Source organism: Bombina bombina, chromosome 4 (assembly GCF_027579735.1).
Source record: "Bombina bombina isolate aBomBom1 chromosome 4, aBomBom1.pri, whole genome shotgun sequence".
Lineage (NCBI taxonomy): Eukaryota > Metazoa > Chordata > Amphibia > Anura > Bombinatoridae > Bombina > Bombina bombina.
In genome coordinates, this window is record NC_069502.1 from 258,345,958 (window position 1) to 258,418,046 (window position 72,089).

Genomic DNA, 72,089 nt, shown 5'->3' on the forward strand with positions numbered 1-72,089 from the left:
TAGAAACCACCTGTGTCTGGTTATCTTTTGTAATTATTAGTTTGGTTGGGTAGACCCATCTGTATTTTATGTTTGTCCTGCGTAGAACTGAGATGATCGGTTGAAATTGTCGCCTTTGTTGGAGAGTATGCTCAGAAAAATCAGGTAATAGTTGTATATCTGTAAACTTGTCAGAAAGCTGCGGCCCATGAAAGGCAGCCTGCATCAGTTTGTCTGTGAATAGGAAACTGTGGAAGCAGACAATTACGTCTCTTGGCTTATCTTGAGAAACTGTTCTCGGTCGTAGCGCTCTGTGAGCTCTTTCCATGGTTGATGTCATGTCCTCAGTTGAGCAAAACAACTCATTGAATAGCTCCTTTAAGTACTCTTGAAGGTCTGTCGGGAGGATTTCTTCTGGAACCCCTTGAAACCGAACATTATTTATATGTTCCCGATCTTCCACGTCATCTAGTTTAAATTCAAGCTGGGTTAACTTGTCAGATAGAGCTTCTGAATATGCCAAGAGGTTTGTCTGGTCTGTGGCCGCATCATCTTGTCTCCTCTAGAGAGCATCCACTCTCTCGCCGATCTCAGAAATATATTTTGGCAACTCAGCATGGCTTCTTTGAATTTCCTGCGTGATCGAGCATGTTTGTAAATCAAGCATTTTTTTCAAGATTGCTTCAGTAATGAAGTGTTGGGAATGAGTAGAGAGGCACAGGTCAGAGTGAGAACCTTTTCCTATTGATTCTTAGTCACTAAGGCCATCGGTTGACTGCTCCTCAGGTTCTTTAGATGGTTGAGAGAAATGATCGAAGTGTTCTAGAAGTGTGAGGCATTGTCAATTGAGATATATAGATGAGGGGAATACAGACATGTTGATTGCAAATATCAGAGTGGTGTTAGGCTACTTATTTAGTTGACAAAAGAGAATTTACCTATACAATTAGAGTACAATGCAAAATGGAGCAGGGCTGGGTGGCACCTCCCAGACACTACCCCAACATGTCAGTTGGTGGGATGGGCTAAAAGCCTACCTCAGGAGGCTAATCGAGGCAGGTGAGCTTGTACAATAAGAGATTAGGTGGGGAACCAAAAGGGTTAGGGAGAATTTGTCTATCTGCTTAAAATTTAGAGGATCTTAGCAACCAAGTTGTAGGTTGTTCCGTTTTTCTGCAATTACTTTAAACCTAATTTTGATCGTTATGGAGGGGCAGTTGTCATGGAGGCACCACAGAGCTAATTTAGGAGGCATACCTAATTAATACGAAAGAGTAGTACATGGTTATCCCAAATATAGTAAATGGTCCCAAGAATAATTTAATGTTAGTATGAGAGCAAGATTAGAGCCAATCTCTCACCTCAGGGAATAGGGGGATACAACCCAAAGGGAAGGGGAAAAGGAAAGAGGAAGTGACCCAACTAGACAAGCTAGGCAGGAAAGGGGGAGGTGAGAGTAGGTCTATACTGGAAGGCATTAGGTGTAGGAACAGCCACAGTAAATACAAGTACACATATGATACAAATAGCAGTAATACAGTGTATGGTCTACCTCAATATCAACAACAACAAGCTGCGCAAGGTGACATATGCAGAATTAAATGAAGCTTGTATAATCAAAAGTAACAATAGGTAATTTATGTATGAAGTTGGAGTGGGAGTACTCTTTGAGCTTCCAATTGATTCTGGTGTGTGTCACCCCAAAAATGGGCCCCAAGGGTGTGTGGGTAAAATTATTATTATTGCTCACAAAACCTGATAAGAATCATAGATGGCTGGGCTGTAAAGATCAGAGTTCATCCTGGGTATGAGGTGGGGGGAACAAAAATGATAATGACAGTTGCAGTGTGTGGTGGGCCCCCAGTAATAACTTTAGATGGTTTGCTTGAAAGGGGGAGTTCATGAGCCAAAGTTATGCTCTCTTGGAAGTCAAAAGAGGGAGCCCTTATATGTACCTGGTGTGAAGCACTTAGGTGTGGGTGAACTTCTTGTATCTTATAGTCACTCTATCTGAGATACAAACCTTGGTAGAATAAGGGGTAACTAACAGGAAATATGGAGACCGTTAGTGGGCTGTCAGCTTAGTATAAGAACTGGTCTCTAGAGGTAAATTAATGGAGCAAAGGAGAGGGCATGGGTTAGGAGGTTCCAACGTGCGTGCAGCTCTTTATGTAAAGAGTGGATCTCACATGGTATTCAGTAGGATGCTAGCCCTCTGGAAATGGCTTGTGTTGGACAGCTGCGTGGGTGACTCCAACGATATGGAGTTATGCAGAAATTCCTTAGGAACCTTGGCAATGGTCATCTGGAACACCTAATTTAACTAGGCACAAATAGAAGTGGTGGTTCCGTGCTCAACTTCTACAGGAATTATTTTGCAGGCCCCGGAGTCAAGATGGTGGCCTTTCGCCCCACTGCGCACTTTGTCAGCGTCTGCAGCTTTCTCGACCGCTGTGTTTTCAGGGCTCCTCACGATTGCAGGGGGTGCCAAATTCAGTATGTAGGAAGAACTAAACGTTTTCTGAAAGATAGAGCATTAGAACATGTGAGGGACATTGAGGACCCAGATGCAGTCACTCCAGTTTCAAAACACTTTAAAGACATGCATCAGGGAAATGCTTCATTAGTCTCTATTCAGGCAATTGATTATGCCCCCAAGCAAAGACGAGGTGGTGACAGGGAGTACAAACTCAGTTATAAGGAAGCAAAGTGGATCTTCCTATTGAACACCAGACACCCCAAAAGCATTAATAAAGAAAGTGACGTCAATTTATTTATCTGAGAAAATTTATAGTTGATATTATATTATTATCCACAAAATAAATATCCCATTTTTTTAATTCATATATACCTCAGGGCATTCCTAATATATAATATAACATATTGCATACATTGTTCAATTTATGATATGGGTTTCCTTTTACTCTCTGTTACATTTTTGTGTATCTTTAATTTTTCGTTTATGTAGGAAAGGGTTAACCTTGTTGTTTTTAATTGATTGTGGCCCCTTTAAATGGAGGCCAGACACACAGCTTTCAGACAGCAGTGATCAAGCGTGGAGAACCACACGAAACATGTCTGCAGTCTGTCAAGCTGTGACCCTGACCTCCTGTTAATGGAGCTTTGGCTCTGAATTTGTTTTTATCACGTACCCCAATAAAGACTTCCTTTTATACTTTTTTGGCTGGAACCCTTTTGCTTTTCCTTGGATTACCATTGTTTAGTGTATGCTATTGTTTGTGACCTGCATCCTGTGCAGCCCGGAAGTACACTTGGATCCCACTGTTTGCAGAGTGCGCCGGAAATGGAGGCGCATCAATCTGGGCTCCAGGATACATGATCGAATGGAGAAGCCGAGTGCCTACGCTGAAGACAACGCTACTTAACAGCACGGACCCCCGGTGTCGGTAAGCGCCACTTTTCTGTTTGCTTACCTCCTCACGATTACTTGGTACTCCCAACAGCTGTCCTCTCAGGTGGCCTCCGAGGTCCGGTTGGCTCTCAAACTTCATTTGGTATCAAACAGCGGCCGAGCCATACTTTGAAAGCCGCACGGTCTCTTATAATGGCATCAGTCCAGCGCCTGATCTTCCAAGCGGCTCAGTCCTTAAACTCTTCTTGGGATGTCTTCTATCACTCCAGAGCAGGGCCCCGACCCTCCGGAGTACTGACCGTAAACAGATGCGAGTGTTGTTGAATGGCAAGCTGTTAGGTGGCCACACGGTCAAGCATCCAAACTTCTCTGTGTACTGTCGCTAAGATTAATTATTACATTGCTCCAAGTGTCCAGATAGTTCCATTAGTAGCATGGGAAGATTATTTTATAAAAAATACTGACTTGTATTAACTTTTTAGTAGGTTTGTACCTGGAGCGCTGTATACAGACGTCTGCTCAGCACGGCAGTTAGCTCCGCCCCCCCATTATAGACTTAAAGTCTCTCAACAATTTTTTCAAGGTCCTGTCCTTCAAAATGGAGACTATTCATTCTATTCTCCCTCTGGCCTATCTTCCTGTGCCTATCCACAGGGAACATTTCAAGTTCCTGAGGTTCGCTTTTCTGGATTGATATTTCCAATTTGTAGTACTTCCTTATGGCCTCGCTTCTGCTCCTCGAATCTTTACAAAGGTTCTAGGGGCTCTTTTGGCTGTGGCCAGATCTCTAGGGATTGTGGTGGCTCCTTACCTGGATGATATCTTGGACCAGGCGCCATCTTTTCAGTTAGCAAGATCCCATACAGATGCTCTGTTAGCTATTCTCCGATCTCACGGGTGGAAGGTGAATCTAGTGAAAAGTTCCTTGGTGCCAAGTACCAGGGAATGTTTTCTGAAGATAATCTTAGACTCTGTATCTATGAAGATTTTTTTGATGGAGGTTAGAAAAGTCAAGCTCCTGGAGGCCTGTCGTCCTCTTCAGTCCTCTGTTCGTCCATGTATGCATGTAAATAATTGGTCTCATGGTGGCATCCATGGACATTATTACATTTGCCCGCTTCCATTGCTCAATCAATGGAACACTCGGATCTCTTTCAGAGGATAGTTTAGGCTCTCAGACAAGGATGTCTCTGTCTTGGTGGATCTCCCAGGACCTTTTGTCTCAGGGCACTTGTTTCCTGAGACTTTCTTGAGAGATCGTGATCACGGATGCCAGCCTGTTAGGCTGGGGAGCAGTTTGGGGGTCCCTAAGAGCTCAGCGACTTTTGGACTCAGGAGGAGTCTGCCCTTCCTATAAATATGCTAGAATTGAGAGCAATTCTCTATGCTCTATCAGTATGACCTCAACTGAGTTTTAGTCCAGTTTATAAGATTTCAATCGGACAACATCTCATCGCTGGTGTATATCAACCACCAAGGAGGAACTCGGAGCATGTTAGCTATGAATGTGGTGACTCGCATTCTTCAGTGGGCAGAGTCTCACAATTGTCATCTCTCTGCCATTCGTATCCCAGGGGTGAGCAGGCAGACCTTTCATCCAGGGGAATGGGCTCTCCATCTGGAAGTTTTCTTGATGTTAACCCTCTAGTGGGGAGTTCAGGAGCTGGATCTGATGGCATCTCATCTAAACGTCAAGCTTCCAAGATATGAAGCAAGATCAGGAGATCCTCAAGCAACTCTGGTAGACGCCCTGGCAGCGCCATGGGATTTTGTTCTAATGTATCTGTTTCCTCCGGTTGCCCTCTTTCCTTGGGTGATAGCTCGTATCAAATAGGAGTAGGTTTCAGTGATTCTACTAGTTCCAGTGTGGCCTTGCAGAACTTGATTTGCAGACCTAGTGAGATTGTCGTCATTTCTCCCGTGGAAATTGCCTCTGAGGAAGGATTTTCTACTTCAGGGTTCCTTCTTCCATTCAAACTTAGTCTCTCTGAAGCTGACTGCTTGGAGATTGAACGCTTAGTTTTGTCCTGAGAAGGTTTTTCTGTGAATTTTATTAAGACTATGTTTCAGGCTCAGAGGCCTGTTCCTCGCAAGATTTATTATTATGTATGGTGTAGATACCTTCATTGGTGCGGATCTAGGGGTTTTTCTTGGAGTACGGTGAGAATTCCCTGTATTCTGTCCTTTCTTCAGGAGGGCCTGGAGAAGGGTTTATCAGTCAGTACCATAAAGGATCAGGTTTAGTCTCTGTCGATTCTTCTGCAGAAGCCTCTGGCAATTTTGCCAGATGTTCAATCTTTTTTCCAGGCTTTGGTTGAATCAGGCCTGTGTTTAGGTCTATTGCTTCTCTTGGAGTTTTAATCTGGTTCTTAAAGTTCTGCAGAAGGCTCCATTTAAGCCTATGTATTCTGTTGATATCAAGTTATTGTCCTGGAAGGTTTTGTTTCTGCTGGCAATTTCCTCTGCCCATAGAGTTTTGGAGCTTTCAGCTATACAGTGTGATTCCCCTTATCTTATTCTTCATGTGGATAAGGCGGTTCTCTGTTCTAAATTAGGTTTTTCCTCAGCTGAGGCTTCTCTAGGGAGGAAGGTTCTTTAAACGGTGGGGCCTTCTGTTTAGGTGTGCTTGTCTTGTGTTTCCCACTAGTTATTGAATGGATTTGTGGACTCTCCATGCCATTGGAAAGAAAACATAACTTATACTTACCTTATAAATTCTTTTCTTTCCTGGCATGGAGAGTCCACGGCCCGCCCTTATTTTTAAGATGGCTTTTTGGAATTTATTTTTTTTCTAAACCTTAGGCACCTCTATATCCTTTGTGTCTTCTTCTCTTTCCATAATTTCTCGGGTTGAATGACTGGGGATTGTGGCCAGGAATTGAATTCCCACTAGTAATTGAATGGATTTGTGGAATCTCCATGCCAGGAAAGAAAATAATTTATCAGGTAAGTATAAATTATGTTTTTTATGTCGAGTTAGTGGATATGAGAATATGAGTTTGGGTTAGCACGTGAGTCGAGTGTTTCCCACTTTTTTTTTCTCCATTGACTTCCATGAGGGAAGAGATTATTTGTTTGTGAGCCTCAGGTTAGTGTGAGCAAGATAACTTTTTATTTTCAACTCATAATACCAGCGCAACCAGACGCTCACATTATTTTTTTTTAGCAGCTTTATTTCATACAAGTTTTAGAAAAATTACAGTTAGAGGAGATGCAGCGCCACACACAAATTATACAAATCAGCTCCATTTAAAAAAATAAACAATTGAGAATGAAACCGAAAGGAAAAACATTGTAAAAATGATTGGGTATTGACCTTTTGCTATAAATGTTTTCACTCAATGACATTTCACTACTGTGATTTACAATTGCCCATAAACCTATCCAAAGTAAAATGACAAAACAGAAGAATGCATTTTTTGTTAATATGTACAAACACAACCTAGAACTTTAAGGCAACATTTCTGAAAAGACCATCAATTTTGTCATTTTTCATGTAATAATATTTTGTCTCTAACAATTTTTTGCAATTATAAACTTTACGCTATTTGACATTATATAGAATAGTTTTAAAAAGGGTTTGTATTCTATTTTTGGAGGTTTGTTTTTTAAGTCAAACTAATGGGTTTCAAATTGGTTTTCAGAATTCCCTCAATTTTGTGTATTACTTCCTTCCAGAAGTTTTAAATTACCAAGCCCACCACCACATGTGGGCCATACCACTTCCCACATGGCCACAACACCAACATCTATTAACATTAGTGCAGAAAATACAACGTAATCTTTGAGGCGTAAGATACCAACCATGTAAGATTTTCTGGTTAATTTCTAATATTGAAGAGGAGATAGAAGTTGTTATAGTAGCTTATAAAAAATAAAACCCTGTTTGAGGTAGTATAATAGTTCCCACATAATTTCCCCTACTTTCTATATATTGGGGATGTACCCAAGTAGGATACATACCAATAATTTTTATGTTAAAGAAAGTGTGTGACTTATTGGAGAAGCACAAGTACATAGATATTAACCATTGTTTAGAGGTCTAGTCATATTTCCAACTTGTTCATGTCTCAATATAAAGTCATATGTGTGTCTTTAAGTAAACCAGTTTGCAAAACAGCTATAGCTTTTGTCTGTTATCCTGTCTGTGATCTGAATTTATTTTGTTTTCCGTTAGCATACATACTGGTAAGTGACACAGGTGGGAAGTAGGTGTTTGACCTAACAAATTATCTCCCAAACCAAATTCACCATTTTCAATTAAAGATGTGAGTGGAGAAGGTCTAGAAAAGAGATATGGGATTGTGTAATGGCCATACCCAGGTCCGATGTGCTTCTATTATCATTGGATTTTGGGTATGTATATTTTTATACAATTGTATTAGACTCCAACAGAGTCTACCCAGATTAGAAACTTGTGATATGGCATGCTCTAGGAAAAAGCCAGTGTTCATAGTATCAATGTATGCACATTGTAGAAATATTGAATACCGATAATATAATGCTGTAGGTTAGATATTGCTGGGGAGTTTGTATAATTTTTCTTTTAATCTTGGGCCCTTTGTTATGGTAATTGTCCCCAGTAAACATAGTTTTTTTTTATTTCTAACAAGACAAGTCCTTTATTATAGCTTCTTTTAATTGTATGAAGATGGATTTACAGATAGCATCAAACGAGGGTGCAAAAAGTTGTTTGGCACCAAGTAAATTACGCTAACTATTTAATTCTTTCTAGAGTTTGTTGGTCTAGTGTTATATTCAGGATTTTAGATTTTGATTAATCAGGAAGTTAGAATGAGTATAAAAAGTATGAAATTCAGCAAAAAAGATGTGGAATATAAATTTCTACATTAGACAGAGAGAATATCATCATCAAATATTGAAAGGGTATACCACTGGAAACCAATCTGTATCCCTTAGATATTAAAATGTTATCTAATTTGTAAGGCCAGAGTCTCAATAACACAGGCAAAAAGCAACAGGGAAAAGCTACAGCCTTGTCTTGTGCCATGTGGTATTGTAAAAGATTGGGGTGAGATGCAATTCACCAGTATCTTTGCTCTCATGTTAGAATACAGTGAGAATATACGAATTAAGGTTGCATCCCCAAAACCCATGTGACTCAAGGTACTTATTAAGAAGTCCCAGGCAACACAGTAACATAGTAGATTAGATTCAAAGAACACAGAAGTCCATCAAGTTCAACCTATACAGAGATTACCAGATTTATATTAAAGAAGCTGAAAATTGAATTTACATAAACAATTAGAAAGTACACTCATTTAACACAATCATATCCCTGAATTCTGTATATAGCCAGAAATGTATTGAAGGTATGGCAGTCACTATTTCCGGAGGCAAGGTGTTCCACAATTTGATTATGCTTACTGTAAAAAAAAAATTACATTTTCTTTCCTCAAGTCTTAAATTATGATCTCTTGTCACAAACAACTGTTTTGGAATAAACAACCCTTCTGCCAACTCTGTATATGGGCCTTGAATACATGTATATAAAGAAATCAAATCACCTCTCAAGTACCTTTTTTCTAAACAGACCTAATTTGGCTAACCTATCTTTATAGTTTAAATCCTCCATTCCCATTATTAGTTTTGTGGCCCTTCTCCGAAGGGTTTCTAATTCTGCACATTTTCTAACTCCACGGCATCCGGTGTAAGTAAAAATGTGCACCTTTGCCAACAAACTTTATCCGTCTGTTTAAAAGGACATCTCTTCTTTTCTTGTTGTTTTGTGTCTGCAGCTATAAAACAACTATATTGGCTTCATCGCCTCTCATCCTTTGCAGCGTTACTGACTTTAACCACAGCTTTATGGACTTGTTTTACTGGTCTAAATTAATTTTTATTTTTTTTATTTTTTTTATTTTGTTTTAAAAACACATACAAAAACGAATACACATACCAACAAATGACATATTGGATCACCTATCTACTATCAACAAAATAGGAAAAAAAAAAAAAAAGTATAAAGAAAAACATGCCATGAATATTCTCATCCCTTTGCCTATTACACCGAGAGAGATGAAGAATCGCTTATTAATTTTTCCCAGATAACCTTTGCTTCCTTAGGGATTTCACAGTTGTTATTATATAAATAAAAATATTCTTCGTTCAGCTTATTTTCATTAACTTTGTTAATCCAATCTTCTTTTGTGGGGATTTCAATTGTCTTCTATTTGCTTAATATTAAACTTTTTGCGCTGTTAAGAATTATTTGGTATAAATATCTTCTAGGGTTACTACCTTTGAAGTCCAGGTTATTTAGTATTGCTGTGAGGAAGTTATTCAATTTCTTCCTATCTTCCTTACTATCTATTACTTGTAATATGTTAGTCCAAAATTGCTTAATTCTTGGACAAAACCACATAATATGGGCTAGTGTGCCCCTTTCTCCACAGGTTCTCCAGCAGTTATCCTGAGTATGTGGGTAGATTTTTTTAATTCTAGTTGGTTTAAGATACCATCTTGTTAAGATCTTTAAGTTTTGTTCTAAGATTCTAGCTGATATGGAAGATTTGGCTGTGCGCTGAAATATATTTGCCCATGTCTTGGGGTCAATATCCATATTTAGTTCTGTTTGCCAATTCTTAACATAAGGGGGGGGAGAATCTATACTATCCTGTAGAATACCATATGCCTTAGAGAGGACATGCTTAATGTTTACCCTAGAATTACATAACGACTCCAATTTTGTTAATGGCCTGAGTATCTTATCTTTTTCCTTATTAGTCAATACATAATGACAAATTTGTGAATACTTAAACCAATCAGTTACTTCAAGGCATCCTTTAAACTGTAGATCTTTCTGGGTCATTATTTTCCCCTCTTTGGTTAGGTCTATTATTCGATATTTATTATCCTTATCGTCCCCTTTAAAATGGCCCGCTAAAAATGCATTATTTTCTACTAAGGCAAGTAATGGGGATGGAATTGATGAAATCTCCTCTTTTTTCCGAATCAGCTTATCCCAAGTTTTAAAATTTGCTTTCAGAATACTATAGTTCTCTATCCTTATAGATCTATCTCTTGCTTTTAACCAGCATTGGTTGCTAATCTCTTTCCTATCTAAGAGGTCTCCTTCTATCTTCACCCAGATTTTAGAATCCTTTTTAGTATGCCACTCTATTACCCTTTGCAGCATAGATGCCTGTCTATATTTAGTTAGGTTAGGAAGGCCCAATCCTCCTGCTTGTCTTTTCCCTAGCATAGTCACTTTGGCTATCCTAGGGTGAATTTTGCCCCAAACATAATTATTAATAATTTTTTGGACTTCTTCCATATATTTGGGAGGTAAAGGGATAGGCAGAGCTTGTAGTAAGTACAGGAATCTTGGTAGAACATTCATCTGAATAATATTTATTCTTCCCAACCATGAAATTCTTTTAGGATACCAAGATAGTAGATCATTTGATATAGTTTTTTTAAGACTTATATAATTAAGATCATACATTTTACTCAGAGATTTAGACAGAAAAATTCCTAAATATTTCAATACTTCCGTCCTTTTAAAGGATGAGATCCTAGATAGCTTTTCCTGTAATTTGCATACAAAGAGAGAAGCGCTCTACCAGGAACGAACAACAGCTCAGTGGCTTGTTCTATGGCGATTTACCACCCGGAAGCAGCCTCTTTTAGACCAGTGTGCTTTTCACAGAAGAAAACTTTCCTGAAGTATATCAGTCTGATCCTGCCAAGTAAGGTCAGTCCAGCCCCGAAATACCAGGCAATTCTCCTCTGAACAAGGAACATGACAACCCCAGACGATCGTTTCGGCCTCCTATGGGCCTCGTCAGTGAGGTGCAGCTACATTCCTCTAAGCACACTGGGCAAGGAGTCCACGTCTGGTTTCCCCCATCACCCATAGGAAGACTTCCCCAGGGTCATACTAATTTGCATACAAAGAGAGAAGTGCTCTACCAGGAACGAACAACAGCTCAGTGGCTTGTTCTATGGCGATTTACCACCCGGAAGCAGCCTCTTTTAGATCAGTGTGCTTTTCACAGAAGAAAACTTTCCTGAAGTATATCAGTCTGATCCTGCCAAGTAAGGTCAGTCCAGCCCCGAAATACCAGGCAATTCTCCTCTGAACAAGGAACATGACAACCCCAGACGATCGTTTTGGCCTCCTATGGGCCTCGTCAGTGAGGTGCAGCCACATTCCTCTAAGCACACTGGGCAAGGAGTCCACGTCTGGTTTCCCCCATCACCCATAGGGAGACTTCCCCAGGGTCATAATAATTTGCATACAAAGAGAGAAGCGCTCTACCAGGAACGAACAACAGCTCAGTGGCTTGTTCTATGGCGATTTACCACCTGGAAGCAGCCTCTTTTAGACCAGTGTGCTTTTCACAGAAGAAAACTTTCCTGAAGTATATCAGTCTGATCCTGCCAAGTAAGGTCAGTCCAGCCCCGAAATACCAGGCAATTCTCCTCTGAACAAGGAACATGACAACCCCAGACGATCGTTTCGGCCTCCTATGGGCCTCGTCAGTGAGGTGCAGCCACATTCCTCTAAGCACACTGGGCAAGGAGTCCACGTCTGGTTTCCCCCATCACCCATAGGGAGACTTCCCCAGCGTCATAATAATTTGCATACAAAGAGAGAAGCGCTCTACCAGGAACGAACAACAGCTCAGTGGCTTGTTCTATGGCGATTTACCACCCGGAAGCAGCCTGTTTTAGACCAGTGTGCTTTTCACAGAAGAAAACTTTCCTGAAGTATATCAGTCTGATCCTGCCAAGTAAGGTCAGTCCAGCCCCGAAATACCAGGCAATTCTCCTCTGAACAAGGAACATGACAACCCCAGACGATCGTTTCGGCCTCCTATGGGCCTCGTCAGTGAGGTGCAGCCACATTCCTCTAAGCACACTGGGCAAGGAGTCCACGTCTGGTTTCCCCCATCACCCATAGGGAGACTTCCCCAGGGTCATAATAATTTGCATACAAAGAGAGAAGCGCTCTACCAGGAACGAACAACAGCTCAGTGGCTTGTTCTATGGCGATTTACCACCCGGAAGCAGCCTCTTTTAGACCAGTGTGCTTTTCACAGAAGAAAACTTTCCTGAAGTATATCAGTCTGATCCTGCCAAGTAAGGTCAGTCCAGCCCCGAAATACCAGGCAATTCTCCTCTGAACAAGGAACATGACAACCCCAGACAATCGTTTCGGCCTCCTATGGGCCTCGTCAGTGAGGTGCAGCCACATTCCTCTAAGCACACTGGGCAAGGAGTCCACGTCTGGTTTCCCCCATCACCCATTGGGAGACTTCCCCAGGGTCATAATAATTTGCATACAAAGAGAGAAGCGCTCTACCAGGAACGAACAACAGCTCAGTGGCTTGTTCTATGGGGATTTACCACCCGGAAGCAGCCTCTTTTAGACCAGTGTGCTTTTCACAGAAGAAAACTTTCCTGAAGTATATCAGTCTGATCCTGCCAAGTAAGGTCAGTCCAGCCCCGAAATACCAGGCAATTCTCCTCTGAACAAGGAACATGACAACCCCAGACGATCGTTTCGGCCTCCTATGGGCCTCGTCAGTAAGGTGCAGCCACATTCCTCTAAGCACACTGGGCAAGGAGTCCACGTCTGGTTTCCCCCATCACCCATAGGGAGACTTCCCGAGGGTCATAATAATTTGCATACAAAGAGACCAGGAACGAACAACAGCTCAGTGGCTTGTTCTATGGCGATTTACCACCCGGAAGCAGCCTCTTTTAGACCAGTGTGCTTTTCACAGAAGAAAACTTTCCTGTAATTTATCATCTATTTCCGCATACATTATCTCAGACTTATTCATATTGGCTAGAAAATTAGACATGGTCCCAAATACCTTAAGTTCTTTCATCAGAGCTACAAGTGATGTCTCAGGATCAGACAGGGACAGGAGGATATCATCTGCAAATAAAGATGTTTTATATTCGTTATCTCTTAACTTAATCCCCTTTATAGATTTATTTTGTCTGATGCGGGCTGCTAATACTTCTATAGTTAATGTAAATAATGTTGGTGATAGTGGGCACCCTTGTCTTGTCCTATTATATATCTCAAATCTATTAGAAGATTGCCCATTTATTTTTATCCTTGCTGTTGGTTTTGAGTATAATGCCATTATTCTCTTAATCGTAGTCTGGTTAAAATAAAACAGTCTTAGTGTATCTTCCAGAAATGACCACCTAACTCGGTCAAATGCTTTTTCAGCATCGACTGAGATGAACACAGATGGGATCTTTTTCAGTTGGGTGAATTCTAGTAGATGTGTATTCTTAATAATATTATCTCTTGCTTCTCTATTCTGGACGAAGCCCACTTGGTCCAGATGTATGATCCGTTCCAATATATTTTTTAATCGATTAGCGATAATCTACGTCTACGTTTAGGAGTGAAATAGGTCTATAATTTTTCACTTCCTCCTTACTCTTACCTGCTTTGGGGATCACAATTATACTAGCCTCCTGCATCTCTGTGGAAAACGTATATCCTTCGTCTATTGAGTTCTACAGTTTCAATAAGAATGGAGACAAGATTTATTTATATCTTTTATAATACAGGGCCGTATACCCATCCGGGCCTGGAGCTTTGCCTTCTGTTAGGCTCTCAATAGACTCATAGATTTCTTGAAGGCTTATGGGTTCCTCTAACTTTTGATTTTCAAGCTCTGTTACTTTATTTAGTCTAAGATTACTTGTATAAGTTCTCCACTCTGTTTCCTCCCTCACTTGCGGATCTATGTTATATAAAGATTTATAAAAGTTTTCAAATTGTGTACTAATCTCTTTTTGATTCTTGCAGAGATTTTTGTTCTCATTCCTTATTTTATAAATGCCATTGCTTATTTCTTTTTTCTTAATGGCTCTAGCCAGAAGCCTTCCATTTTTATCTCCTTCCGTATGGTATTTACGTTTTAACCATATCGCTTTCTTTTTATTTATACTGGACCAGTATTCCTGTATAGTCCTCCTTTCTTTCCCTAGTTCTTCTAAGGTATTTTTGTTTTCAGGATTTTGCTTGTGGCTCTTCTCTAATGTATGGATCTTTTTCAGGGTCTCTAGGTACTTATTTTCTCTTAAAAATCTGTACTGCCTTTAATTTAATTAGCTCGCCCCTCAAGACGCATTTATGTGCGTCCCAGAGGACTGATATTGAGATCTCCTATGTATTATGATTATAAAATAATTCTTCTATTGATCTTGCTATCTTGTCTCTGTCTTCTAATGTACTCAAAATAGAATAATCTAGTCTCCAGCTATACTGCTTTCCCTCCTGAGTTCCCCATTTTAATTTTAATCTTACTGGTGCGTGGTCTGACCATGTCATTGGAAGGATCTGTATTTCCTGTGTCTTTGAAAGTCCTTTTAAATCTAAGCAGAAATAGTCAAGTCTTGAATAAGACAGGTGTGGGTGTGAGAAAAAAGTAAAATCTCTTTGATCTGGGTGGAACAATCTCCATGCGTCTTGTAAGGCCGTCTGGGCTAAGCTCTTGTTAACTTGTGATACAATATATTTGGAAATAGAAGCTTTTCCTTTTGAATTATCTAATTTTGGGTCTAAAATCACATTGAAATCTCCCCCCAATATAGTAACCCCCTCTTGAAAATCCAATATAAGGTTAGACAGTTTCTTAAAAAAAACATTCTGCTTAATATTTGGGGCGTACACATTAAATATCGTCACTTTTTCCCCCTGGAGGGTACCTTTTATTCTTATATATCTCCCCGCTTTATCTTTTAATTGTTCCTTTAGTTGAAAATTCAGTTTTTTATGTATAAGAATACAGACTCCCTTCCTCCTGTCACTGTCTGATGCCATGTAGCATATTTTATATTTTTCGTTAATAAACCTAGGTTCCTTATTTCTCCTAAAATGGGTTTCTTGAAATAATAATATATCCCCTTTTAACTTCTCCATCTCTCTCAGTGCCATAGATCTCTTCTGGGGAGAGTTCAGCCCTTTGGCATTAATAGAAATAAAATTAATATCTGGCATTAAGGTTTGAGGCTCCCCCGGAGAGCAAGCATAGAAACATCTTATTACCTAAAGAAAATTGGAAACCTGCCAATTTTATTCCCGAGGTGATTCCAATAATATCTAACATAAACGTTCTACATCCAAACGTATCCACAAAAAACAATCCTAAAAACACTAAACAGACAAAAACATAAAACATCAAAAACAAAAAAGGGTAAACCCCAGGGAGTAAAACTTCCTCCCTGACGGTATTGTTCCATTTCTCTTATAGAAAAAAAAAAGGGAAGAGCAAAGTGGGAGAGAAAAAAAAAAAACTCACTACAAGTGTCAAGTGGAGGGAAGATTAAAAAAAAAATAGGAATCTTCGATTGTGATAAAAAACAAAACAAAAAAAACCCACATTCTACAAGTGTCAAGTGGAAGGAAGATTCCGAAAAAAATGGACATCTTCTATTGTGAGGGAGAGAGGAAAAAAAAAAGAAAAAAAAAAAAAGAACGTCAGTGCCTGTGTCAGGTGAAAGGAAGTTTCCAAAAAATAAAAAGTGGATATCTTCTATTGTGAAGAAATGTATATGTGAGGTGAGAAGAAGATTCTCAAAAATGGGTATCTTCTATTGTGGGAAAAAAAAAAAAAAATTTATAATCAATACTAGTGTCATGTTAAAGGAAGATTCCAAAAAAAGAGGACATCTTCTATTGTGAAGAAAAAAAAAACGCCCTTGTGACATTCAATAAAAACCCACACGTGCGATACCTTTATGAAAAAATTTGTGGTAGAAAAAAAAAAAAAAGGAAAACACAAAAAGTGTGACTTGTCCCTAGGAAAACCCAGGGGCAGGAACAAGTGCATGTGGGAAATTTTTTTTTTTTTTATCCCTTTCTAAAACATTTTTATTAATATTAATTTTTTCCTTTTCTTTCTCCTTCCCCTTCTTCTTTTATTATAAGGAGCTATAACCTAAAATAAAATACCATAACATTAGCCTATCTTTTCTGCTGCTATTCCTCTAAAAAAAAAAAAAAAATATCCAGGAGAAAAAACAAATAGGTCCTCCACTTTAAGTAGGGGATACTGCAAGTGTGTCTTGTCTTGATTGGTCCTTCTTTTTTTTTCTTTACTTCTTCCCATCGGTTTCTTTGATACTTTCCACTTTCATATATCCTTTGTCCTGCCTCCACTTGTTCACCTCTCTCAAAATCCTCTGGGATTTCTAGTTGTAGGTGTAGTTTAGAGTTAATTTGGCCAATATCTTCTTTCTTTTTATAGTATAAAGTGTTCCCATTGTAAGAAATTAGTAGACCAAAAGGATATGTCCATTTATATCTGATCCCTTTTTCTTGCAGAGATTTGGTTAAGAATCTAAGCTCTCTCCTTTTTTTCATTGTTGCCCCACTTAAATTTGCAAATATCTGCAGATCCTGCTGTTGAAATTTAAATGTGTGTTCTTTTTTTAGCTACCTTTAAAATCTGTTCTTTTAAATCAAATTCCTGTAGTTTTAGGATCACATCTCTTGGTCTCCCTGTTTGTCCTTGGCTTGCTGTTCTATGCATTCTAATTATCTTTATTTCACTGTCCTGATGATTTAAACTGAGTGAGCTAAAGAATTTTTGAGTGAAGGAATTTAATTCTTCTGTTTTGATCTCTTCAGGGATACCTTTTATTCTTAGGTTCCCCCTTCTGGACCTGTCTTCCAGGTCAGCTAATTTATCTTGAATTTCCCTTATAGTATGTGATTGAGCTAGAATAGTTTCGTTAGCTAGGGAAAGTTGCTTATCCAATTCCTCCTGTTGTTCTTCTAAAACATTAACTCTTTGTCCCACCTCCTTTACGTCACTCTTTAATTCTGCTATTTCAGCAACAATACAGTCTTTTATTGACATAATATCCTCTTTGGTGGCCAGTTTCTTTAACTCTTCCATATTAATCTGTATTTCCTTAGTTACAGGAGGATCTATACTCTTCAGCCCTGTATTCTTAGGGCTAATATGGTTGTCCATACTCACATTTTGAAAGAAGGGGTTATCTTTCATACTTGGGGATCTGCTATTTTTATTTGCTTTATCTAATTTGGTCGCTTTTTTTGCGGCCATCTCTCTTGAGAGAGAGGAAAGAAAAAGGTAAATAAATAGGTAAATTCTCTTTTTCTTTTTTTTCCCTCTGTTTCCCTCTGTTTTCTCTTTATTTATATTTTTTTACTCTTTTTTTTCTTCTCCTTCCTCCTTCCTTCCCCCTTCTTTTCTTCCTTTTTTTTTTTTTTTTTTATTCCTTCAATAAATTTTAAGAATTTAGCTTCTCTTTAATGTTTAAAGGTTGCTCTTTTGAGGGGTGTCTCTCTTTATTTTTCTCCCTTTTTCCTCTTCTCTCCTCTCTCCTCTTTCCTTCCCTCTATTCTCCTCTCTTCCCTTCTTTTTCCTCTTCTTGCTTCTTTTCTCTTCCTTTTCCTCTTCCCTTCTTTATTCGTAACTTTTTTTTCTCTCTCTATATATCCAGCTTTTTCTAAATTCCCTTATGGCTTTCAGTAGCAGCATAAGTCTCTTATTTGGCAGTATTCCTATACAGCCAATGTTAATGTGTCTATCCCCCCTGTTTCAATACGCCGGGTCAGCTCTGCTGTAACTTTAAGCTGTCATATGTGTGCTGTATGGGCTACCGGTTACGGCTCTTATTATCTAGGTTCCTGGTGTCTGTCCAGTTTAGCTTATTCACTCAGGGTTTACATTGAGTGGTATTTCTATCCTTTTTATTAAAGGTTATCTCTTCTTCCACTCCCAGCCCGAGTACTCAATCATATCCTTAATACAACATTTGTGCAGCTAAGGTAACATCAGTATTTACCTGAATTGGCTCTTTGCTGTGCTGCCCGTAGCCTCCGCTCCCAGGGCCCGACTGGATACTCTGCGTCTGCTGAGCTGATTCCTTTGTCTGTCCTGAAAGAGGGGCTCAACCTGTGTGCAGACACCGCTGCTTCTGTTTCCAGCGGGGTCTCTCTGGTCTCCACTCCTCAGGCCTCTCTATGTAGCGGACTCGGTCCAGGTCCAGAGCTGTGTCCTCCACTTCGTAGGGAGCTCCTATTTACCAACCACCGATGATTCCGTTCTGAGTCCGTCTTGGCTCCCCTCCTTGTCACACCAGCGGTAACGGGCTTTACAACATAGCCCTTCCTTGCGTTGTACGCCTACTTTGCTGGGGGAGTACTTGAAGTGAGTCCTTCTTTCTGCCGCCTCTGCTTGACTCTGCCTCCACCTGAGCCTCCACCTGGCACCCTCCCTGCTGCTTACCGTGGCAGGAATGTTTGTTTGAAGTCAAAAGCAGCTTCTTTTACCCTGGGTCTCCAACTTACTATATTTATTTTAGCTAGAGGTTGCAGGGGGGGAATAAACCTTATTAGCTCCTTAATTTTAAAATAAACATTTTAGTTTGACAGTCCGTCAGGGAGGAATTCAGGAGCTTCAGCTTTCTGCTGCCATCCGGATGCATGCAGCAGGCTCCTCCCCGTCAAATGTTAGACTTTATTGCGTTACTGGTCTAAATTAATTTAAGCTGGTCTTTAGTTTGGGAGAAATTTTGGCTGTCAATATGCGATGGTGGTGTGAAAGTGATATTTAAACTTTTAGTAATATAAAAGTTATAAATTAGGAATCTACCATCATGTTGGATGATGATGCTAAAAGGGAAGTCCCATCGGTATTTAATTTCATGCTCCTGCAAAGATTTGGTGATGAACCTGTCTGGTTTCCTTCTTTCCACATTAGCTGGTCACAGATCATGAAAACACTGGATATCAAGATCTTTATACTTGTTGGAAGAAACCTAGTTTTAATCCATATGGCATATTTGTCTTTATAATGAAGAAACCTTATTAGGACATCTCTTGTTGGTGCTGACGGGTTAGGCCATGATCTCAATGCCCTATGTGAACATTCTATAGAGGTTGCTGACATTTGAGATGATTGGAGAATAGTATTCAAGAGGTCCAATACTCCCAATACTCCCTCCGGTATTCCTCTATACCTTAGATTATTGTATATACTACTTTTATCCAAATCTTATATTTTCTCTTGCAGTGATGGAATTACATTAGCTAAAAAGTAGATGATGAAACAATATTATTCAGAGTTTCTTGACCTTCCTCCATTGCTTCAACCCGGGATCCCAGTTCACTGATATCTTTTCTGAGTACTGATAATTCAGTTTTATAAAATACCACAAAATGTGATATATTTAAAGCAATTCAAATTTATGGAGTTATAGGATTATAAAGATGCCTCTTTTATGAAAGAATTGTCTGCTATATAAGTATAAGGCAGTGGCTACCTTATGCAAACAGGTATTATTTCATAGGTACATAATATAAAGCTTAAAGGGACAGTCTACTCCAGAATCGGTATTGTTTAAAAAAATAATCCCTTTAATACCCATTCCCCAGTTTTGCATAACCAACACAGTTATATTAATATACTTTTTAACTCTGTGATGACCTTGTATATAAGCTTCTGCAGATTGTCCCCTTATTTTAGTTCTATTGACAAACTTTCATTTTAGCCAATCAGTGCTGACTCATAAATAACTCCATAACTTATCTATATGGCACACATGAACAAGCATTTTCTAGTGAAAAACTGTCAAAATACACTGATATAAGAGGCAACCTTCAAGGGCTTAGAAATTAGCATATGAAAAAAAAAAAGAATTCAAAAAGAGTATTGTGTCCGGGATTTGTGGAATCTCTGTTTGTAGAATGTCTGAGATTTGTTTGAGAACCGATGACCAGAAACCCAACAGTTTCGGACACAACCACCAAATATGCAAGAGTGTTCCAGTCTCGCCACATCCCCTCCGGGACAGAGAGCTAGCTGTAGGGTAAAGTCTATGCAGCCTTGCAGGGGTGAGATACCATCTGCAGATCAGTTTTAATTGAATTTCCTGTATGGTAGCCGACACAGAGGAGCGTTTGACCAGCGAGAACGATTTAAGCCACTCCTCATGATCAAAGTCTCTGTTGAGTTCTCTGTGCCAGGCTCTTGTGTATGTGGGAAGGGGGCAGTCAGGTGTGATTGTCAGAAGTTTATATATAAGGGAAATTAGTTGTCTTTGTGGTTTACTTGCAATGCATGGGCGCTCAAATGGGGTGGGGTCCCTGTCTAATTTGTCTTTGTGTCTATGGTGCGATATATAGTGTAGTAACTGATTGTATCTCATCCATGAGAAAAAGATGGGATAATTTATTTCTGACATCTAGTGTTGCTTTTTGAACCTACCATTCTCGATCGTGTTGTATAGACAGCCCATTTTAAGAGCATATGGTGTATTTAGGCGTGTTCCCAGTTTGTAGAGTATGGTGTTGCAGGGTTCTCTATGATGGGCAGCAATGGTGAAAATTTGGATGAGATATGCGTGCTGGTAGAGACCACCCTATCCCATGCAGACAGGATGTATTTTGTCATATGATATTTGTTTATAATTTTGGGACGTTGTGCCGAGAGTATCCATGCCAGTGTGCCTACATTGTTAAGATTGTTCTGTGACCATTCCACTATGTGTTGCAATGTTATTGCCTAGTTGTATGTCTTTAGGTCAGGGAATCCCAGTCCCCCCTGTCTCTTGGAAGGTACATGGTCCTCCAAGGTCTCAGTGGCTTCAAACCCGCCCACACAAACTGTTCCAGAAACCCTTGTAATTGGGGTTAATAGTCTCTCGGGAGGGAGATCGGAATGGTCTGCATGATGTTTAATATACTCGGTAGTATGTTCCTTTTAACCACCCCGATCTTACCCAGCCACGATAGAGGCTTATTTTCCCAGGACGAAAGGTCTGTTGTTATCTCATCCCTTAGTCTAAGGTAATTGTCTTTATATAGATCCTGCTGTCTGTGTGTTAGGTATATTCCTAAGTATCGTAATTTTGTGGTTGACGCGGAGATCCCAAAATTCGTCTGAAGGTAATTTACCTTTTCAGGTGGGGCATTAATGTTCAGTAGTTCAGATTTCCCCAAATTTAAGTGAAAGTTTGAAACTGCTCCATACATATCTATTTCTTTAAGAAGATCGGGCACCAAGGTATTTATGTTTGTGAGAGTATACAGTATGTTGTCCGCGTAAAGTGCTTGTTTATGCTCTACGTCACCCATCACCACCCCTGTGATCCTAGAATTCTGTCTAACCCTGTGTGCTAGGGCCTCGATTGACAGGGCAAACAACAATGGAGATAAGGGGCATCCCTGTCTGGTTCCATTTGTTATTTTAAATGTCTCAGAGAGAGTTCCATTTACTCTTACCCAAGCTCCCGGTGAGGAATACAAAGTGAACACCATGTTTAGAAAGGATTCACCGAAGTTCAAGGTTTTCAACACCCGATGCAGAAAAAGCCAATCGACGCGGTCAAAGGCCTTCTCTGCATCGGTAGAGAAGAGGGCCATAGGCACACCTTCAACTCTAGCGTAATTAAGTAGTTGTAACACTTTAGTGGTGTTGTCCCGTGCCTCTCTGCCTGGGACAAAGCCCACTTGGTCTGTCGAAATTAGGTTTGGGAGGAAGTTGTTTAAGCGCTTTGCCAGAATCTTGGCTAGCAGTTTAATATCAGTATTCAATAATGATATGGGCCTAAAGTTCTCAGGAGCAGTGGGTGCCTTGCCCAGTTTAGGGATGATTGTAATGTGCACCTCTGACATAGAGTCCACCAGTTCAAAGCTGTCTCTAAGGTTGATAAATAGCTGAAGCATAAGTGGAACTAATATTGGAAGAAAAGTCCTATATTATCTTGGTGTGAGCCCATCAGGACCAGGACATTTCCCTTTGGGCAAGTCTCTAAGTGCATATTTCAGTTCCTCCAATGTAATTGTTGCATCTAGCTTATCTGCATCTGTCTTGTCTAGTTGGGGTAGTTCCAGGTTAGTCAAATAGTCATCAATTCGCTGCCTTTTAGGGGTCAGCTTTTTTGTGCATGTTGCTGTATCGGTTACTTTTGATATGTTATATAATTTGCTATAATGTGTATGGAAGGCCTCCATGATTTGTTTGCTGCTTTTAAGTTTAGTGTTATCTTTTGAGTTAAGCTAGTGGATATACATTTTAAGTTGTGATCTATGAATCAATCTAGCCAGCAATTTGCCGGGTCTGTTACCACCCTCATAATATTGATGCTTGATCATAATCGTGCGTTTATGATAAGCTGTTGAGAGGTGTTGTTTGAGCTTGTTTCTAGCTGCAGCGATCAGGGTTTTTGTCGTCTCATCTTTTGGGTCTTGTTTGAGTTTAGATTCCAATTTAGAGATTGTCTGCAAGAGCTGTCTGTGCGTTTCTCTATATTGTTTAAGTAGTCTGGCCTTGTGTTTGAGGAATACCCCCGTATAAAGCACGTATGTGCTTCCCATGTGTTTGCTAACGAAGCGTTTGAAGGGTCATTGATTGAAAAGTATTCTGTTAGGGATTTGTGAAGATCATCTGCTATAAGGGGTTTCTCCAATAAGGAGTCGTCTAGTCTCCAAATATATGTGGTGGTGGGGATGTCAGGCCAGTCAATAGTGCATATAACTGGCGCATGATCAGACCATATGATAGATCCTATCTCGCACCTGGTGGTCATGTCCAACCCCATTGAGTCTGTGAAAAAGTAATCTATGCGTGAGTACTTATTGTGCGGTGGGGAGTAGTATGTATAGTCCTTTCCTTTCGGGTGTAGTGTTCTCCACACATCTTGGAGTTGTATGTCAGCCAAGGCAGCCCTTGCAATGTTAGTGGTTCTGCTGGGGACACTAGAGACCCCGTTAGAGGTACCAGATTGTGGATCTAAGGGGATATGTTGTGAAGCCATAGTGGTCACGGGGAATAAATGGGGGCACATGTATTAATATAACATCAATGGAATATTCCTGGTATGCATATCATTTTTATTTGGGAATTAAGTATTTTGAGTATTTTGTCACAACCTCTCCACCTTTTCATTTGCGAGAAAAAACTATGAGAACTGTAGAGATTTACAATGTGATTTGAGAGAAAATTTCATATACACGCATGGAATGCCCATGTTCATCCCATTTTACGAAAAAAACTATAATTATGCTTAGTATTTTGAACCTATAAGTACAAATTTTTTTTGGTGTTTTTTGCTCAACCAGTGTACTTTATGATTTATGCTGTGCATATTTAATACAATTTATTCCTGTGTAATTTACATACAAATTTAACGTTTTTTGGTGAACAATTTTATTACGATTTTTGATGCACCTTAACAATGCAATTTTTCCTGTGTATTTTTGTGTGAATGATTCAATTATATGTGTTGTATGATTTTTTAAATTACAATTTTAAGTTAGCAATTTTGTAATGTGTGCATCTTCTTTCCATACGAAAATGCAGTATACGTCCCTTAGAGAGACACACTGTTTTAGGGTAAAACGTGGCTTTATAAAATTCAACCAGGACAATGGAAGGAATGGTGAGCATTCTTAAATAATCTTGAAAGCCCAGAGACCTGTAGATAATCGCCCCCCTTAGTGCCAAGGTAAATAGCTTTAGGTGAGCTTTTAGAAATTATTATTTGTTGAGTCATTAATTCACAGATTTATGTGCATAGTTGAAGGTTACTCATTTAAAAGGTTAGTCATGACATGAAGGTTCACATGCTTTAATAAATGCGGAGAAGTAACAATGCTCAACAAATGAAAGGTGTCACAAAATAAGCTGTATTCTGAAGTCAGCAAATAAAATCTGGGTGCAACAGAAGGCATAAAGGTGTTAAATCTATTAGCCAGCTTAAAAAGTAATTTAGTATGACCATGGAAAAGTCTTATGACGGACAGCTTAGTGGCATGGGGGTAAGGGCAATTATCTATAGCAAGTTGAAAAGTTAAAACGTTTTCACACAAGGGAAAAGCTGACTTCTCCCTTAGACTTCAATTACTGAAAACTGTAAAAAAACACCCATACTCACACGCTAACCCAACCACGTCAGAGTGGAGCAAGAGTGAAGAGAAAGAAAATAAGAGAGAAAGCAAGTGAGGGGACAGAGTGGGAAAAGTGAGGCCAGGGAAAGAGAAGGGAGATTGAAGAGAAGGAAGGTGAGAGTAGAGAAAAACAGAAAAGAGAGTGGAGAGAAAAAAAGATAGCAAAGAGATGAGAAAGAGAAGGGATTAGAGAGTGTTTATAGAATAGAAATGGGCAGAGAGAGATAAGGGAGAGCATGAAAAGAGAGAATGAAGAGAAGGAATGAGGGAGTGGAGAAAGACAATAAAGAGAGAGACAAAGATATAGGGGCATATTTAACAATGTGTGAGCGGACATGATACGAAGCACACGCTGTCTGCATTTATCATTGCACCAGCAGTTCTTGAGAACTGCTAGTGCAATGCCGCCCCCTGCAGATTTGCAGCCAATTGGCTGCTAGCAGGTGGTGTAAATCAACCCGATTGTATTCGATCAGTTTGATTGCTGTCGGCGGACAAGTTATCGAGCAGCGGTCTTTAGAACGCTGCTTCATAACTTCTATTTCCGGCGAGCCTTCAACAAGGGGCATCAAGCTCCATACGGAGCTTGATAAATATGCCCCATAGTGAATAAAAACAGTGAGAAGGGAGGAAGAGAGAGAAAAAGAGGAAAAATAAATAGGGGTAGAATAAGAGAGAAGAGAGATCGAGTGAGGAGAGAGAGGAGAAGGGAGGGCAGATGCTTTTTTTATTATTATTTTTAAATCATTATAAGCATAACAGACCAGATTATCCTCTGTAGCTCCCTCAAATAGGCAATCCCATGATCCCTGCTTCTCTTCAAGCAGTGTGTGGCTAATTCTCACATCCTCTGGTTCTTCAATTGATCAGGTTAATCTCTACTCTCCTCCTCTCACTTACACCTGCATATGTCTACTTGCCTGTGCGATTCACACAATCCACCATAACTGCCCTGCATGGTACCCATATTTTGAGACAGTTAGAAGACACCAGAGGTGGAATTTAAACATTCAGGATAGGAGGGTACACAATATAACGCCTCAGACACACCTCTCCTCTTGCAGCACTGTATTTTGGAACATGTAGTCCCTGGGTAAACAGTAGTATGCATACAAAGAGAGAAGCGCTCTACCAGGAATGAACAACAGCTCAGTGGCTTGTTCTATGGCGATTTACCACCCGGAAGCAGCCTCTTTTAGACCAGTGTGCTTTTCACAGAAGAAAAATTTCCTGAAGTATATCAGTCTGATCCCGCCAAGTAAGGTCAGTCCAGCCCCGAAATACCAGGCAATTCTCCTCTGAACAAGGAACATGACAACCCACAGTAGTAACTGGTAGAATGTCATGGACAGAGCTCACAATCGCTTCCTGTCAATAAGCCAACAGTGCTTTTTTAACTTGCCCACATGCCATGCATAAAAACAAATCTCTGGGGGCAGAGCTAAGCCATGCTGGAAGATGGCTGCCTAATGTGATAGCTCCCAGGCCCTGAGTCCCCCAGGCTAAAATAATACATTCTACCTGCCCCTAAAAGCTGGAGTCTCATGGATCGCTGGGGACCACTTGAAGTCTCACTGCAAACAGGCATAAGCTGCAGATCTTACGCAGCGCAACAGCCCATACAACTCGCTATGCCTACACATTGCAGTAAGCATAATATTGTAGACCCTCAAATAAAACAGCCACCTACTCACACGACACCCTCAATATACAGTCTGGCACCTAAAGACACCGTCCCATAATGGATGGGCTCCTGGGGATCAACCACACAGCACAAGCGGAGGGCTCCCATCATGCGGCCTACAGTGCAATAGACACCGCTCGAGCAGTGGGCCTACCTAAAAATACAGAACCTGCTTCAGGAACAACTGTCCGCACACACGGCTTCCCCGCTCTAACATGTGAGGGTCTCTTAACATTGGTTGGGTGGTAGCATCCTATAGCCAACTGGGCACTGGTGGCCGCCAAGACACACATCCTCACATGCTTTCTTATGCAACCAAGATACAACCAGACTGAGTGATGCATCTACACCTACAAGGCTCTGACCTTCACAGTGGTATATGTACCAACTGACTTCCAGACCATCACAGATATCAGCAATGGGGAATACTATACTAACATACTGCCGCACCTTGGGATAGACAAGAGCCAGACTGCCTAGCCCTGCACAATTATTGAAGATCCTGATACTAATCAGACTCTGGCTACTAAAATACCAAATTGTAACCTAATCTAAAGCAGGCCTAATATAGCTCACTCAAACAAACCCATCATATTATTATCAGTTATTTGTAGAGCACCAACAGGTTCCACAACGCTCATATCAACAATCTTTGCTAGTTGGGCTTAGTGCTGCCTTCTGGGCAATGAAGTAATACCCAAAAACCTACATCCCATATACCTTTACCCTTCAAAAGAAACAAGAGATTAACAAAACTGCACACAATAACCTCAAGATTGAGTTCTCCCTGGATACCAACCAGAAGCATATACCATTATCGGTCTTTTATACTCTTAAACCTAACACCACCACTAAATGGTTAGGCCTTGCAAGAAACAAAACAAACCAGAAAATCCACAAATGTCAAACATGATTAATCACTACTTACAACAAGCTGATGCCATGCCGCCACTTACAGAGGGACATTCAAGCAACTCTGTCACAGTTACTGATATTCAAATACATCATCCACCAGCAGTAGATACCTCAAGCACAATAACCAAAGATGACTTGAAGCTACTGTCCTCAATCAGAACATGAAAGAAATGATGTCAGAAATGCTCTCCCTCTTTGGGGAACTAGACCGCAGAGTCTCCACAGCCATGAAACTGTTAACCAAGATTTACAACAAGTCTTGCAGCATCTCTACACACAGTATAGTTGTGATGAATTGCAGTTCCCTTATTTTTTGGAGTGTTGAGGGGCTGAGGTCCGCAAAGATTTGTATGTGGATTCCTGCGTCCATAACTTGGCATTTTAGATGCGCATTTTTCAGGATTTCTTCCATGGCTTTATAAAGCAATAGTTTTACCACTATATCTTGTGGTGGTGCTTTGTTAAGTGGTTTTGCATGGAGCGCTCTGTGGGCTCTCTCTATAGCAAGATCAGGGGAATTTTGTGTACCATTTACTGTTTTAAACAGGTCTTGCAGATATCCATGGTTTGCCATGGGTAGGATGGTTTCAGGGACGCCTCTAATTCGGAGGTTATTCTGGCGACCTCTATCAGCCAAGTCCTCTACTTTATCCATTAAGCAGTGAATTGTCTCATCTTGTGTGTAGAGATGCTGCAAGACTTGTTGTAAATATTGGTTAACAGTTTCATGGCTGTGGAGACTCTGCGGTCTAGTTCCCCAAAGAGGGAGAGCATTTCTGACATCATTTCTTTCATGTTCTGATTGAGGACAGTAGCTTCAAGTCATCTTTGGTTATTGTGCTTGAGGTATCTACTGCTGGTGGATGATGTATTTGAATATCAGTAACTGTGACAGAGTTGCTTGAATGTCCCTCTGTAAGTGGCGGCATGGCATCAGCTTGTTGTAAGTAGTGATTAATCATGTTTGACATTTGTGGATTTTCTGGTTTGTTTTGTTTCTTGCAAGGCCTAACCATTTAGTGGTGGTGTTAGGTTTAAGAGTATAAAAGACCGATAATGGTATATGCTTCTGGTTGGTATCCAGGGAGAACTCAATCTTGAGGTTATTGTGTGCAGTTTTGTTAATCTCTTGTTTCTTTTGAAGGGTAAAGGTATATGGGATGTAGGTTTTTGGGTATTACTTCATTGCCCAGAAGGCAGCACTAAGCCCAACTAGCAAAGATTGTTGATATGAGCGTTGTGGAACCTGTTGGTGCTCTACAAATAACTGATAATAATATGATGGGTTTGTTTGAGTGAGCTATATTAGGCCTGCTTTAGATTAGGTTACAATTTGGTATTTTAGTAGCCAGAGTCTGATTAGTATCAGGATCTTCAATAATTGTGCAGGGCTAGGCAGTCTGGCTCGATGTGGAGGAAATAACAGTGATAATGTGTGTACGCTTAGCGCATCGGTTCTGATGGCCAGCGCCTACCTTGCTTATACATTTGCCATTACTCCTATCAGAACAGACCTATGGTGCTAATTTAGCTCCAATCAAATACAGATACAAAGGAGGTGTGACACTATGTCATAATTAAACCTCCTATTGCTACTGGATACGTCATTCCTAGTGACACCAATAGGAGACAGCTAACAGCACATACCTACCGGAGACGTCATCCTTTGTAACACCTATGAAAATCGGACACGTCAGTGTGTAGTAAAAGTTTGATCAATTTAATGCACAACAATATAGTCATCGTATATTTATACTTTGCACAATGAAATTATGTTGAAACAAACTAACGAAACAATAGATGTACGACCCCAAAAAAACTTTAAGAGGGAAGTTATATTTAGATTTGAGACGTGCAGCGCTTATGATTATGTAAATATCTATGAGAGCGCCATCACAAAGTATAATACATTCTGACTAAGTGAGTTAAGAGAGAAAAAAGGTAGGATGTGGACTGATCTGATAATGGGGACCGAATGTAAATATTGATTCTGTTCTTTACCGGTTATTAAATGTTTATTAATTGCTGGAACATATCCAATGTATCTCTCAATATGCTATAAACTGTTTATAGACAAATGTATAAAGGTATATTGCTGTATATGATGTTTATTTGCGGGATCGAAGGGGTGCAGGTATTGTATTAACTTAGATGTGACATGAATGTTATTTGTAAACACCTGACAATCATGTGATTAATTAAGAGAAACCAGGGTGTGTTTGTTAAACAGCCATTTTTATTGGTTAGTATAGGGTATATTAAGTAGCAAGATTTGTAAAGTTTTATTCAGCCTGAGGAAACAGTACATGATACTGAGAAACGCGTTGCTGTGTTTTTAATGTGTTTAAATAAACACTTTTATTGATACAAACTTGCTACTTCGCTTATTATTTGGATATCCCTGTTTGGAGTAATTCTCCAATTGCTGGAGGTGGTATAGTGCCTTTCCTGACATTCACACACCATAACTTTGCTGGTGACTACTATCTTGGCTGCTGGGAGCTTTAGCTTGAAAGGAGAGTTTACCGGACAACTCTGAGGTTCCGGTTTGCCCAGCCAGCACCACATCTTGGTGCTTTCTTACACGTGAGTGCATTTGAGCTACAATTTTCAATTTGGTATACCATAAGGAATTATGCTATGTGGCGCCTTCTCTGTTTCTTTATTGTTAAATAGGCCCCTAACTCTTGATCTATACAATAACTTTTCTTCAAATGAGGTGATCTGAAAATATTTGGAAAAGATTGAACTACAAATTGGCTCAAACTGGTGATGTATGATTGTTCTATTTTTTGATATTTAAATCAAAAAGTATTTGGTAACCATAACAAATTGCAGTTCAGCAGATTTAAAAATGTACTTTGGGCGCGATCCGATATAGATCGTAGTTTGCGGCGCAAGCGAGGGAACCCGCGTCACCCGCAGTTTCAGCTTGCAAATCGAGCTATCCCATATACGACGGCGTCAGATGCTAACGTGCCGTAAATCGGATAAACCAGCGATGTCCAGAAATCTGCGCAAGTACAAATTTCTGGCGTCGCCAGTGACTTGCGGCACGTTAGAAACTGCCGGCGCCTACAAAACCTGACTAAAGTCTAAATCACCCGCACTGTCTAACACGCCTCCCTAACATAGCCCGACATGTTTAACACGCCTCCCTAACATAGCCTGACACGTCTAACCCTCTATCCGCTATACCCCCTCACTATCCTAACAATAACAATGTATTAACCCCTAAACCGCCGCTACCGAATAAAGTTATTAACCCCTAAACCGCCGCCAGCTATATTAAATCTATAACCCCCTAAAGTGAGCCCCTAACACCGCCGCCATCTACCTTACCTACCCCCTAAAGTGAGCCCCTACCCCGCCGACATCTACCTTACCTACCCCCTAAAGTGAGCCCCTACCCCGCCGCTATCTATTTTAAAATTATTAACCCCTAATTTAATCTACCTACCCCGCCGCCAGCTATATTATCTATATTAACCCTAAGTATATTATAGTTAATATAGTTATTACATTATATATATTAACTATATTAACCCTAATTATATTAGGGTTAATATAGTTAATATAGTTACTATAGTATTTACATTAACTATATTAACTCTATCTAACCCTAACACCCCTAACTAAATTCTTATTAAATAAATCTAATTAATATTATAAACTAAAATATTCCTATTTAAATCTAAATACTTACCTATAAAATAAACCCTAAGGCCTAGATTTGGAGTTTGGCGGTAGCCGTGAAAACCAGCGTTAGAGGCTCCTAACGCTGGTTTTAGGCTACCGCCGGTATTTGGAGTCACTCAAAAAAGGGTCTAACGCTCACTTTTCAGCCGCGACTTTTCCATACCGCAGATCCCCTTACGTCATTTGCGTATCCAATCTTTTCAATGGGATCTTTCTAACTCCGGTATTTAGAGTCGTGTCTGAAGTGAGCGTTAGAAATATAACGACAAAACTCCAGCCGCAGAAAAAAGTCAGTAGTTAAGAGCTTTCTGGGCTAATGCCGGTTCATAAAGCTCTTAACTACTGTGCTCTAAAGTACACTAACACCCATAAACTACCTATGTACCCCTAAACCGAGGTCCCCCCACATCGCCGCCACTCGATTACATTTTTTTAACCCCTAATCTGCCGACCGCCACCTACGTTATACTTATGTACCCCTAATCTGCTGCCCCTAACACCGCCGACCCCTATATTATATTTATTAACCCCTAACCTGCCCCCCACAACGTCGCAGCCAGCTACCTACACTTATTAACCCCTAATCTGCCGTCCGCACGCCGCCAGCTTTATTATAGCTATGTACCCCTAATCTGCTGCCCCTAACACCGCCGACCCCTGTATTATATTTATTAACCCCTAACCTGCCCCCCACAACGTTACCGCCAGCTACCTACAATAATTAACCCCTAATCTGCCGACCGCAAAGAGCCGCAACCTACATTATAGCTATGTACCCCTAATCTGCTGCCCCTAACACCGCCGACCCCTATATTATATTTATTAACCCCTAATCTGCCGCCCTCAACGTCGCCTCCACCTACCTACACTTATTAACCCCTAATCTGCCGACCGGACCGCACCTCTATTATAATAAAGTTATTAACCCCTAATCCGCCTCACTAACCCTATAATAAATAGTATTAACCCCTAATCTGCCCTCCCTAACATCGCCGACACCTAACTTGAAACATTAACATCGCCGACACCTAACTTGAAACATTAACCCCTAATCTAAACAGAGTGGATGTTCCAGGGGGGGTAGACAAAATGAGAAGTGATATACAACAATTGGAGGATTGGACAAATGACTGGGGTCTAAAGTTTAACACAGCAAAGTGTAAAATAATGCATTTAGGGAAGAAAAATCCAAATGTTAATTACAGACTCAATGACACTTTACTGACTGTTACAGACGAGGAACAGGACTTGGGAATTATTATTTCAGATGATTTAAAACTTAGTAAACAATGTAGTAATGCAGCGAGTAAGGCTAGCAGAATGCTTGGATGTATTGGTAGAGGTATTTGCAGCAGAAATAGTAAGGTTCTTATGCCACTTTATAGATCATTAGTTAGGCCTCATCTTGAGTATTGTGTGCAGTTCTGGAGACCATATCTTCAGAAGGATATTAACAAACTTGAATCTGTGCAAAGGAGGGCTACCAAAATGGTACATGGTCTAAAAAATAAAACTTACCAGGATAGGCTCAATGACCTAAATATGTATAGCTTAGAGGAGAGAAGGGAAAGAGGTGATATGATAGCAACTTTCAAGTACATTAAAGGGTTTAGTAAAACTGAGGCTGTGGGTATTTTACATAAAATGGAAAATTCAAGAACAAGGGGTCATGAGCTCAAGCTAAAGGGTAGTAGATTCAGAAGTAATTTGAGGAAGCACTTCTTTACAGAAAGAGTGATTGATTTATGGAATAAACTTCCTCAAGAGGTAGTAGCAACAAACACTGTGGGGGACTTTAAAAATGCATGGGACAAGCATAGGGCTATCCTACGAACTAGATAAGTTTATACTGTTAGGTAAGGTCGGGCAGACTTGCTGGGCCTATGGCTCTTATCTGCCGTCAATATCTATGTTTCTATGTTTCTAATCTGCCGACCGGAGCTCACCGCTATTCTAATAAATGCATTAACCCCTAAAGCTAAGTCTAACCCTAACACTAACACCCCCCTAATTTAAATATAATTTTAATCTAACGAAATTAATTAACTCTTATTAAATAAATTATTCCTATTTAAAGCTAAATACTTACCTGTAAAATAAATCCTAATATAGCTACAATATAAATTATAATTATATTATAGCTATTTTAGGATTTATATTTATTTTACAGGTAACTTTGTATTTATTTTAACCAGGTACAATAGCTATTAAATAGTTAAGAACTATTTAATAGCTACCTAGTTAAAATAATTACAAAATTACCTGTAAAATAAATCCTAACCTAAGTTACAATTAAACCTAACACTACACTATCAATAAATTAAATAAAATACCTACAATTACCTACAATTAAACCTAACACTACACTATCAATAAATTAATTAAATAAAATACCTACAATTACCTACAATTAAACCTAACACTACACTATCAATAAATAAATTAAATACAATTCCTACAAATAACTACAATGAAATAAACTAACTAAAGTACAAAAAATAAAAAAGAACTAAGTTACAAAAAATAAAAAAATATTTACAAACATAAGAAAAATATTACAACAATTTTAAACTAATTACACCTACTCTAAGCCCCCTAATAAAATAACAAAGCCCCCCAAAATAAAAAAAATGCCCTACCCTATTCTAAATTACTAAAGTTCAAAGCTCTTTTACCTTACCAGCCCTGAACAGGGCCCTTTGCGGGGCATGCCCCAAGAAGTTCAGCTCTTTTGCCTGTAAAAAAAAACATACAATACCCCCCCCCAACATTACAACCCACCACCCACATACCCCTAATCTAACCCAAACCCCCCTTAAATAAACCTAACACTAAGCCCCTGAAGATCTTCCTACCTTATCTTCACCATACCAGGTTCACCGATCGATCCAGAAGAGCTCCTCCGATGTCCTGATCCAAGCCCAAGCGGGGGGCTGAAGAGGTCCATGATCCGGCTGAAGTCATCATCCAAGCGGGAGCTGAAGAGGTCCATGATCCAGCTGAAGTCTTCATCCAAGCGGGAGCTGAAGAGGTCCATGATCCGGATGAAGTCTTCTATCAACGGCATCTTCAATCTTCTTTCTTCGGGAGCCATCATCTTCCATCCGACGCGGAACATCCTCTTCTCCCGACGCCTACTAGCCGAATGACGGTTCCTTTAAATGACGTCATCCAAGATGGCGTCCCTCGAATTCCGATTGGCTGATAGGATTCTATCAGCCAATTGGAATTAAGGTAGGAATATTCTGATTGGCTGATGGAATCAGCCAATCAGAATCAAGTTCAATCCGATTGGCTGATCCGATCAGCCAATCAGATTGAGCTCGCATTCTATTGGCTGATCGGAACAGCCAATAGAATGCGAGCTCAATCTGATTGGCTGATTGAATCAGCCAATCGGATTGAACTTGATTCTGATTGGCTGATTCCATCAGCCAATCAGAATATTCCTACCTTAATTCCGATTGGCTGATAGAATCCTATCAGCCAATCGGAATTCGAGGGACGCCATCTTGGATGACGTCATTTAAAGGAACCGTCATTCGGCTAGTAGGCGTTGGGAGAAGAGGATGTTCCGCGTCGGATGGAAGATGATGGCTCCCGAAGAAAGAAGATTTAAGATGCCATTGATAGAAGACTTCATCCGGATCATGGACCTCTTCAGCTCCCGCTTGGATGAAGACTTCAGCCGGATCATGGACCTCTTCAGCCCCCCGCTTGGGCTTGGATCAGGACATCGGAGGAGCTCTTCTGGATCGATCGGTGAACCTGCTATGGTGAAGATAAGGTAGGAAGATCTTCAGGGGCTTAGTGTTAGGTTTATTTAAGGGGGGTTTGGGTTAGATTAGGGGTATGTGGGTGTTGGGTTGTAATGTGGGGGGGGTATTGTATGTTTTTTTTTTACAGGCAAAAGAGCTGAACTTCTTGGGGCATGCCCCGCAAAGGGCCCTGTTCAGGGCTGGTAAGGTAAAAGAGCTTTGAACTTTAGTAATTTAGAATAGGGTAGGGCATTTTTTTTATTTTGGGGGGCTTTGTTATTTTATTAGGGGGCTTAGAGTAGGTGTAATTAGTTTAAAATTGTTGTAATATTTTTCTTATGTTTGTAAATATTTTTTTATTTTTTGTACTTTAGTTAGTTTATTTCATTGTAGTTATTTGTAGGAATTGTATTTAATTTATTTATTGATAGTGTAGTGTTAGGTTTAATTGTAGATAATTATAGGTATTTTATTTAATTAATTTATTGATAGTGTAGTGTTAGGTTTAATTGTAGGTAATTGTAGGTATTTTATTTAATTAATTTATTGATCGTGTAGTGTTAGGTTTAATTGTAACTTAGGTTAGGATTTATTTTACAGGTAAATTTGTAATTATTTTAACTATTTTAGCTATTAAATAGTTCTTAACTATTTAATAGCTATTGTACCTGGTTAAAATAAATACAAAGTTACCTGTAAAATAAATATTAATCCTAAAATAGCTATAATATAAATATAATTTATATTGTAGCTATATTAGGATTTATTTTACAGGTAAGTATTTAGCTTTAAATAGGAATAATTTATTTAATAAGAGTTCATTTATTTCGTTAGATTTAAATTATATTTAACTTAGGGGGGTGTTAGTGTTAGGGTTAGACTTAGCTTTAGGGGTTAATACATTTATTAGAATAGCGGTGAGCTCCAGTCGGCAGATTAGGGGTTAATAATTGAAGTTAGGTGTCGGCGATGTTAGGGAGGGCAGATTAGGGGTTAATACTATTTATTATAGGGTTAGTGAGGCGGATTAGGGGTTAATAACTTTATTATAATAGCAGTGCGGTCCGCTCGGCAGATTAGGGGTTAATAAGTGTAGGCAGGTGGAGGCGACATTGTGGGGGGGCAGATTAGGGGTTAATAAATATAATATAGGGGTTGGCGGTGTTAGGGGCAGCAGATTAGGGGTATATAGGGATAATGTAAGTAGCAGCGGTTTACGGAGCGGCAGATTAGGGGTTAAAAATAATATACAGGGGTCAGCGATAGCGGGGGCAGCAGAATAGGGGTTAATAAGTATAAGGTTAGGGGTGTTTAGACTCGGGGTACATGTTAGAGTGTTAGGTACAGACGTAGGAAGTGTTTCCCCATAGGAAACAATGGGGCTGCGTTAGGAGCTGAACGCGGCTTTTTTGCAGGTGTTAGGTTTTTTTTTCAGCTCAAACAGCCCCATTGTTTCCTATGGGGGAATCGTGCACGAGCACGTTTTTTAGGCTGGCCGCGTCCGTAAGCAACTCTGGTATCGAGAGTTGCAGTGGCGTTAAATATGCTGTACGCTCCTTTTTTGGAGCCTAACGCAGCCATTCTGTGGACTCTCAATACCAGAGTTATTTTAAAGGTGCAGCCAGAAAAAAGCCAGCGTTAGCTACGCGGGTCGTTACCGACAAAACTCTAAATCTAGCCGTAAGATAGCTACAATATAATTAATAATTACATTGTAGCTATGTTAGGGTTTATATTTATTTTACAGGTAAATTGTTAATTATTTTAACTAGGTATAATAGCTATTAAATAGTTATTACCTATTTAATAGCTACCTAGTTAAAATAATTACCCAATTACCTGTAAAATAAATCCTAACCTAAGTTACAAATAAACCTACACTATCAATAAATTAAAGGGACACTGTACCCAAAAATTTTCTTTCGTGATTCAGATTGAGCATGAAATTTTAAGCAACTTTCTAATTTACTCCTATTATCAAATTTTCTTCATTCTCTTGGTATCTTTATTTGAAATGCAAGAATGTAAGTTTAGATGCCGGCCCATTTTTGCTGAACAACCTGGGTTGTCCTTGCTGATTGGTGGATAAATTCCTCCACCAATAAAAAAGTGCTGTCCAGAGTACTGAAACCAAAAAAAACCTTAGATGCCTTCTTTTTCAAATAATGATAGCAAGAGAACGAAGAAAAAAATGAAAATATGAGTAAATTAGAAAGTTGCTTAAAATTGCATGCTCTTTCTGAATTACAAAAGAAAAAATTTGGGTTCAGTATCCCTTTAAATAAACTACAAATATCTATCTAAAAATACAATTAAACTAAACTAAACTAAATTACAAAAAACAAACAAACACTAAATTACAAAAAATAAAAAAAAGATTTCAAGATTTTTAAGCTAATTACACCTATTCTAAGCCCCCTAATAAAATAATAAAGCCCCCCAAAATAAAAAAAAATTCCCTACCCTATTCTAAATTAAAAAAAAGTTCAAAGCTCTTTTACCTTACCAGCCCTTAAAAGGGCCTTTTGTGGGGGCATGCCCCAAAGAAAACTGCTCTTTTGCCTGAAAAAAAAACACAATACCACCCCCCAACATTACAACCCACCACCCACATACCCCTAATCTAACCCAAACCCCCCTTAAATAAACCTAACACTACCCCCCTGAAGATCTCCCTACCTTGTCTTCACCACCGGGCCGAACTCCTCATCCGATCCGGGCGATGTCTATCCAAGCGGTTAAGAAGAGGTCTTCATCCCAGCGATGTCTTTATCCAAGCAGCAGCAAAGTCTTCTTCCATCGGGCAGAATCTTCCATGAAGCGGCATCTTGAATCTTCTCTCCACCGACGCGGAGCATCAATCCCGGCCGACGACTGAACGACGAATGAGGTACCTTTAAATGACATCATCCAAGATGGCGTCTGTCGAATTCCGATTGGCTGATAGGATTCTATCAGCCAATCGGAATTAAGGTAGAAAAATCTGATTGGCTGATTGAATCAGCCAATCAGATTCAAGTTCAATCCGATTGGCTGAACCAATCAGCCAATCAGATTGAGCTCACGTTCTATTGGCTGTTCTGATCAGCCAATAAAATGCGAGCTCAATCTGATTGGCTGATTGGTTCAGCCAATCGGATTGAACTTGAATCTGATTGGCTGATTCAATCAGCCAATCAGATATTTCTACCTTAATTCCGATTGGCTGATAGAATCCTATCAGCCAATCGGAATTCGACGGACGCCATCTTGGATGACGTCATTTAACCCCTTAATGACCGAGGACGTGCAGGGTACGTCCTCAAAAAAAAGGCAGTTAACGCCTGAGAACGTACCCTGCCCGTCCTCGGTGTGGAAAGCAGCTGGAAGCGATCCTGCTCGCTTCCAGCTGCTTTCCGGTTATTGCAGTGATGCCTCGATATGGAGGCATCCTGCAATAACCATGTATGGCCATCCGATGCAGAGAGAGCCACTCTGTGGCCCTCTCTGCACCGGACATCGATGGCCGGTATCATTGGTGGGTGGGAGCCGACGTGGGAGGCGGGTGGCGGCCATCGATGGGCCCAGTGATGTGGAGGGGGGCGGGATCGTGGGCGGGGATGACCAGGGGCGCGCACGGACGCGCGCTCGTGCACGATGGGGAGGGGGCGTGCGCGTGCACGGGAGGGAGCGGGTGGGAACCGCTACACTACAGAAAATATCTAATCTAATCAGGGTTCTAAAAACATAAAAATAATAAAAATAAAAAGCGAAATCAGGGGGTGTTGGGTTGGTATGTGGGAGGGAAGCTACACTACAGAAAAAAAACTGGGGAAAAATAAAAAAAAACAAAATTTTTTCTGCAAATTGGGTACTGGCAGATAGCTGCCAGTACCCAAGATGGCCCCCAAAAAGGCAAAGGGGGGTGGTTAGAGAGATGCTTGAGGGGGGATCAGGGAGGTTGGGGGCTAAGGGGGATCCTAAACAGCAGCATATGTAAATATGCTATACAATTTTTTTTGTACTGGCAGACATTCTGCCAGTACTTAAGATGGCGGGGACAATTGTGGGGTGAGGGAGGGAAGGGAGCTGTTTGGGAGGGATCAGGGGGTGTGATGTGTCAGGTGGGAGGCTGATCTCTACACTAAAGCTAAAATTAACCCTGCAAGCTCCCTACAAGCTACCTAATTAACCCCTTCACTGCTAGGCATAATACACGTGTGATGCGCAGCGGCATTTAGCGGCCTTCTAATTACCAAAAAGCAACGCCAAAGTCATATATGTCTGCTATTTCTGAACAAAGGGGATCCCAGAGAAGCATTTATAACCATTTGTGACATAATTGCTCAAGCTGCTTGTAAATGATTTCAGTGAGAAACCTAAAATTGTGAAAAATTTAACGTTTTTTTTAATTTGATCGCATCTGGCGGTGAAATGGTGGCATGAAATATACCAAAATGGGCCTAGATCAATACTTTGGGTTGTCTACTACACTACACTAAAGCTAAAATTAACCCTAGAAGCTCCCTACATGCTCCCTAATTAACCCCTTCACTGCTGGGCATAATACACGTGTGGTGCGCAGTGGCATTTAGCGTTCTTCTAATTACCAAAAAGCAACAACAAAAGCCATACATGTCTGCTATTTCTGAGCAAAGGGGATCCCAGAGAATAATTTACAACCATTTATGCCATAATTGCACAAGTTGTTTGTAAATAATTTCAGTGAGAAACCTAAAGTTTGTGAAAAAAATTGTGAAAAAGTGAATGATTTTCTTTATTTGATTGCATTTGGCGGTGAAATGGTGGCATGAAATATACCAAAATGGGCCTAGATCAATACTTTGGGGTGTCTTCTAAAAAAAAATATATACATGTTAAGGGATATTCAGGGATTCCTGGAAGATATCAGTGTTCCAATGTAACTAGCGCTAATTTTGAAAAAAAGGGGTTTGGAAATAGCAAAGTGCTACTTGTATTTATGGCCCTATAACTTGCAAAAAAAGCAAAGAACATGTAAACATTGGGTATTTCTAAACTCAGGACAAAATTTAGAAACTATTTAGCATGGGTGTTTTTTGGTGGTTGTAGATGTGTAACAGATTTTGGGGGTCAAAGTTAGAAAAAGTGTGTTTTTTTCCATTTTTTCCTCATATTATATAATTTTTTTTATAGTAAATTATAAGATATGATGAAAATAATGGTATCTTTAGAAAGTCCACTTAATGGCGAGAAAAACTGTATATAATATTTGTGGGTACAGTAAATGAGTAAGAGGAAAATTACAGCTAAACACAAACACCGCAGAAATGTAAAAATAGCCTTGGTCCCAAACGGACAGAAAATGGAAAAGTGCTGCGGTCATTAAGGGGTTAAAGGTACCTCATTCTCAGTCGTCGGCCGGGATGGATGCTCCGCGTCGGTGGAGAGAAGATTCAAGATGCCGCTTCATGGAAGATTCTGCCCGATGGAAGAAGACTTTGCTGCCGCTTGGATAAAGACATCGCTGGGATGAAGACCTCTTCTTAACCGCTTGGATAGACATCGCCCGGATCGGATGAGGAGTTCGGCCCGGTGATGAAGACAAGGTAGGGAGATCTTCAGGGGGGTAGTGTTAGGTTTATTTAAGGGGGGTTTGGGTTAGATTAGGGGTATGTGGGTGGTGGGTTGTAATGTTGGGGGGTGGTATTGTGGTTTTTTTTTTCAGGCAAAAGAGCAGTTTTCTTTGGGGCATGCCCCCACAAAAGGCCCTTTTAATGGCTGGTAAGGTAAAAGAGCTTTGAACTTTTTTTTAATTTAGAATAGGGTAGGGAAATTTTTTTATTTTGGGGGGCTTTATTATTTTATTAGGGGGCTTAGAATAGGTGTAATTAGCTTAAAAATCTTGTAATCTTTTTTTTATTTTTGTAATTTAGTGTTTGTTTTTTTTGTAATTTAGTTTAGTTTAGTTTAATTGTATTTTTAGATAGATATTTGTAGTTTATTTAATTTATTGATAGTGTAGGTGTATTTGTAACTTAGGTTAGGATTTATTTTACAGGTAATTGGGTAATTATTTTAACTAGGTAGCTATTAAATAATAACTATTTAATAGCTATTATACCTAGTTAAAATAATTAACAATTTACCTGTAAAATAAATATAAACCCTAACATAGCTACAATGTAATTATTAATTATATTATAGCTATCTTAGGGTTTATTTTATAGGTAAGTATTTAGATTTAAATAGGAATATTTTAGTTTATAATATTAATTAGATTTATTTAATAAGAATTTAGTTAGGGGTGTTAGGGTTAGATAGAGTTAATATAGTTAATATAAATACTATAGTAACTATATTAACTATATTAACCCTAATATAATTAGGGTTAATATAGTTAATATATATAATGTAATAACTACATTAACTATAATATACTTAGGGTTAATATAGATAATATAGCTGGCGGCGGGGTAGGTAGATTAAATGAGGGGTTAATAATTTTAATATGGATGGCGGCGGTGTAAGGGGCTTATATTAGGGGTTAATACCATTAATATAGGTGCGGCGGTGTAGGGAGGGCAGGTTATAGGGCAAAAGAGCTGTTAACTTTGGGGCAAAGCCCCGCAAAAGGCCCTTTTAAGGGCTGGTAGTAGAGTTTATTACTTTATGTATATTAGATTAGGGGTTAATAATATTAATATAGCTGGCGGCGGTGTAAGGGGTCAGATTAGGGGATAGATCAGGTAGATGGTGGCGGTTTTAGGGGCTCACAGTAGGGGGTTAGTTTATGTAGATGGTGGCGGTTTAGGGGTTAAATACTTTATTAGGGATTGCAGCGGGGGATCGCGGTTGACAGGTAGATAGACATTGCGCATGCGTTAGGTGTTAGGTTTTATTTAGCAGATTGCGGTTGACAGTTAGATAGACATTGCGCATGCGTTAGGTGTTAGGTTTATTTAGCAGCTAGTTTAGAGAGTTACGGGGCTCCAATAGTCAGCGTAAGGCTTCTTACGGCTGCTTTTTGTGGCGAGGTGAAAATGGAGTAAGATTTCTCCATTTTCGCCACGTAAGTCCTTACGCTCTATATTGGATACCAAACTGCGCGGGTTTGGTATACCTGCCTATGGCCCAAAAAACTACGGGCAGAAATATACGCGCGTAACTTCTAGGTTACGCCGTATATAGGATACCAAACCCGCGCAAATATTGGCGTCGCCTGCTTTTGCGGGCGACGATTTTTATCGGATCGACCCCTTTATATTTTAGACTCATATTCACAGTCCTGTGTAGTTTAAAACTAGTCTTTTGTTTACCAAATAATTTATAGTTGCAGCCACATAAATATATTTTTGAATTTGTCTTAATTGTTGATAATAAAGAATTTAATTCAGCCTAGATCAATTGACATATAAACTGTCTGTTTACATTTAGAATATATATATATACCTTCTGGTGTTTCAATGAGAGTGTATATTGTTCTATTTTTTAACTAAACACTGTTAAAGTATAGTTGTCTGGAAGTTAGTGACCCATGCTGTGATATTTCATTGTGGTGAGTTAATGCAATTCAATTGTGAATAAGACTAGTTGTAAAGGTACATTTGGTTTGCTGTATAAAGAATATTGTAACAGTTTAAACTTGTATAATATTGATTCATATCTGTTTTTCTATAAATATATTTCAATGTGTCTATAAATTTTAACTAATATAAAGAATTTAGGAATTTATATTAATTTTATGGTTTTGTATATGCATTTTATTAGGGTTTTATTTTAAAGAATAATTTTTAAATATATTGTATTATAACTCGGCCATATACTGACATATTATTTGGAGGCACCGCTATAGATATTATTAATATTTACCACATTGATATAATATATTTGTAGTAAATAGAAATTATTATTTGGAAAAAAAAAACATTTTTGAAAAATTGAAATATTAATTTTTCATATTTCAAAATTAATATTAATATTTTTGAAAATATATTTTTTTCCCCCTCTAATTGGCCAAAAGTTGTATTAGCGTTTTAATTTAACTAAATACTAAGCCAATATAATAATAATGTATATAACCAGAGGTGAATCTTTGGAATCTGTACATAGTGTTGAAATTTGTTCCTCGAAATTACCCCTTACAAGTGATGTCCTTAAGATGGACATTATAGGCCACATTAAAAAGAGGTTTAATATTTGCAGGTGAATTAAATGATTATATGGATATGCTTGAAATTAAGGCTAAAGATATTGCTATTGATGATGAAAGGTGGAATTAAAAAAGTGAATTATTCCAAGAATTATTAAAAATTAATCAATGCAAAAATCTCAAAAAGCGAGTTGAACTAATACTAAAATCTTGGCCCCTTGTAATATGCATTATTGACGAAATTTCGCTATACCTCATAGAGAAAGAATTGCAAATACAGGGGCTAGAAAATAGTATTCTCTCCTCAAGCAGATGCGAAGAGAATTTAAATATAGCCGAAAATAAAGGGGGCGGAGCCAACCGCCGAACTAGCTGGTCGCACTCATACAGAGCTCCAGCTCCATATATTCTAAAAGAGACTTATACGACTCATTTTACAGAACAAATTCATCCTGAACTGAGTCCCAGCAACAGAAATTATTTGTGAAGTGAGCTGGAATAGCGTTTATAAGCCTTATATTGCCTGATTGCACGACTAATTGGGTAGTGAACGAGGCTTTTGAAATAATCAAAATGGCGGAGTCCTCGTGCGAACAGAGACTCATAGGCTTATTAAATAATTGCTTTTCACATTTCAAGCAAGAACTTGCAAGGATGTTTGGGCAGGAACCGGCAGCCACAGTGACTTCTGAAGCCTCTAAGAAGATGCAGGGTTTTTTTGAGGGTACTCTGCAATTTTACCCTGTATCCCACTCGTGTGTTATTAGAAGCGGAGCTGACTTGGAGCGGGGTTGGAGTCCTGAGGCAGCACTAAAATCTCTGACGCCGTTAGCGGTGGCTACTCATCTGGATAGACGGGGTGACCGATATCTGGGTCATTCCGTCCTATCGCAAGACCTGACTAAGTTTGTTGAAGAACCGTTACTGAGCTTGAATAACCTACAGGAGGAGCTCTGGCCTACATATGCTTACGCCTTAGCTCGAGAGCCCAGCGTTGGAGCACCTTCAACAGGAGGCGGTCATCCTCCTATGCTTCTCATTAGAGGCTCCTGGCTACCGATCATAAAAGAGAGGGACCCGCTTGAACTTACACAAAGTGCTGCCTTAACACTGAATGGAGTAAGGTGCCCCAATCCTAGTGCCCTGAAAATCTCCTGGCTAATGCTGGAAAGTGTACTAACGTGGGGATCCAGTGCTAAGGGTTCGGTCAGCTTCTGGGACAGCGGGTTGCTAGATGGAGCAAAGGAACTGTTAGCTAACTACAGTGTTTTGTGTCGCCTTCAAAGAGGTATTGGTTAAATTGAAGGTACTCTGTGTTTGTCGGAGATGAGCGTGTCATGGCCTCTGGAACTTTCCCACATCTGGATTAGTCTTGTTGCAGTGCTCTCATCGAGTATGGAATAGCCTTGGACGACATCTTGCATAGCCTCTAGGACAATAGCATGTTATTCCCAATATTGTTTCATTGCCATTTACTTTTGCCACTTTGCATGTTATACATATAAGTTCTGCTACGAGTGCATATACCATATATATTGTGGGTTTTTTTTTTTTTTTTTTTTCATTTATTTTTTTATTTATAGCTGATGGAATACCTCTAGTTATATAATGTACATATTGGATGACATGATTTGCTTCCAAGCCGGCACATTATGTTATTTACCTTAGAATAAAGTTTAGGCTATATTGGACTGGGTACATTTTATCTTCTCTATAAGATCTTTAATGTACAATAGTCAGCCCCTCTCTTATATGTACCCTAGGCACTTACTTGTTAATGTTAACTATAAAATACTGGCTCATGTCGATATATATTAATTATGGAGCTTCTTCACCACACCAGTGCAGCTAGGTCTGGGACATTGTAAATGACTTCTTTTTCCCCTGCTGAGCTGCCTGCGGCCGAGGTAGCTTAGCAAACACACCACACAGATGCCGATATAGCCCATGTAGAAGCATTCTATTTGCAAAATTGCAATATAGTTTCCTAGACCGCCTACATTAGGGCGATTAATTGTATTACAGTGATAATTATGTCCTCTAGGCAGCATTATATGTACATGCCTTCCATTTGAGTGGTACATATTTTTTATTTTACGTCTTTACCTATATCTATACATCGCTCCCTTTCAGATGTGTGCTGACTTGCACTTGATAATTATGGTATTATTTGTTTTGATAACGCATGATAGCTGATACTGGAATCTATAGCTCAGATTTTACCAAGATGCCTTACTAAGATGCGGATTAATATTATTTCTAGCTAGAGGAATATACTCCGCAATATTAGCCACAGTCGGTTGTTCCTACAGCTTCCATATTATTATGCGGCTCCCATAGATAAATGGCTACATATATTTTTCCACACCCATAGGTAATATTAACATAAGTCCCCCTTAAGAATTCGCTAGGATATATCATTGATTCCTGTAGTTATACAGTATATGTTATGCTATTGTTCTGATAGTTTAAGTTTCAGTGTTATAGCTTCCTTATTTAGTTTAATATGTAATTCATGTCTTTCCAATATGCTGTTCTTTTTTTTTTTTTTTTTTGAAGTGCTTAGCAACACCCCTATTGTAATCTAATCTAATAATATAAAGTGACTTCAGCTTCGCAGAAATGAGACTAACTAAACTACATTCTTTCCTCAGACATGAAAATTACCAGTCCATATAGATAATTTAGTTGGCAAGTTATTATCCATGTTACAGAGTGTAGGTTTATGTGGTCTGCCTTCATAGCCTCAACTGACTAGCTATATATTATAAACTGGTTGGCTATGATTCCCCCCCTAGGGCTCACGCCTTAGTATATGTTTACTTAGTAAACCAAGGAACGTAGATTCCCTTGAATTTCTCTTCTATCTAATACAAGATTGGTACAATGTAACGGCTAATAATATCCTCATTCAAGTATTACATAATAATAGTCTTGCTAATCTCCTCTCTTATTGAATATTTTCTAATGATATAACTAGTCTAAGGAGATTTCTATTTGTATGGGCTTGAATATGGTCCTATAAGCTACATATTTGAATTATTTTCATAACTTTTGGCAATTATAGTTGTAAGGGCTCCAAAAGTGCCCCATATTTTCATTTAAAATTTTGAGGTTCGTCCTTTTTACTTTTATTAACCACATAGGTAGCACTTCTTTACTAGTGTTTGGTTCAGTTTTTAGTTTTTGTTTTTTCTATATGTAGAAGTGCAAGATTTTATTTATGTTTATAGTTTTGTGGAGATGTATGCCATATGTACAGTACTGTATACCTTATTATATATCCTCACGGGTTGAGGGTTTTTCTACATGATTGCTATGTACTGTTATATTCTTTACCTCAATAAAAAAAAATATTTAAATATAGCCGAAAATAAAATTGATGAGTTTGCCCAGGACATAGCCGCCTTAAATAAGCATAACCTAAATTTACTAGCAAAAATACAAGAGTTAAATAAAGAGCTTGCACAAAGCCAGAGAGAATTAAGTGGTTTAAAAAGATTGTATTGCCATAATGAAAACCCCTCTATTAGCAATGAGAATAATACAGATAATTCTAACTCTCTTAAAGAATGCATCAGGGATGAAATGCAGAAATTTAGGGAAGAATTAATTCAGGGAGCTGCTATAACTCAGCTGAGGAGGAGGGAAGCTCTAGTAGTGAGTCAGAGGGCGGAGCTAGCTACCCAAATAGCCCACGTAATACTAATGTACGTAGGGGGTCTCCCCATAATAAAAGGGAATATAGGGAACGCTCCAGCCCCAAAAATAAAGCTCCTAGGAAAGCCCGAGATACGTCTAATATGGTATGTGACACCCATAAAATAATTACATTTTTAAGTCATGCAGTACCTAAATTCTCCAACAAGGGAACCAATTGTATAATTGACCATTTAGAGGCCTTTGACAATGCTTTATCTATAATGAATATTACAGGTGAGCAGTCAAAAATTGAATTTCTGCCCTGGGAATTTGAAGGTAAATATCACAAATTCTTTGCTTCACTAAAGGATATGAATATTCATTCCTGGAATGAGACAAAACGACAGCGCAGAAAAGAATTCGGGCAATATTACACTAAAACTACAAACAAAATGGCTGTATACGGTTTAAAATGTAGTGCAAAACAAAGCCCTATAGAATTCCTTTCTGTAGTGAAAAATGCGTACAGTATGGCTGAAGATTATCCCATATTTGAATGCCCAGAATTTGTGAATTTATTTTTCGAAGTATTGCCCGCGCCCATCAAACTTAATTTAGCTAGAGATTTTGATGAGCACTGCTCATTGGACTGGCTGATCAAAGAGAGTACATAGTTATACTCTATTCAGCAGTCTGGTGAACAGGGGGTTAAAAGGGAACCAAAGCCCAGTCCCAAAATTGTGGCAGAAACTTGGGTGTCACCTAGCCCCCTCAATTTGGAGTCTAAAAAGAAAACCTATGCGGAGGTGGCCATCCCCACAAAGTTTTAACTCTGCCCCTCCCCCAACACGGGCTGAGGCGCAGAGAGAATATGTTCAAAATGGGGGGCATACCCAGGTCAATAATTATTCCCAAAGAGATGAACGTCCACAAATTAATTGGTATCCCCGTAAAAATAAATACCAAAAATTGCAAAAATACTCTCAGACACCCCAAGTAAATAGTGCTCCCCAAAATACTAACACTGAACAAGTTGAACCCCAAAGACAACCACGTCAAAATAGGAGAAATAGCTATGATTCTGATGGATCCTAAGGACCCAGGAATCAATACTCTGGGACATCAAAAAATTAGTCCATGGGTAAAGATAGCTTGTCCATTCAAGTGGGCCAACTCAGCACACAAGTTAGTCAATTATGTACACTATTTACTAATATGAGTCAAGCTTTTACGGCTCAGCAACCTAACAATCCTTTTTTAGGGGTACAGCCAGTGGCCAGCAATGGGCCACAGACACAGTCATACATACTGCAGTACTAAGTGAAAGAGAGGGGAGAGATATACCAAATGAAATGATGTGTCAATAATGGTACTAATCATATTCTCTCCCTACAGACCGGAAATGGATTATTTAGATGTGATGACGAGCAACCTCGGCCTGAAAGCTTTAACAAATCTCTTCCTTTGCAGCATTCTCTTAACCTTATTTCCATAGATGCAGTACACAGGAACCCAATCAGCCCTATTATAGAGGACATAAATAGTGAGCATGAAAATTCTCCTGCATCAGGTTACATGGCGGATCCAGGTAACACGTTGCGAAACCCACAATTGTGTAATCATGCCAATTTTATGTGTGAAATGGTAGAAACTGCAGGGAGATATTATGTATTAGCTGAGCTGCAGGATTCAGTCTCCAACCCATCATGGGATAGGTACTACACACAGCTAAATGAGCTAACACCCCACAAACCTAAACTAAAAGAATTTGATGGTTTACTAATAGGAGTTGGGGGTGACTCTCTAAAAGTCTATGGTATAGCATGGTTAAAATTTAAACTGGGGAACAGGGTCATAAGACACCCTGTCATTATAGTGGATATGCCAACTGATCGTTTAATTATTGGTAGTGATCTCCTGAAGCCATTAAGCACCATAATTGATTGCATAAATAATGTAATTTGGTCACAAGTGAAAAGGCCTATTAATTATAAGCGATCTAATATATCTCGTACCCGACATACCTGTCACGTGGTGAAAGAGAAGCCAGATGCTGTGGAGATTCATTTCAGGAATGACTCTGTACCTGAAATCACTATCTTACAAATAGATGATCAGACTCCTTTAAGTGGCTCTGATGGTAATACTTTTAAAATTTCGCTTGGACAGATATCGAATATTTCCTTAGACGGCGATGTATTAACCATATCTCTCAACAAGGGGGGATCATAAAATCCCTAAAGAGGGAGGCCACACTCAATACCTCACAGGAATTGAGAGAATTAGGTATGATCGATTTATCCCTATGCAAGTGCACGACCTTGGTAAAACCAAATATGCCAAATTGAGCTTAAAACAGGAAGCTAGCTATATAAGCAAAGACTTGTTAGCGCAGATAGCTGAACATAAAGTGATTAAATATCTTTCTCCCCAAGACCACTGTGTCCACGGCCTGGATGACAGGTTTGAAAGCTATAATATCACAGTTAAATGTTTATTATTTATCTTTATAGGTAATAAATCAGCAAAGCACCTGTTTTTAGTTTTAAATACTCCCCATAATCAAATATACATTGGCAATGATCTCTTACATAGATATGCCATACAAATAGATTTGATTAACTCTTGCCTCTGGAGCAGGTTAAAGGGGGACCCTGAAGTATTTCAGTATGAAAATGCAGCCCTGAAATCAAACCAGCAAATGCCATATGCTGTGAATATGCAGGTGTCTAACGATGTTATAATCCCTGCTGGGGTTGATAGATTCCTCTTACCCTTACAGGTAAAGAGAGGTCAAAAATTAAAAACTTCTGAAACACTAATTTGCCTCTCCCATAGAGTGCAAAATCTGGGTATCACAATGACCTATACTCCTATGGTAAATATTGGAACTATTTCAATACATGTTATTGTGCATAACATGACCTCACAGGATATAACCTTATCCAAGGGAACTACCATAGGATATGCGCTGGAAACAAGTTATTACACTTTTGGATTCCAGAATAATCTAATTGGGCTAATACCTGAAGGATACTTAACTGAAGAGCAATTAATAGAACAATCCTTTGCATCTATGCCAGAGGGTCTATTTAATATTCAGTCTATTTATTGCTCCAGCTCAGAGGAAGGCATCTGTAAAATTGAAGAAGCCTCTCTGGTATTTGATCAGCCGATCAAACAGCAAGAATACCCCAATACCCAGAGTCATGGGGGCAATATAAATTACAATCAAGGGGACCTCACCTCTAGGTTGGAAGAAGCCTATGAAATAGGACAGCCTGAAATCTTTACAGGATTTCAGCAAATAGTCGAAGAGCAAATTTCCTTAGCAAATGGCTGTTCCAGTTATGATGAACGCCGCCTGATGGAGTACTAGAATATTTTTGCTAGGTATTCTTATGACTGTGGGACTACAGACTTGCACATTGCAAGAATCCAAACAGATCCCAATGCACCACCTGTCTTTGTTAAACAATACAGACTTCCTTTATCCTCATATGATTCTCTTGCAGAAATCATAAGGAACCTCGAAGAAAGAGGTGTTCTTAGCCCAATGGACAATAGCATTTGTGTGCTGATTTAAGACAGCTAAATAAATGAGTGTACATGTCTGGGTGGCCTGTGCCATATACTGACCAGTGCCTAGCACAGATGCAGGGATCTAAAATATTTACTGCTATTGATTGTGCACAGGGATATTGGACCATAAAGGTACAGTATAAGCTGGCATTCTCATTCCAAAAGGTCCAGTATGCATTCCAGAGACTTCCATTTGGATACATAAATTCTGGACATGAATTTGCTGTATTCATGCATAAGGCTATGCCTGATGCACTGGAAAGGGGGACCTTATCTTATGTTGATGATGTTTTAATCAAAAGCACAGACTTTGAAAAACACATCACAGAGCTTAAACATGTCCTCAGCCAACTTAAAAGGGCAGGTGTCAAATTATCCCTACAAAAAGTTCAATGGTGACGCACTCGTGTAAACTTCTTAGGACATGAAGTTACTTCTGAAGGGCTAAATCCTCAGAAGAAAAAGGTGGAAGCTATAGTAAATTCTAAGAACCCAACTAACTTAAAGCAATTGAGATCATTCCTGGGTATGACAAATTATTCTCACAAATTCATTGATAATTATGCATAATTAGCTAAACCACTACTACTTCTTCTAAAGAAGCATATGAAATGGCATAATTTAAGCAAAGTCATTGCTTATGCGAGCAAAACTCTATCCCCAGTAGAAATAAAATTTTACGATTGCAAAAAAGCCCTCTTATCTACTATATGGGCTCTACAAAATTTCCGCAGCTATATACAGGGCGAGAAAATTATTGTAGAAACGGCTCACCAGCCTTTGCTATATTTGCAAAGTGAGAGAATAAGAGATGGGAATTTGTCTAATAGCCGCATAACAGCGTGGACTCTATCCTTACAAGGCTGGCCTTTAGAAATTTGCTACAAGCAGAATAAAAAGAATCCAGTCGCACAGGGGCTTGCTGAGCTCCATGACTGTACTGCTAAGGACCCTGGGGAAGAATTATCAGAAGATGATTTCCTGGAGGAACAATTGCTTTTCCCATATAAGATATACAATGAGGACCATTGTCAAACATTACCTTGAGTATATGTTGATGGTTGTTCTTATCATGCCACTATTGAAAATGAGCGCAGACTAGTCACTGGCATCCGTATAACTTGGGCAAGGGGATTCCCAAATATATCTATAGGTTTCAACATTGGACCAAGATCCAGTCAAGTTGCAGAACTCACTGCTGTTCTAAAAACCATTGAGATGGCTATTGAACATGATATTCAGGAATGTGTGATCATTACTGGCTCAAATTATGTGCGTGACAGTTTTGTTGAATACCTGCCAACTTGGAAAAGAAATGGCATGCAAAAAAGTAACAACAAACCAGTCAAGCATAGCAAGTTGTTCTGCGAGATTGATAACCTAGTGGTGTCCAATGATTTAATCATACACTGGAAGAAGACCAAGGGTCATTCCAGGGTTATATGTCCTGATAAGGAAGGCAATGATCTTGCAGATTCATTAGTCAAACAAGGAGCCATAACTGGAGAACTCCTTAATATCGACCACTTAATGGGTGCAATTCAAGTAGAAGCTATTACCAGAAACCAGGCTAAACAACAGAGTGAGCCTAACTTGGTACAATGGAGTCAGGATTCTCCTAGTGAGGACCTGATCACTAGTCAAAAAGAAGACCCCATTGTAGGCATCTTCTATTAACACATAGAAGATCCTGAAAACAACCCCATCTCAAAAGATGATTGTATTGGCAAAGAAGATCTTAGAATCTTAATGAAGTCCAGATCACAGTTCAAGTTACAGGATGGTTTGTTAATTAGAACCTCCAAAACTGGCATCCAGCAATGGGTGGTATCCACCAAGTTCAGAGGTCTCATGCTTCAACATGCCCATGATGCTCCCACATCTGGCTATCGTGGTGCCAAATTAACGTATGAAATATTGCGTGATTATGCCTTTTGGCCACACATGTTGAAAGATGTTCAAACTTACTGTCAAGGTTGTTAAATCTGTCCACAGTTCCAACCCACTGCGCCAACGCATAGAGCGCCACTGCAGAAAAGGGGGATGGTAATGCCTTGGTCAGATATACAAATTGATTTTATTGGTCCAGTAACTAGGTCATCAAGAGGTAACAAATACATGTTAACAGTGACATGCCTGTTCACTAAATGGGTAGAGTGCATCAGTGCTCCTAATAATAGTGCTGAAACATGCGCAGCATTGCTCATCAACCACGTGTTTTCCAGATTTGGTTTACCCCAGCTAATCGAATCCAATTGGAGGACCCACTTCACTAGCGAAGTGATGACCAAAATGTGGAAAATACTAGGGGTCAAAAGAAAGCTCCATATTGTATATAGAGCTACCCACTTCACTAGCGAAGTGATGACCAAAATGTGGAAAATACTACCTCAATTGGTGGTGTAGAGCGTTACAACCAATCCATTGTGAAAATCCTCAAAAAATTTGTGAGTGAAACGGGTAAAGACTGGGATGTAAAAACTACCTCTAGTCCTAATGGCATTAAGAGCAACTCCAAGTAGTGCTACCAAGGTGTCACCTTTTGAACTGATGACTGGTAGAAAAATGGTTCTACCTCAACTTCTACTGTACCGTACATCAGACCAAAACATGATAAATGCTGCCAATACACATCAATACGTGGAAAACCTAAGAAAGCACCTGCAATATGCCTTTGCATTTGCTCAAAGGAACTTAGAAAAGGCCACAACTGGCACTAAAACCTATTATGATCTCAAAACGTCCAAAAAGGAATATGAAATAAATGATAAAGTTTATCTTTATAACTTTGGAAGAGATCAGGTTAAGGAGAAGAAATTTCTTCCATCATGGAAGGGTCCTTTTGTCGTTACTGACAAAATATCTTCAGTTGCCTATAAAATTAGGATCCCTAAAAATAATACTTTTATGAATAAATGGGTCCATATTAATCAATTGCGAGCGTGCCATCTTAGGTCCCAACTACAAGTCATAGAGGGAGAATGAAATATCATATCCCCAAATACATTAGACATATTGTAGTTTAAAGATGCCTAGCCAATGAGTATGAGGGCTCAAAAATAATGGACTCTCTTCATAGAAGCCAATTCAAATACATGTGTCCTACATACTGTATATTTAAAATTGGAAGGGGGATTTATATCAGGATATCTGAGTATTATTAAATAATACATATGTGTATGTATATTTATCTACACATGGATTTATGGTGGGATCAGGGACTCATTTTTGTTTGTGAAGCTGTCTGTGAGACAACCCCCCTCTCGTACTGGAACACAGAGTTCAAGAACAAGGGAATTCATTTCAAAGACTTCCCGCCTAAGGTGTGAAGTTAAAACAGATCAGATCACAAGCCAGAAGGTCCCAATTATCCATTTCAAAGGAGGCCTGCATAAAGAATTTCTTTTCTTATCTAAAAAAACCTGCAGTCGCTCTGTCTACAAGAATGAGAGAATATACAGGCTTGTTCACAGGATACAAGTGACAAGTTTTGTGGGAAAGTGACCATTCACACTTTGAAGCAAATTGGTGCTTGCTGTGTCAAATAAACATGTACTGAACCAACTAAATACACATAGGACTTCCAATTTCAAATTACCTTTAGACATGGCCTAAGTGTATGCAAGATGTTAAGCGCCCCCTGTTGTGTAGAATCCCCAAATTCTAGACGATGAAAGTTGGCGAGGCAAAAACACATGTTTTACATTGCAACTTGAGTTCATTTTTAAAATACAGCCTGCATAATTTTAAATACTGTATAAAAATGTATAATTATCAAACACTAAATATATGCCTCAGACTGTATTAAATATATATATATATGGATATGGGAAATACAATTCAGATTTATAATAGATTAAATAACAATTGTAATAATCCCATTTTTGAAATATATAACATATTGTTGTTTTTCTATCTTCCAGATGGGGCTAAAATATGCTAATACAGGATTGCCTGCATGGGGTGACCTAAGTCATATCATATGGTTATGCACTAAATGTTTATGAAACTTTAAATACATCTCTTAAAATATAATAAGATGAATGTATAAGAATTACTTTGATGTGATATGACTATAAAATAATGATGTTTGGTATCAAATTGTACATTTTCTGTTATGCTAAATGAAATATAGATGCTGAAAAGAGAGTTTTATCAGTGATTGATGGTGAGACTGTATTTGCTGGTTGTCTGCTGCCCCCTAGGGGATTAGAATTGTATGACAGCCAAATATATTAACTATTAGAATCCCTACAGAGCCAATCAGGAAGACCTTTCCCAGATGACCAATGAGAGGGACAAGCATCCGTAGGGCATGACCAAAAACAGATCACTGATGATTATATACAGAAAAGCTGAATGCAAGAGAGGACAGTCTTGAGGCTTTGGGTCTGTTTACACTGGTCTGATTAATAACTGGCTGCCATACTTGGGACATAATCAACTTTAAACAAAAAGCTGAGACTAACTCTTGATCTATGCAATAACTTTTCTTCAAATGAGGTGATCTTAAAATATTTGGAAAAGATTGAACTACAAATTGGCTCAAACTGGTGATGTATGATTGTTATTTAAATAAAAAAGTATTTGGTAACCATAACAAATTGCAGATAAGCAGATTTAAAAAGGTACTTTATATTTTAGACTCATATTCACAGTCCTGTGTAGTTTAAAACTAGTCTTTTGTTTGCCAAATAATTTATAGTTGCAGCTACATAAATATATTTTTGAATTTGTCTTAATTGTAGATAATTAAGAATTTAATTCAGCCTAGATAAATTGGCATATAAACTGGCTGTTTACATTTAGAATATATATATATAACTTCTGGTGTTTCAATTAGAGTGTATATTGTTCTATTATTTAACTAAACACTGTTAAAGTATAGTTGTCTTGAAGTTAGTGACCCATGCTGTGATATTTCATTGTGGTGAGGTAATGCAATTCAATTGTGAATAAGACTAGTTGTAAAGGTACATTTGGTTTGCTGTGTAAAGAATATTGTAACAGTTTAAACTTGTATAGTATTGATTCATATCTGTTTTTCTTTAAATATATTTCAATGTGTCTATACATTTTAACTAATATAAAGAATTTAGGAATTTATATTAATTTTATCGTTTTGTTTATGCATTTTATTGGTGTTTTATTTTAAAGAATAATTTTAAAATATATTTTATTATAACCTGGCCATATAATCACACTGCGGGAACAGAAGATTGCATACCGATGGGGGTTCCCAGTAAGCATCATAGCACTTAAAGGAGATAAAATTGCCTTCTGTGACACTCTGCAAAATCAATCCTCCTGCGGATCCACCTGTCAAACCAAATAAAGACCTTGGAAACCCCACTAAAGGCAACCATGTAGTGGACATTCACACATCAAATGACTGTCCTCTGCATCCCACCTACAGCACTACAATACTACAGGGAAGCAGATTGTTTTACCCGACACAAATTCTAGATTTTCCAGTCCCACTCCTTTTTTTTCCCTGCACTATGGCAAAAACCACATCAAACACCAAAATCTTTACAGATTATCACAATCAACACCAAAGGGCTTAATAGCCCTGAAAGAAAGATCAAAAGCCTTCTGCAACCTATATAGTTCTCATGAAGATATTATATACCTGCAAGAAACTCACTTTAAAAAAGGCTGGGAGCTCCTTAGTAATAGGTTTCAAACAGCATATTTGTCTTCTGGTCCTACCAAATCCCCCGGGGTTGGCATATTACTGAAAAAAAAATTACAGTTTCAAGCCACACACGTGGAAAAAGACAATGATGGCAGGTTTATCATAGTGATAGGCCTCCTCTTTGGAAGACCAATTATGCTTGCTAAAGTTTACTTACCAAATCTAAACCAACACACGGTACTGAAAAAGGTAACACAAAAGCTTCTTGAACACTCAAAAGGTATTATATTTCTAGAGGGAGACTTCCATCTCCCTCTTGAACCCAAACTAGACACATCAAATAGTCACTCCTCTAATTCCAAAAAGGTAATAAAATCTGTGCAAACACGACTATCTCATTTACTATTACATGACATATGGAGGATCTTGCATCTCTCAGAGAGAAACTATTCCTTTTATTCTCACCCTCATGGCTCATACTTTAGAATAGACTACCTCATGACAGATACAATAGGACTATCGAAAAGTAGAAAAAGAACAGGTGCAGCCCGATTGAAGTGTAGGGTATTTATTATTGAGTAAGTATTAATGTAATGAACATACTCACAAACGTTTAATAATATAAACAGCAGGTTTAGCAATAAACAACAATCCTTCCGGTGTGGTATTAAATATTCTCAGCCAAATACAACCACCTCGGTCGAAATATACCAAATCTGGAAGCGTGGCAGAGTCTATTAGGATCCTACTTGAGGGAAAAAAACTCAACGTTCATTTCGTCTGAGAAGGCTCAGACTTTTTCAAGAGTGTATAAAATGTGAAATGATTCTGACATGGTTCTGACATGGGGCTCAAACCGGCTTTATAAAAGAGCCCATGTAATTGGAACCTTCAGTTCAGCCAATAGCATGTTGTGTACTATACACACCACCTATGCTAATTGGTTGAATGCTTTGAAAGTGTACAGTGTTAATAACAAATGTCAAACATACTGCAGGTGAATTGACACTTAAAATAACCTGACAATCCTAACATAAAAACATATTAAACACTTATTATAAAAAACAGTATTAAAAAGCTAGTATATAAAAAGAAATAAAAACATCTACATTTATATGTATAAGATGTTAAATATAAACACATATGTAAAGTCACCATTTAAGATTTTTTTTTAAAAACTTTTTTTATTTTTTTTTCTAATCTATAAATAGATGTGTATACATAGTAATTATAAAATAATCAAAAACATGATAAGCTCCATATTAACGTACTCTATGCATATGCCAACGTAGTTATAAAAAAAATAAGGACATAGTATAATATATATCTACTGGAAAATTCTGAATAATTTTGATTACTTAATAAGTCATAATTCTTATTGTGAAGACCATGATATTACCCTAATTTTTTTATTTTTTTTTTAGTTTTAAATATTTTTATTGAGGATTAAGATAAACATACAGAAATTCTGACATGTAATAGTACAACAAAAAGACCACAGATGGTATATTCCAAGGCAATGAAATGGCGTATGAGCGAATACATGTATACATAGACAGAAAATAAAATACATTAACTCAGCCCATATATAACTTCGCCCTACATTAAAGCTAACTGCTATATGGGATATACTCCTTTTACATGCTATATAGTGTGGTAAAATAAATCATAAAATTATCCAATACTAATCCTCGAGTTTCTACCCCCTGTGATAAAAGTGGAGCCACTTTTGGGCTTCCAATAGAGCTATTATATGAAAAAAAAGAAATTTACAGGAGGGGTGTATTAATATCAGGTCCCTTATAGACCTGTTACAGACTATTGTAGCATAGTAAGCAACACTATGCCTTGTACTTCAAATATTGAGGTCACTTTTGGACCTTCACATCATAATTGAAACACAACTTATATATTCAGCTTATATAAAAGAAGTATTAATGATCAGCTATAAAGGACTAAGATACAGTAAACCAACTATAAGGAAGGGCCAGTTATACTATACCATACACACATATATGGCAGAGACTGTAAATGTAATAAGGTTAGAGATATAAAGCTGCATAACTGATAGGATGAAAAGAAATAGCAATTGCTCTTAGAGAACTAAACCAGAAAGCTCTAAGCATATTTGCAAGTGCCCCACGAGGGCTGCGTGGGCATGATTACTGGGGCTTATAGGAGGAGGGGGCAAATATAAAGTAAAACTTCTGCACTAACTATGGTATTACAATATACCCCTGACATTTAATAATGGATCAACCAACTTATATACCCTTGACAAGATTTAAATGCGTATTGAATTGTATATATATATATATACACCCGTGTAGCTAAGCAAAGAAACCCTTTGTGTAAAACCATGAAGCTGAGTTGTCAGGCCTAGAGGTATACTAACCCAGCCCACTGAAATAACATACAATCACATAATGAGTACTCTTTGATCTTCGCCCTACATTAAAGCTAACTGCTATATGGGATATACTCCTTTTACATGCTATATAGTGTCACACTAACCAAGAGATAGATGGGTAGTCTAAAGAACAGGGAATATATGGTAACTACTTCTCTTAGGCTACATTCTAGAAATAAAAATATATCTGAGCAAATCTCATGAGGCTTAATTTAGAGATCTATGAATCTCTGCAACCATCTAGACTAGACAGGTAGTATATGTATAAGATCTCGTAGGACTATGGTAATACTTGTAGGCAGACCAGGGTTACCAACTGTGTGGGTGGTGAATATTTTAAATTATAGAGGCAGTGTTCTGACTTGCCCTAGCTTATCTTTAGTCTATGCCTACAGTGGAGCCCTGAGCTGGAACCAAAACATACATATAGCCAAGATTATACATAAGTACACATGAGACGAATCAAAATATGTGGAGGTATAAAAAAAAAAATCATTCTGAACATCATTTAACCAAAGCAGAGCAGACTAAACATGCTACGAATAACAGGAAACTTAGGCCTAGATTTGGAGTTTGGCGGTAGATGGGCTGTTAACGCTACGCAGGCTTTTTTCTGGCCGCACCATAAAATTAACTCTGGTATCGAGAGTTCAAAAAAATGCTGCGTTAGGCTCCAAAAAAGGAGCGTAGAGCATTTTTACCGCAAATGCAACTCTCGATACCAGAGTTGCTTACGGACGCGGCCAGCCTCAAAAACGTGCTCGTGCACGATTCTCCCATAGGAAACAATGGGGCTGTTTGAGCTGAAAAAAACCTAACACCTGCAAAAAAGCAGCGTTCAGCTCCTAACGCAGCCCCATTGTTTCCTATGGGCAAACACTTCCTACGTCTGCACCTAACACTCTAACATGTACCCGAGTCTAAACACCCCTACCCTTACACTTATTAACCCCTAACCTGCCGCCCCCGCTATCGCTGACCCCTGCATATTATTATTAACCCCTAATCTGCCGCTCCGTACACGGCCACAACCTACATTATCCCTATGTACCCCTAATCTGCTGCCCCTAACACCGCCGACCCCTATATTATATTTATTAACCCCTAACCTGCCCCCCACAACGTCGCCGCCAGCTACTTACAATAATTAACCCCTAATCTGCCGACCGCAAAGCGCCGCCACCTACGTTATCATTATGTACCCCTAATCTGCTGCCCCTAACACCGCCGACCCCTATATTATATTTATTAACCCCTAATCTGCCCCCCTCAACGTCGCCGACACCTGCCTACACTTATTAACCCCTAATCTGCCGAGCGGACCTGAGCGCTACTATAAGAAAGTTATTAACCCCTAATCCGCCTCACTAACCCTATCATAAATAGTATTAACCCCTAATCTGCCCTCCCTAACATCGCCGACACCTAACTTCAATTATTAACCCCTAATCTGACGACCGGAGCTCACCGCTACTATAATAAATGGATTAACCCCTAAATCTAAGTCTAACCCTAATACTAACACCCCCCTAAGTTAAATATAATTTTAATCTAACGAAATTAATTAACTCTTATTAAATAAATTATTCCTATTTAAAGCTAAATACCTGTAAAATAAATCCTAATATAGCTACAATATAAATTATAATTACATTGTAGCTATTTTAGGATTAATATTTATTTTACAGGCAAATTTGTAATTATTTTAACCAGGTACAATAGCTATTAAATAGTTAAGAACTATTTAATAGTTACCTAGTTAAAATAATAACAAAATTACCTGTAAAATAAGTCCTAACCTCAGTTATAATTAAACCTAACACTACCCTATCAATAAATTAATTAAATAAAATACCTACAATTACCTACAATAAAACCTAACACTACACTATCAATAAATAAATTAAATACAATTTCTACAAATAACTACAATTACATAAACTAACTAAAGTACAAAAAATAAAAAAGAACTAAGTTACAAAAAATAAAAAAATATTTACAAACATAAGAAAAATATTACAACAATTTTAAACTAATTACACCTACTCTAAGCCCCCTAATAAAATAACAAAGACCCCCAAAATAAAAAAAATTCCCTACCCTATTCTAAATTAATAAATTTAAAAGCTCTTTTACCTTACCAGCGCTGAACAGGGCCCTTTGCGGGGCATGCCCCAAGAAAATCAGCTCTTTTGCCTGTAAAAAAAAACATACAATACCCCCCCCCCCAACATTACAACCCACCACCCACATACCCCTAATCTAACCCAAACCCCCCTTAAATAAACCTAACACTAAGCCCCTGAAGATCTTCCTACCTTGTCTTCACCATACCAGGTTCACCGATCCGTCCTGGCATCCGGTACTGAAGAGGTCCAGAAGAGGCTCCAAAGTCTAGGAACAGCCAATAGAATGCGAGCTCAATCTGCTTGGCTGATTGGATCAGCCAATAGGATTGAACTTGATTCTGATTGGCTGATTCCATCAGCCAATCAGAATGTTCCTACCTTAATTCCGATTGGCTGATAGAATCCTATCAGCCAATCGGAATTCGAGGGACGCCATCTTGGATGACGTCCCTTAAAGGAACCGTCATTCGTCGGGAGACGCCGGAAGAAGAGGATGGATCCGCGTCGGATGCTTCAACATGGACCCGCTCCGCACCGGATGGAAGAAGATCGAAGATGCAGCTTGGATGAAGATGTTTGCCGGTCCGGATGTCCTCTTCTTGGCGGATAGGAGGAAGACTTTGGAGCCTCTTCTGGACCTCTTCAGCACCGGATGCCAGGACGGATCGGTGAACCTGGTATGGTGAAGACAAGGTAGGAAGATCTTCAGGGGCTTAGTGTTAGGTTTATTTAAGGGGGGTTTGGGTTAGATTAGGGGTATGTGGGTGGTGGGTTGTAATGTTGGGGGGGAGGTATTGTATGTTTTTTTTTACAGGCAAAAGAGCTGATTTTCTTGGGGCATGCCCCGCAAAGGGCCCTGTTCAGGGCTGGTAAGGTAAAAGAGCTTTTAAATTTATTAATTTAGAATAGGGTAGGGAATTTTTTTATTTTGGGGGTCTTTGTTATTTTATTAGGGGGCTTAGAGTAGGTGTAATTAGTTTAAAATTGTTGTAATATTTTTCTTATGTTTGTAAATATTTTTTTATTTTTTGTAACTTAGTTCTTTTTTATTTTTTGTACTTTAGTTAGTTTATGTAATTGTAGTTATTTGTAGAAATTGTATTTAATTTATTTATTGATAGTGTAGTGTTAGGTTTTATTGTAGGTAATTGTAGGTATTTTATTTAATTAATTTATTGGTAGGGTAGTGTTAGGTTTAATTATAACTTAGGTTAGGATTTATTTTACAGGTAATTTTGTTATTATTTTAACTAGGTAACTATTAAATAGTTCTTAACTATTTAATAGCTATTGTACATGGTTAAAATAATTACCAAGTTGCCTGTAAAATAAATATTAATCCTAAAATAGCTACAATATAATTATTATTTATATTGTAGCTATATTAGGGTTTATTTTACAGGTAAGTATTTAGCTTTAAATAGGAATAATTTATTTAATAAGAGTTAATTAATTTCGTTAGATTTAAATTATATTTAAGTTAGGGGGGTGTTAGTGTTAGGGTTAGACTTAGCTTTAGGGGTTAATCCATTTATTATAGTAGCGATGAGCTCCGGTCGTCAGATTAGGGGTTAATAATTGAAGTTAGGTGTCGGCGATGTTAGGGAGGGCAGATTAGGGGTTAATACTATTTATGATAGGGTTAGTGAGGCGGATTAGGGGTTAATAACTTTATTATAGTAGCGCTCAGGTCCGCTCGGCAGATTAGGGGTTAATAAGTGTAGGCAGGTGTCGGCGACGTTGTGGGGGGCAGGTTAGGGGTTAATAAATATAATATAGGGGTCGGCGGTGTTAGGGGCAGCAGATTAGGGGTACATAAGTATAACGTAGGTGGCGGTCGGCAGATTAGGGGTTAAAAAAATGTAATCGAGTTGCGGCGATGTGGGGGGACCTCGGTTTAGGGGTGCATAGGTAGTTTATGGGTGTTAGTGTACTTTAGAGCACAGTAGTTAAGAGCTTTATGAACCGGCGTTAGCCCAGAAAGCTCTTAACTCCTGCTATTTTCCTGCGGCTGGAGTTTTGTCGTTAGATCTCTAACGCTCACTTCAGAAACGACTCTAAATACCGGCGTTAGGAAGATCCCATTGAAAAGATAGGATACGCAATTGACGTAAGGGGATCTGCTGATAAATCCAATAAGACTCCCTGCGTCTCAGGGTAAGTAACCTATTTGGATATTTATTCGGTGGAATCCAGTCAATAATTTGCATTTTCAGGCAATTGGGATCTTTGTTATGCCTTGTTCTGAAATGTTCAGACAAACTATGGGTTGTTAGACCCGCTTTGATATTATTTATATGCTCACTCAATCTGGTTCGTACATTTCTTTTTGTTCTACCTATGTAGATAAGGTTACAGCTACAGCTAAGGAGATAAACAGCATAATTAGTACCACAATTGCTTTTATACTTCATTGTAAAAGATTTGGATCCATCATGATTTACAAAGGAATTACCTCTTTTAATAAAACTACACATCCCGCACCTATTGACTCCACATCTGTATGTACCGGGCTTTTTTTCCAGCCATGTAGTAATAGGTGCATTTTCTTTATTAATATCACGTAACTTGATGGGAGCTAATAAATTCTTCAAGTCCCTATTTTTTCTAAAAGTTACTAATGGTTTGTCCTGTAGGGTAGCTCCTAATATAGGATCTGCTTTTAAAACTCCCCAATGTTTTTTAAGGATATTTTGAATATCCTTACTACCCTGAATTATGTAGTGATGAACCTAGCCTCATTGTTATACAAATTGTCACTTTGGCCTAAAGCTTTACTCTTAGGTTTTAAAATACTACTTCTATCCATATTTCTGACTCAGTCTTTAGCCTTTTGTATAACTTTCAGATCATATCCCTTTTCTTTAAACCTTCTATCCAATATGGCCTCTTCTTTATAATAATCCGTCTCCTTGGTGCAGTTTCTTCAAATACGTTGATACTGCCCCAGGAGGATATTCGTTTTCCACCTAGCTAGGTGACCACTTTTAGCATTTAAAAAAACATTTTTATATGTAGGTTTGCGATAATTTGAAACTGCTACCTTTCTGTTTTCATCAATAAACAGCAATAGATCTAAAAACTCCACTTGTTTGTCTACCTTTGAAGTAAAATTTAGGTTATAGTTATTGTTGTTCATATGGTTCAATAATTCCCCACAATCAATCTCCGAACCTCTACGAATTATGACAATATTGTCAATATATCGATAATATTTAATCAAATTGTTGATGTGGGGATTACTGTTCCATATGTATTTTTCTTCGAAATTATGCATAAATAAATTGGCATACGATGGGGCAAACATGGTCCCCATCGCAGTCCCTTGTACTTGTCAAAAAATTTTTTTCGAAAGTAAAGTAATTATGATTTAGTATAAATGTGATGCCCATTAAGATAAAATCCAAATGTTTTTGGGAAATGTCGGTACTATTAAGTGACTCTTGTACAGCCTTAATGCCTAGATTATGGGGGATGCATGTGTACAAAGATGACACATCACATGTAATCCAGAGATAATCCTCTTGCCATTGTAATCCCCTCAAATATATTGATGGTGTGTAGAGTGTCTATAAGATAGGCCCTAGTGGATTTAACTACTGGCTGTAAATAGTGATCTATATACACAGAAAGATTATTAGTAAGAGACCCTATGCCTGGTATAATTGGTCTACCAGGAGGTGCTATTAGTGTCTTATGCACCTTAGGCAATTGATAAAAGGTGGGTACTGTTGGATATGGTTCCATTAAAAACTAGATATCATGGTCTTCACAATAAGAATTATGACCTATTAAGTACTAAAAATTATTCAGAATTTTCCAGTAGATATATATTATACTATGTTCATATTTTTTGATTTATAACTACGTTGGCATATGCATAGAGTACGTTAATGTGGAGGTTATAATTTTTATGATTATTTTATAATTACTATGCATACACATCTATTTATTGATTAGAATTTTTTTTTTTTTTAAAGTTTTTTTTTTAAAAAAATCTTAAATGGTGACTTTACATATGTGTTTATATTTGACATCTTATACATATAAATGTAGATGTTTTATTTCTTTTTTATATACTAGCTTTTTAATACTGTTTTTTATAATAAGTGTTTAATATGTTTTTATGTTAGGATTGTCAGGTTATTTTAAGTGTCAATTCACCTGCAGTATGTTTGATATTTGTTATTAACACTGTACACTTTCAAAGCATTCAACCAATTAGCATAGGTGGTGTGTATAGTACACAACATGCTATTGGCTGAACTGAAGGTTCCAATTACATGGGCTCTTTTATAAAGCCGGTTTGAGCCCCATGTCAGAACCATGTCAGAATCATTTCACATTTTATACACTCTTGAAAAAGTCTGAGCGTACTCAGACGAAACGTACGTTGAGATTTTTTCCCTTCGGTAGGATCCTAATAGACTGGCACACTTCCAGACTTGGTATATTTCGACCGAGGTGGTTGGATTTGGCTGAGAATATTTAATACTACACCGGAAGGATCGTTGTTTATTGCTAAACTTGCTGTTTATATTATTAAACGTTTGTGAGTATGTTCATTACGTTAATACTTACTCAATAATAAATACCCTACACTTGAATCGGGCTGCGCCTGTTCTTTTTCTACTTTTCTACAGTCTTTGTTTCCTATTGGGTGTCGTTTGGAGGTACACACCCATAATTACGGGCAGCAGACCAATCCGGATGTCAACTTCCGGATTGGTTTCCGGCTCAACTTCCTGGACTGAATCTACAGCAACTCTGTGGATGGTCGTTTTCTATTCACCCCAACAGTGATAACCGGCTTCAATCTTCATTTAATATACAGCTCATTTACCCTTCACCTCAGAAGCGCCGATACCGGTATCGTTTCTTGTTGTTTACAATAGGACTATCCTTGGTCACTAAAACAGAAATACTTCCACTCCCCCATCTCCTGCCTTTTCCATTGGCTGAGCATGCCACTGATACCTTTCATCTGGAGGTTGGACAACCATATCACATGAACCTAGAAAAGACTCTTAGCGAATACTTTGACTGTAATACTCCACCCACCACCATATGGGAAACCCACAAATGCGTCATGAGAGGTGAATTCCGTCAATAAAAAGCTCAACAAAAAACAACAACATAGACAATTATTAAACTCATTACTCTCACAAATAACCTACTGGGAGAAACTACATAAAACATAAAAAAGATCCATCTTCAAAACCAATAGCCACATCACTAACACTGGCGAGAGAAAATCTCAAACCCCATCTCCTCAGATACAATTAAAAACTTTACACTTAAAACAACATTATTACGAACAGAGAGACAACCAGGCTCACTCATTGCTAAAGCTCTAAAACGCAAACAACTAAAAACATATGTTCATGAACTTAAAGACAAAAAGAGATAAACATTTAAAGACAGCAAAGCAATAGCAAACACGTTTAAACACTATTATTCTTCCCTATATTACCTTAACAATAAAGCCAATCCCCTAATTAACCTTCAGGACAGCACTCTCCATAAAAATTCCATGGAAGACGACTTTTCGGACATCACCTTACCTACCCTCTTCCCCTATTCAATACACTTCTTGACAAAGGCAGGTTCCCACTAAATAGGCTGGAAGCCCACATTACAGTCCTACCCAAGCCAGGGAAACCCCCAGATCGCTCTGGAAATTTCCGCTCAATATCTGAATATTTAATACAGATATAAAATTTCCCCCCAAAATACTAGCAAACAGGAAAAACAGATTCTTACTCACATTAATACACCTAGACCATGTGGGGTTTATCCCAGGTAGGGAAGCTAGGGATTATACCTTAAAGGTCTTGCAACTCATTGCCCATGCACAACATGGAAAGATACCTAGAGCACTCATTTCTACAGATGCAGAAAATGCCTTTGATAGGGTGAGCTGGCCATTTCTAACATGTGAACGTTTGTGACAAATTCATCAACTTTATTTTTACTTTATATAATTCCCCCTCAGCAAAGATTAAAGCTAATAGCCTACTCTCAAAAAAAATTCACATAACCAATGGCACACAACAAGGCTGTCCCTTGTCGTTTATACTTGTCGTTTATACTATTTGCCTTATCTAAAGAAACTCTGGCTCATAAGATAAGAAATGATCCACAAATTTCAGGAATTAAAGTAGGGGAACATGAATACAAGCTGGCTATGTCTGCCGACAACGTATTATTGACCCTTACAAACCTACCTATATCACTCCCAAAGGTCCTAAAGGTCTTCAAAGATTTCTAGTCTCTAATTTCCAACTCAATCTGAGAAAGTCAGAGATATTGAACATTTCAGTAACACACAACATCCTCGCCCAAGTCATAGAAGGCTGTCCTTTACAACTAACTGGGTATCTATCTCTTTCCAGATCCCCACACCTTATTCAAATCTAAATACAAGTCACTTGGAAATATTATTACTGGAAATCTCTCAAACTGGAAAATAAATCTATTTCCTGGCGTGGCAGAATGAGCGTTTTAAAAATGAACATTTTGCCAAGAATTGTATACATACTAAAGACACTACTGATTCCACTTCCCCACAAATTTCTCTACAACTTACAGAATCACTTGGAAAAATACATTTAGAATGGCATCAGACCATGAATAAATAAAAACACTATATACCTACCAAAAGAAAACAGGGGGATGGGAGTACCTTGAATTGCTAACTATACACTGGCCACCTTCCTACACAGGCTATTAGGCTGGAGCTCCAATAATGAAGATTATCAATTGATAAAATTGAACAGGGTGATTTCAGAAATAAATAACGTGGGCACCACAGATTGGCTACCTGCAAATCATAGACCAACACATATTTCTGATTATTCCATAATGAGGGAATTATTTTTGGTATGGGACTCCATTATCAATGTATCTAGCAACATTTCCACCAAAATATCCCCCTGAACCCCTTTTAGGCACAATCCAGCGATCCCAACACCAATCTCTAAAACCCACCCGCTGAACCACTCCCTATTGAAAAAGAGACCTTCCAACATCTTTTTCATGACAATAAATTAAAACCCTTCAAAGAGATTGTGACCTCGGACCCTGGACTCCTACCTAATTGGTTCGCCTATATTTAAATAAAACATTTTTTAGAATCTCACACATCTAAACACTAGAATACCAGACAATGAACCGCTTTCGAAAGGCTTTGCCTGCTGCTCCACCCACCAGCACACTCCATCTCTATCCTATACAAATTTGATTAATTCCAGAGGCAAATTTTCTACCAAACTACACCAGCACCTGACACTGCAAACTCAATTTGGACATCTCAATACAAGAGTGGAGAGGGATCTTAAGATCCACTAAAACTATATCCTCAAGAGTTCAAAAATTAACTATAAATTCTTAATGAGATGGTATCTTACACCTCCTAGACTTCAGAAGATGTATCCCAAAACAACAGGCAGGTGCTGGAGGGGCTGCTGGGAACAGGGCACTGTCATCCACATTTGGTGGAGCTCCACAGAAATACATAAATTTTGGGACGAAATGACAGCCATAATGAGTAGGGTCCTAGGGACCCTTATAGCTAACAGACCTGAGTTATTACTGTTCCTAAGCCTCTCCAAATTTAAAAATATAGCCAAACACACATTGTTGATCATCATGCTCAATAGCCTAAAACATTTAATCCCCAGACACTGGAAATCCCCACTGATTCCCACCACAGGGGAGTGGTCGAGCCAAGTAAACCTACTCCTGCAAATGGAGAGATACCATTACATTCAATCAGACATGATCGACATACATGAGATGATGCTGGAGATATGGAGTGGGGGGGAAATAAAAATAAAATAGATTTAAAAATAAAGATTATGGTAAATATAAAAAATGGAGGGAGGAGAGAAAAAAAAGGGAAAAGAAACTAAGCTTTATGTTCTAGATAACCCCCAAAAATACTTACTCCCACACCTTTTTCCCCCTTCCTTTATTTACTTTTTTTTCTCTTCTTCTCTCCTCCCCCTCCATCCACCAGACACCACACCCTTCCCTTCACCAATGGACCACACACACACTAACTGAATGAGAAGTAAGACTTTGTTGTAAAAACAAACTGTAAAACCACTGGTCAAATTTTGTTCATAGGTTGTAAGACCCAAAGATAGAGAGGTGGGGAAGTTTTATTTGAGAGAGAATAATACCATGCAAACTCCCTCTGTAATACAACACTCTAAATATATATGTTTAAGTGTTGAGCTAAGATCCTAACTCACAGCCACTCCAAGAATATCTCCTTCCTTGGAAGCTATAGAATATACTCAAAGTGGAAAAATAGAATAGAGAGGAGGGTGCTAAAAAAAGCGGAGTAGTCAAAATATATTTAAAAAATATTTAATGTCTATAAGTACCTTATAACACACAAAGATCTATAAAATTTCATATGTGGGGAATACACATTAAAGTTAAAAAAATAAAATCATCAGTGAAAATCAAACTGATAAAAATCCATATGATATAAAAGTTCTGGGACGTTTCCCAAACACCACTTATATTTCGAATAAGATCCGGGAATTATCTTCAAAGTGCAGGAGAACAATTGGATCTCTAGATCTTCGGTATAGTCTTATCCATAAATCACTTCTGTGAGCTCACTGTACCGACTTTAAGTTAGTCAGGTATCAGATCAATTGCGTGTATGGAAAAAGCTTCCAGTCACAAATTAACGGCTTCAAATTAAAGAAGGTACTCACCCCAGTTGGGCTTTTGTTGCTGTAACTGGACTTATGATGTACCTCTAATCAGAGTGTAAGCGTCTCTTGTGTGCAGTTTACTTTCAGCCGGCTAGATTTAGAGTTCTGCGGCCAAAGGGGTGCGTTAGCTACGCTGGCTTTTTTTCTCCCGCACCTTTTAAATACCGCTGGTATTTAGAGTTCACAGAAGGGCTGCGTTAGGCTCCAAAAAGGGAGCGTAGAGGATATTTACCGCCACTGCAACTCTAAATTCCAGCAGTGCTTACGGACGCGGCCAGCTTCAAAAACGTGCTCGTGCACGATTTCCACATAGGAAACAATGGGGCTGTTTGAGCTGAAAAAAAACCTAACACCTGCAAAAAAGCAGCGTTCAGCTCCTAACGCAGCTACATTGTTTCCTATGAGGAAACACTTCCTAAGTCTGCACCTAACACCCTAACATGAACCCCGAGTCTAAACACCCCTAACCTTACACTTATTAACCCCTAATCTGCCGCTCCCGCTATCGCTGACCCCTGCATATTATTATTAACCCCTAATCTGCCGCTCCGTACACCGCCGCCACCTACATTATCCCTATGTACCCCTAATCTGCTGTCCCTAACACCGCCGATCCCTATATTATATTTATTAACCCCTAATCTGCCTCCCCCAACATCGCCTCCACCTACCTACAATAATTAACCCCTAATCTGCTGACCGGATCTCACTGCTACTATAATAAATGTATTAACCCCTAAAGCTAAGTCTAACCCTAACACTAACACCCCCCTAAATTAAATATAATTTTTATCTAACAAAATAAATTAACTCTTATTAAATAAATTAATCCTAATTAAAGCTAAATACTTACCTGTAAAATAAACCCTAATATAGCTACAATATAAATTATAATTATATTGTAGCTATTTTAGGATTAATATTTATTTTACAGGTAACTTTGTAATTATTTTAACCAGGTACAATAGCTATTAAATAGTTAATAACTATTTAATAGCTACCTAGTTAAAATAATTACAAAATTACCTGTAAAATAAATCCTAACCTAAGTTACAATTAAACCTAACACTACACTATCAATAAATTAATTAAATAAAATACCTACAATTATCTACAATTAAACCTAACACTACACTATCAATAAATTAATTAAATAAAATACCTACAATTAAATTCAATTAAATAAACTAACTAAAGTACAAAAAATAAAAAAGAACTAAGTTACAAAAAATAAAAAAATATTTACAAACATTAGAAAAATATTACAACAATTTTAAACTAATTACACCTACTCTAAGCCCCCTAATAAAATAACAAAGACCCCCAAAATAAAAAAATGCCCTACCCTATTCTAAAATTAAAATAGAAAAGCTCTTTTACCTTACCAGCCCTTAAAAGGGCCCTTTGCGGGGCATGCCCCAAAAAATTCAGCTCTTTTGCCTGTAAAAAAAACATACAATACCCCCCCAACATTACAACCCACCACCCACATACCCCTAATCTAACCCAAACCCCCCTTAAATAAACCTAACACTAAGCCCCTGAAGACCTCCCTACCTTGTCTTCACCTCGCCGGGTTCACCAATCCGTCCACCGAAGTCTTGATCCAAGCCTCCGAAGTCTTGATCCAAGCCCAAGCGGGGGGCTGAAGAGTGACGTCCATCCTCCGGCTGAAGTCTTGATCCAAGCGGGCAGAAGAGGACATCCGGACCGGCAAACATCTTCATCCAAGCCGCATCTTCTATGTTCTTCAATCCGATGACAAAAGATCAGATGGTAGTTAAGCGCTAAGAGCGAGGTTTATGAGAGGATTGATCTATAAATAAAGCTATGTGACGGCGTATATTATGGATATAAAATCTAATATTAGATTGGTGATAAGTGCTGTGTAGGTACCAGTACTAAAAATATGTGGGGATAATGTCAGTATATATATATATATATATATATATATATATATATATATATTGGTATAGTGAACTAAAAGATTGAAAGATGCGAAGAGAGTACAAATATAGATACAATTTATTAAAATAAAGGTTTAAAACAATATATCAAGTATTAGGCAAATAAAAACATATGTATCTAAAAGTGCAGGGATGTCTCCCTTATTCGTTACTATTTAGTAACAGTTGATAAAAAAGATCAAATGGCAGTGTAAAGTACTTGCGTTTTTAAATTGCTGTGATCAACTGTGAAGTAAAAATGTATCTCCTAAGATGTTCAGTAGAGATGCGAGGTAACTGGCGGGTAGAGACCGCGTTGTGTACGGCTTGGCGTTACCAGATGGTGTTGATTGCGCCTTTTACGTGACCGGTGTGACGTCACTGATGCCGGTTGCGTACGGCGTTTCTATGGTAACCCCTATTCCGCAAAGATTGTGGAAGTCTTGGGGGAATAAGTGTAGAACTTGGCGGTCAAAATAAATGACTTGATGGTTGCTTAATGTAACATGGGGATAGGTGATCCTCAAATTGTGCAGGCTGTGCGGTCGTGATGTAGCGACTAAGAATGCGGTTTGTTCCCTTTGGTTGCTAGTAGCAACTGGTGGGTCCTTTTGATGTTGAAACTTGGCGGTCGTTCAAAAACGACTATTTGGGCAGGTGTATCTTTGCCGTCGTTATTAAAAAACGACTAGAAAGTCTTTGATAAGAAGAGCTTGGCGGTCACTATATAGCGACTAGGAGATCTTTGCGGTCGTCAGTAACGACTCTGGTGTTCCTTGCTGTCCAACGTTGTTGTTTTTTACAGAGATATCAGTGAGCAGATGGTGGGTCAGAAAGTCTGATCTTCAAGACCTCCAGCGCGGATCCATCCATCTTTACCGACGAAAATTAAGGTAGGAAAATTCTGATTGGCTGACCGAATTAAGGTAGGAAAATTCTGATTGGCTGATGGAATCAGCCAATCAGAATTATCCTACCTTAATTCCGATTGGCTGATAGAATCCTATCAGCCAATCGGAATTCGAGGGACGCCATCTTGGATGATGTCCCTTAAAGGAACCGTCATTCGCCGGGAAGTCGTCGGTGAAGATGGATGGATCCGCGCTGGAGGTCTTGAAGATCAGCCGGTCGTCATCAGATTGAAGAACATAGAAGATGCGGCTTGGATGAAGATGTTTGCCGGTCCGGATGTCCTCTTCTGCCCGCTTGGATCAAGACTTCAGCCGGAGGATGGACGTCACTCTTCAGCTCCCCACTTGGGCTTGGATCAAGACTTCAGAGGCTTGGATCATGACTTCAGTGGACGGATCGGTGAACCCGGCGAGGTGAAGACAAGGTAGGGAGATCTTCAGGGGCTTAGTGTTAGGTATATTTAAGGGGGGTTTGGGTTAGATTAGGGGTATGTGGGTGGTGGGTTGTAATGTTGGGGGGGGGTATTATATGTTTTTTTTACAGGCAAAAGAGCTGAATTATTTGGGGCATGCCCCGCAAAGGGCCCTTTTAAGGGCTGGTAAGGTAAAAGAGCTTTTCTATTTTAATTTTAGAATAGGGTAGGGCATTTTT